At 34.3% G+C, this 72089-nt stretch overlaps 2 protein-coding genes across 5 annotated transcripts in view; both read right to left on the bottom strand.

Moving 5' to 3' along the window:
- Positions 1–7181, bottom strand: part of SERPINB10 (serpin family B member 10) — a 22610-nt gene extending 15429 nt beyond the window's left edge. Inside the window, exons 1-2 of the mRNA XM_012541233.3 lie at positions 6940–7181; positions 399–575 (exon numbers count right to left, since the gene is read on the bottom strand). Of these exons, the coding sequence (XP_012396687.1) occupies positions 399–566 (168 nt within the window). The 5' untranslated portion in view covers positions 567–575; positions 6940–7181. The remainder of the gene's footprint in view (positions 1–398; positions 576–6939) is intronic.
- Positions 7182–16683: 9502 nt separating this feature from the next.
- On the bottom strand, positions 16684–45869 carry SERPINB2 (serpin family B member 2). 4 transcript variants are annotated; one of them, XM_023495937.2, is made up of 9 exons: positions 45710–45865; positions 37515–37666; positions 31523–31702; positions 27870–27980; positions 23714–23842; positions 22714–22831; positions 19989–20131; positions 17994–18158; positions 16684–17656 (listed from the first exon to the last, which is right to left on the bottom strand). In XM_023495937.2, the coding sequence occupies exons 3-9, from the start codon at positions 31688–31690 to the stop codon at positions 17252–17254; spliced, it is 1239 nt and encodes a 412-aa protein (XP_023351705.1). In that variant the 5' UTR covers positions 31691–31702; positions 37515–37666; positions 45710–45865; the 3' UTR covers positions 16684–17251. The 4 variants fall into 4 exon arrangements, with proteins under 4 accessions (XP_023351705.1, XP_031802046.1, XP_031802047.1 ...); XM_031946186.1 differs by having other exon boundaries at positions 37625–37666; XM_031946187.1 differs by lacking the exon at positions 37515–37666 and having other exon boundaries at positions 45710–45869.
- Positions 45870–72089: the final 26220 nt, after the last annotated feature.

Raw genomic sequence — 72089 nt, 5'->3', positions numbered from 1 at the left:
TCTGGTCATAGACTCTATTGTACTTTTCTGGTCATAATTCTATTCTCTCAAGACCCAAAGTTCTTCAATGTACCTCTATTGATATAGTGGTAGTTAAAGAAGTTTTTCCAATTTACCTTTTGTTGCATATAGCTGGTATGACTTTCGGCAAGATGTTCAATAAAACTTTAGAAATTAATTAATTAGCACTAGTTTATCTTTTCTTTAAGGGGCATTATTGAAAATTTTTGTTATTCTTTAGGGCATTTACTATGTGCATAATACAAGGGATAACAAAGACAAAAACAAAAACAGTTCCTACTCTCAAGAAGCTTATATTTTATGAGAAGTTCATCACATCTTCAAAGCAAATTACATCCTTGATTTTTTGAAAGCCATCAGTGAATGTTACAACTTACTTGTTCCATTTGAATTGCAGTGTTACCTTTGGCACCCAAATAGACCATGGCCAAAGCAGTAGAAATACTCCAGGGGGAAAAAAAGATGTTTTTATCCCCAACTGACTCAGCTAGTTTTTTGCTAAACTCAAGAGCAAATTTATTGTTTGATGCTGTTAGAGAATCCATTGGGAAAACCTAAGAAAAATAACACATAAATGAAATAATTTGTAAATATTCCTTTCCACATATTAGGCAGTTTTTCTTTTCACTCCATGACAAAACCATAATTCTATTTTTGAGGGGCAAAGATAGAGTTATTCCATGAGAAGGGATGGTTTGGTTGTCACCTAGAAAATATGGCATTTAACATAGTAAATCTGGCATGTTACATAGTAAATCTGGCATGTTACATAGTAATCAGCATATTTCATCTCTGAATCCTTAGGAGAAGGAAAAGTTAGGGGAAGTGGCAGGTAGAGGACATGAAATTAGGGAAATACAAGCTCCAAAAAAAGGACAAGAAGACTCTTGGAAAGTGTCAATGTGAAGCCAGTGGAGGATCATGAAATGTGGAAATGGAAGGCTAAAGCAAACCTTCTGAAACTTTTTCTACTTGCAACCCCTTTTTTGCCCAATAAATTTTTACATGACTCTGGTTATATAGTACAAATATATACATACTACACACACACATGCAAATCAAACATTTACTGATAATAACTCATAATTCCATGGCCACTATATTCAGTTATAAGACCCCATATAGAACTGCAACAAAAAGTTTAAGAAACTTTGACTTAGAAGATCACTGGAGGAGAAAACACACCTCCAGGATATTGATGCCTGGGACAAATTGCTTATTACTCTTGCCTAGGTAAAGACCAATTTTTTGTTTTATACTTCTAGATAAGCTTTTCATAAAAACCTTCATCCTACATACAAAAGATTAAAATATCTATTAATAAGACTCAAAAAATTTATATACTTGTAAAATCAAGTGACCTATACAGAAACCATCTAGACAATTAAAAATCCAGAATGTAGACATATTAAATCACATACTAGTTCACTGTAGAATTAAATCTAAAATTAAGATCTCAAGTTTCAGTCCTTTCATATTCCAGATATATTTCATTAGCTTAATATTGTATATGAAAAATAGATGATATGATCTCTGATCCTTAAATCTTTCCTTTCTTGTGAACCATTAATATTTAGAATTCTGATCTGTGCAATATTCTTTCTTGCCCCTAGGCTTTTGCTTATGACTTTTCTTCCACTCAAGATGACCTCTCCTTTTGAACTGCATCCTACTAGTTCCTTGAAGGCTCAACTAAAATTCCATCTCTGTCTCTCTCTGTCTGTCTCTGTCCTTGTCCCCTCTTCTCTCTTTCTCTTTCTCTTCCCCCATCTAATCTAGTTGAATGAGGTCTTCCCACTTTTGAGTTTTTATAGCCCTCTAACATGTCAGTGTTGTTAGTCTGACATATCATATGTTGTTTCCTTTGAGTATTTATTATCTAATTAACCTGAAAGATCCTAGAAGACAAGAATCATTTCTTATATTCTGCATCTATTATATCTCCTCACAGGAACAGTATACTCAATAAATTTGCGTTTTTAACTTAGAGTTTAGATACTGTCTCTTTCTTGATTTCAATGTGAATTACAGCATAAATGAATATAAAAGTATCTCATATAGAAAAAATAGGAGGGCAAATATCAATCAATCAATAAATGTTTATTAAGCACCTGGTATGTGACAAGTAACTGGGCTAAGCTCTGAGGATTCAGAGGTAAAGGCAAACCCTGCCTTCAAGGAAGTTGATATTTCCCTCACTCAAGTTTAGAGGAAGAATAGCTCATATTTATGCAAAACTTTGTTGCTGTCTAATTCTTTATGACCCCATCTGTAGTTTTCTTGGCAGAGATATTAGAGTAGTTTGCCATTTCCTTTTACAACTCATTTTATAGATGAGGAAACCGAGGCAAGCAGGATTAGATGACTTGCCCAGGGTCACACAGCATATAAGTATCTGAGACTGGATTTGAATTCAGGAAGAGGAGTCTTCTGTGCCAGAGTTTACACAACACTATGGAGAAGATAGTACAAGTAAGATTTGCTTTCTTTTCTAGGTGTACAAAGTGAAGATCCTCTAAAGAGGACAGCTGACTGATTACAGGTCAGAGTTAGCAAGTTGTAGGGCTCATTCCAAGATTCTTTCTACTCTAATGCTCTTACTTTAGAAAGAAAAGACATAGAGGGAGATTTATCTCTTAAATAACCAAAGAATTTGGATTTTCATTTTTGTCTTTCCAAAACTTTGTTCTTATATAATCTTATATATATATATATATATATAATATATGTATATATATTCTTATATAATCTTATATATATACATATATGTATATATATTCTTATATAATCTTATATATATTATATATATACATATATGTATATATATTCTTATATATATGTATATATATAAGATTATATAAGAATATATAAGACACGAATGGATTTGGCTATTGCTTATCTTATTATTATATATGTATATATATAATCTTATATAAGAGTCTAGTTGCCTTGCATACAGAGAAACTTAGCTTGTGTCCACCAGAGGCTAAAATAGTTGGTTAATTTGATTAATTCAGTGGAAAAAAGCAAATTCATAGACATGATGACTACGAAAACAATTCTTTTAGCAATGTTATCAAACTCAAATAGAAACAGGCATATGAGCTTAGAAAACCACAAATTTAACATTTTAATTTTATTTTTATGTATTTTGTAAACATTTCCCAATAAAATTTCATTTGGGCTGGCTACTCTTAGAGTTTTCTGGGTGTATGCAGTCTGAGGGGCCATGAGTTCCTCATCTGTGCCTATATATCCTTTGGTATCCATTAAATGAACTATTTTATGTTATCCACTCATCCTTCTTCTCCCATCTCTTCTCATCCCCGGGTTACCTAGTGAGGACTTCTCCCTGGATGATGGATTGAAAGAGGCGTCTTTGTGAGTTTATATTAGGATTCATAGCATACATTCATGCTACCAATCATTTGACAGAATTTGAGTCCTTTATAATCAAATGATTAAATCTCTAGCACTTTTCTGATATAATTTCATTTACACAATTAAATTTCTTTTAGAAATGAATAAGTACAATAAAACCAAACTCCTTTTGCTGCAGAATTCTTAATTAGCAACACAGTTCTCAGCGGGCAAGTTACATCCTGATTGTGGTTTTCTTTTCCTGAAGAAATTTATGAATTTCCTGGATAACTTTTCCTCCCACCTAATCAACTTCTCCCTGTTGACCCAAAGCTATTGTTCTACACCCTTTGTGAAAAAAAATTTAGTCTTTATATGAGGATGGCTTCTTTATAATCACCAAAGTACTGTATTCTTCTCTGTCTTGCTTGGAGATCATATCCAGTCATTTTTTATGTGTATGGTTTTACTATCAACTTTTATAGCTAATTTTAAATTATTTGTATCTATCATTGTTACTAATTCATATTGATCATAGTTTATTATTATTATTATTTATACTTTTAATGGTTTTTACTGCCAGCTTTTATGATTTATTTATGTAGTTAACTTGCATATGAGGCATAAATTCTCATCTCTTACATTAGACCCTGAGCTACTTTGAAACAGAGGCTGATTTTGTGTCCAAGCCACCCATAGATCACAGAGAAGTGGCTTCAGCAGCATGTCAGTATGTGGATACACATTTTATCTACTAGGTTGCTTTAAAGTTCTATATTTGTTCTTAAATTATTGAAAGAAAGGATTCTCTGTAGTATAATAACTTACTTTTTAAAAATTAAAATCAGTATGAGTTTATCTTCAACTTTATTACTATAAATATAACTCTAATCACTAATAAGTGGCAGAGTGCAGGTAGATTGAATTTCAGACCTGGGAACCTCTAATACTGCTCTAGTGCCTATATAATCATCTGCAGTTAACATCATATCTCAGTGTTCCAAGGAACAATTTTACACTATAAATTAGGTGATTTGCCTATATAAATCAGTGAAGGAAGATTACTAGGAAGTAGGGAAGAGAGAAAGGGTAAGGAATACGCATTTATTTAGTACTTATTACAGTTCAGGCACTGGGTTAAATACTTTATAAATATTATTTCATTTGATCCTCACAACAGCCCAAGGCAGGGGAAGGGAGGGTAAATGCTAGAATTGTCCCCCTTTGTTTTAATATTTGAGAAAACTGAAGCAGAGGTTAAGTGCCTGTCCCAAACTTAATCTGAATTTAATGTCTTCCTGACTTCAGGCTCAGTGTTTTCTCCACTATCCCACCTACCAGTCTAACTAACTGCCATTTGGACCTCCTTCCATAGGGATGTGGAAAACTCCTCATCATGGACTTAATTTATAAAAAGTCATTTGTTCATTTCTTTAGTATCCAGTACTGCACAAAACATACAAACAAAAGTTTTTTCCTGATTTCTAGGAGCTTGCATTCTCAATTTTTAAACTGATAGGATAACAATTTAATGTAATTAAATTATTTGAGGTAAAGGACTCTCCAGAGGGAAGGGAACTTCAATGTGCAAAATGTTTTCAGACAAAGATTCTTTGGACTTAAGGTTCAGTTTTTTTTCAAGGTCTGTTGTAATCTTATATGTACTAAAATATAATGACTTGTAGAAGCTAAAGGCTAGCTAAACATAGAAATTGATAAATGGGTATAAGTCAGAGCAGGAAACTTTTGTTAGAAAGGGTTAGAGACAACCAAAAAACAACTGCCAACAATCTGCTGGTCAGTGGAGAAAAAAATACTGTGGGGGAAGAGAGATAAGCATTCTTTTATTTTTGATTCCAGGCCACATGATACAAGAGAATATTTTTTAGCTCCATTTTTTGTGCCTATTACAAAAGTGTACTAAATCATGATTTTAGGGTCAAATCTGTCACTTAAATGTCATAGAGGAATGTGTGAAACTAGTTAATTAAATGATGCTATTGTAGGTTCATTTATTCCATAAGAAGTCACATAGCAATAGAAAAAGAAAGAATATCTTATTAGGAGTTATCATTACACAGGATAATTCCACAAAAGTTCCTTCTATGTAGTAAGTCCAAATCAAAAGTAACTTTAAAAAAAGAATAATATATTATTTAGCTATGGGATTAAATTTGGTCTTTGGGGAAAAGGAAATTAGATATGGTAGAAACTATCATAGAACACCTAAAGTTCAGTCTATAAGTGGAAACCAGTTATTAATTAACATAATCCTGGATGTTTAATTAATTAAATGGGAAATTAGATTGGGAGATTAAACTGGAGTCAGTTCGATCAAAACAGATATAGACTGATGTAGGTTGAAAGAAATCAGAAAGTAAATCTACCCTTTCATTCTCAGTTAATTCATGGACATGGATTGAAATTGATATTCCTGGAGCCTCATTAAAGCTCCTGTGATTGCCAAGAGGAGAGGTGTTAAATTAATAACTATATCCCTGGGGTAGCAGAAAGAGTGGCAATGGATTAAGGCCGATCCTTCCATACTCTCCTTCTTGTTCTGTGATTTATAATATATGATTTGAAATAGAATGACCTGGGTTAAAAAAATGAAGTTGCATGCAGGCCCTAACTAGGATAAGCTATGGCTTATTAAGACCATATTCTCTTCAACTAACCTAAGAATTCAAATTGCGTATACAACTTTTTCTTCTTATGTAACTTATATAAGTTAACAGTTTTTTTCTGTCTTAAGACCACTATTCCATTAACTTATATAAGTTATTATAACTTAAGACCACTATTTCCATTGTGTATCCCTGAACAAGTCAGGACCATAAGTTATAAAGAAACTGCTGGTCTATATTGATAGAGGAGAACCTGTGTTTTAAACCAGCCTGAAATACTTACTAACCATATGATCCTGGATAAATCAATTATGCCTTACATGCCTCAATTTCCTTATATATAAAATGAAGATAATAATAACATCTATTTCCAAGAGTTATTGGGAGGATCCCATGAGATAATATATTTAAAGCTCTTTGCAAATCTAAAAGTGCAGTAAAAATGCCAACTACAATTATTATTTGTCTTTTCTTACCAGTAGTTCATTATTCCAATATAATCACAGACCTGATCCACTTCATTTCAATAAAAAATTAATAATCCTGATAATTGCCCCAGCTTGCTATTTTACTCTGCCTGTGCTGATTGAGCTAAGGGAAGCAAAAAGAGAAGCCAACTTAAAACTTCAATAGCGCTTTCCTTCTGTCCTGAAAGCAAGTCATAAAAACTTCAGAAAGGAAAAAACTACCTCTCTTAGTCACTTTTTCATAGCAATAATTCATTTTCTTCTGCTTTCTAAACTACTTAACTTGAGAAGAATTTGAAAAGTTATAATAACTAAGGTAGTCATTTTGATGATGTTTAAAGCTCCTGATTGCAAAGAAACCACATCCAGCAAAAAGTGTTCACCTTGATAATCTGCTAGAATTGCATGATTTAATAATAAAGAATATATTAAACTTTAAAATATTTAAGAAATATCAACATTACCTTATTTTTCTTTGAAGGAGAAGAATTGGCAGTTTCACTCTTTAGTAAGACCTTGTGGCTAATATAGCCTTAGGTAACCTGCAACTGTCAAAAGACACCAGTTTGGACCTCCTCTTCCTCTTTGGCTACGCCCTCTTCATTCATTCTTGCACACTTCTATTCCTCTTTTCAGACTCATTGTGGTAAGAAAGGGAGATAAAAAGACACCATGAGCTGGAGACCTGTGGGTTTTGCTTGACTTAGCAATGATCAAGATTTTCCATTTCATGGTGCGTGTGCAGACCTGAGCTCTGACTGATTGTAGCCCCTGGTTTTCTGGCTTAATTTGGTTCCTCATTTGCCAAGGGAGGGTATTTGTCATAATTTATTTCTGAGCAGGCTTGTAAAAGTGCTATTATGGAAAGTCTCCAAGCTGTTACTCTATTTAGGCATCTCTAATTGCAACACATGAGAGTAGAAACTGATCCCTGTAAGCAGAGACTGCATAGTGATGTCCTTCTACTGACTGCTTTCAGGCATGAAGAAATAAAATCAGTCAGGTCTGTTTCAGATTGCAACCACATCCTATGTTTTCACTCCTCTCAAACTGGGACGTCTTCTCTAGGATTCAAAAGAACTAACAGTTAATACTTAAATTGTACTATCAGGTTTTTGGAAGTCAAATCCAGAATTCATAGACACAGCTCTTGATGATTGCATCCTTTGCAATTCATTCCATCCAAGAGGAGACATTATTTTAAAAAGATAAAGAAAATAGGGGAACTAGGAGAAGGCAGCCTGTTGAGGATTTTTAAACCTTCTATAGATTTCTTCTTAATTCTAGAATATGAACTTCTTTAAAGTGTATTTTTCAAACAGTGCACAGTGCTTCATTCATTCATTCATTCATCCATTCATTCATTCATTGTCTCTGATTTTCCTCTTGACAGATACCTATAATTCTTTCTGGGAAACCACCCCAGAGAGTGGTTTCTGATTTCTATTAGCAGATATTTTTAATGTATAGTTCCTCCTGAATCTATTATCAGCTATAAAAATTATATAGAAACAGTATAAAGAAAGGTAATTCATTCCCATTAAGAGTACTATATAAGAAGGTAACTCATTTGGGTTACCTGTGTGTAAATTCAGAAATCATAGAAGATAATTGAGACACTTATTTAATAAAATGGATTAGTTTTCATTACTAGGCTTTGCCGGGTGGGATGAGGCTGAATTATACAAGTTATTGCATACACTTCTACATTTCCCTTTTTGGTTTATTATCATATTCACATATTCCTTGCCTTCTCCATTTTATAAACTTCTGCTCTTCTCTGTCCCTGGGACATTTCTGGTAGAATCCTGGGAAATAACTGTCATGCTTTTATTGGTAAGATTTCAAGGATCAAAACTTTAAGAAGAATTTTTCGCAATTAAAGCAAATGTCACAAACTATGTCTAGGATAAATTGATGGATATGAAGGGTCAGGCAGGCCCTGAAACATTAGTGCAAGGCTGTTACTCATCTAGGAATAGTGAGAAAGAAGAAGGGAGGAACAGTTTCAGATCAGATAGTTCACAGAAAATCATGATGTGGTAACACTATTTTAACAAATTAATTGTCAACTAGATGATAAGCTATGTTTCTACACTGCTGATGGATTGCCAAGTAATTTTGGTCACTTTTTAACATTGACATCCAACTAAGTTTAGCAACCTTCAGCAAAGTCCCTGTAACCATGCCCTGGTCACAGCTCTGTCTTAGATAAAAATAACTTTAACAGGTTGTAAATTATTGGTCTGTTTTCTTTTTTAACACTAACACAATTTGATACTGAGAATAAGTGAATAGAATTGGGAGAACATTGTACAAGCAATAGCAAGATTATATGATGATCAATTCTGATAGATGTGGTTCTTTTCAACAGCAAGGTGATTCAGGACAGTTCCAATGGGTTTTGTGATAAAGAGAGCCATCTACACTCAGAAAGGATTGTGGGGACTGAATATTTTCACTTTTTGTTGTTGTTTGCTTGCATTTTGTTTTCTTTCTCACTTTTTTTCTTTTTTACCTGATTTTTCTTGTGAAGCATAATAATTCAGAAATATGTATATAAGAATTGCACGTGTTTAACATGTATTGGATTATGGGAAGAGAGGGAGAAAAAAAATTTGGAACACAAGATTTTGTAAGGATGAATGTTGAAAATTATCTATGCATATGTTGGAAATAAAAAATAAGTTTTGAAAAGATATATGTATGGATATTTTCTTTCTATAATATAGATAAATTGATAAATAATTATAAACCCATATTTTCATTTTTCAGTTCCAAATATTTTCAATAACTCCCTAAAGAAGTAGGAAAAAATAATCTTTCCCCCCTAAATTTTTAGTTTTATCAATGCAAAGAGCTCCCTAGTATGAAAACGCTCTTTAACTTAGGATACAACAGCAATTTTTCTACAACTTATGATTTTAATCAGGTGCCTGGGACATTAAAAAATCAAATGGTTGTCCTGGGTCCCTAACAATAGTGATGATGATGATAACAATAACAGCCAGCATTTATAGAGTTTTTAAAATAATTTATCCAAGATTCATTTTCACTCCATTCTATTTTGTATGATTTGGGTTTTTAATTTTATTTTTATTTTCAGTTCCAAATTCCCTTCATTTCTCCAACTCTTAATCATCTATTGAAAAGACAGGAAATAAGATAACCATTATACATATGAAGTCTTATAAAACATATTTTCATATTAGCTATGTTTAATGGACAATAAAGCATGAAAAGTCATGAGAGGCAGAACCAAGATGGTAGGAAAAAAAGCCAGGAAGTTACCTGACTACTGCAGTTTCATTCATTATTTTAAATCAAACCTTTCAATGAATTCTAGAGCAACAGAACATACAAAAAGACCACGTGAAACAATTTTTCAATCTAAGATAACTTAGAAGGACTTCAGAAAATGTCTATCTCACTCCTTAAAAATAAAATTGGCCAAATGGAAAAGGAAGTACAAAAGCTAAGTGAAGAAAATAATTCCTTAAAAATAGAAATGGGAATGTGGAAGTTAATGACTCTATGAGACATCCATAATAAGTAAAACAAAATAAAAAAATAGAAGAAAATGTAAAATACTTCATTGGAAAAATAGCTAAGGTGGAAAATAGATCCAGGAGAGTTAATTTAAGAATTATTGCACTACCTGAAAGCTATGATTTAAAAAAAGCCTGAATAGCATCTTTCAATAAATCACTAAGGACTACTGCTTTGATATACTAGAACCAGAAGGTAAAACAGTAATAATAAAAAAGCCTGAATAGCATCTTTCAATAAATCACTAAGGACTATTGCTCTGATATACTAGAACCAGAGGGTAAAACACCAATCATCTCCTAAAAGAGTTCCCAAAATGAAAATTCCAAGAAATATGACAGCAAAATTTTAAAATTGTCAGGTCAAGTAGAAAATAATCCAAGCAGCCAGAAACAAACAATTCAAATATCAAGGAGCCACAGTCAGGATTACACCCGACTTCGTAGTTTCTACTGCTTACAATATGATATTATGGAAGGCAAAAGAATTTGGATTACAACCAAAAATCAATTGCTAAGCAAAATGAGCATAATCTTTTGGAAAATGAATGTTCTATGAAATGGCGACTTTAAAATTTTCCTGATGAGAATAGCAGAGCTATATTTTCAAATACAAAACTCAATGGAACCACAAAAAGATAAATAAAAGGGGGAAAAAACACAGCATAGTAGAGGTGTGGGTATAAATTGACTTTGATGTGATGATATCAAAAACATTAAAGGATCAAAAAAAAAAAGAGTTGTACTAGTAGGAGAGGGAAGAAGGAGGGAGAATGGGATAAATTATATCACATGAAGAGGCATGAAAGACCTATTGCAGTAGAGGGAAAAAATAAAAGAGTTGAACATAGTTTGAAGCTTACTTTCATTGAATTTGGCTCAAAGAAGAAATAACATATCCAATCTTTTGGGTATAGATATCTGTCTTACACTATAGAGAAGTATGTGTAGATGGGGAAAAGAAAAGGGTGAGGGGCTGATAGAATGAAGGACAGATTGAGGGAGATGGTGGTCAGAAGCAAAACACTGGTGAGGAGAGATAGGATAAAAAGAAGGATAAAAAAAGCATAAACAGAGAAAACAGGGTAGAAGGAAATATATAGTAATCATAACTATGAATGTGAGTGGGATGAACTCTCCCATAAAACAAAAACAAATTGCAGAGTAGATTAAAAATAAGAATTCTACAATATTTTGTTTATAAGAAACACATCTTAAGGGGCAGGTAGGTGGTGCAGTGGATAAAGCACCAGCCCTGAAGTCAGGAGGACCTGAGTTCAAATCTAGTCTCAGACACTTAACATTTCCTAGCTGTGACCCTGGGCAAGTCACATAATCCCAATCGCCTCAGAAAAAAAAAAAAAACACGTTTGAAATGGAGATATACACACAGAGTAAAGGTAAAACACTGGAGCAGAATATATTATGCTTCAGCTTTAAAAAAAAATAGCAGGAGTAGCAATCATAATCTCAGACAGAGCAAAAGCAAAAATAGAACTAATTAAAAGAGACAATAAACTGCATCTTGCTAAAAGGTACTGTAGACAGTGAAATAATATCAACACTAAACATATATACATCAAGTGCTATAGCATCCAGATTTTTAAAGGAGACCTAAATGGGTTACCAAAAATTAGTAAAGCTGTACAAATAAAGGAATTCAACTTTCCCCTCTCAGAATAAGAAAAAATCTAAATACAAAATAATCAAGAAAGAAGTTATGGAGATAAGTAGAATTTTAGTAAAGTTAGATTTGATAAGTCTCTGGAAAAAATTAAATGGGAACAGAAAGAAATAGACCCAAAATGTATGTGGTACATGGAACCTGGCACTTATACAAAATCTGACTATGTATTAGGACATTAAAAACTTCACAACATGCAAAGAAGAAGAGATATAAAATGCAACCTTTTTAGAAAATAATACAATAAAATTATACCCAATAAAGGGCCATAGAAACATAGGTTAAAAATTATTTGGGAATCTAATCCCCAAAAATGAGGGGTCAAAGAATGAAACATAGAAACAATCAATTTCATCAAAAAGTAACAATAAGGAAAATTTATGGGATATAGTCAAAGTGATACTTAAGAAAAAAATTATATCTCTAAATAGTTTACCTCAATAAAATAAAGAAAGAACAGATCAATGAATTGAACATGCAATTTAAAAAGCTATAGAAACAACAAATTAAAAATTCCCAATTAAACACCAAATTGGAAATCCTGAAAATCAAAGGAGAGATTAATTTAATAAACAATTGAATTAATAAATAAAACTATAAGCTGGTTTTAAAATAGATAAACTTTTGGTTAATTTGATTTAAAAAAAAGGAAGAAGAAAACCAAATTGCCAGTACTAAAAATGAAAAGAATGAATTCACCACCAGTGAAGAGGAGATTAAAGTAATAAACAGGAGCAATTTTGCCCAACTGTATGTCAATAAATCTGGTAATCTAAGTGAAATGGATAAAAATTTACAAAAATTCAGATTGCTCAGATTAACAGAAGTGGAAATAGAGTACTTAAATAACCTTACTTTAGAAAAAGAAATTGAACAAGCAAACCATCACTGAACTCCCTAAGGGGTGGGGGGGAGGAGAACTCCAGGGCCAAATGGATTTACAAGTGATTTCTACCAAATATTTGAAGACCAATTAATTCCAATATTTTAAAAACTATTGGAAAAAATAAGTGGAGGAGTCTTATAAATTCCTTTTATAACACAAATATGATGCTAATAACCTAAACCAGGAAGAGTCAAAACAGAGAAAGAAAATTATAGACCAATTTTCTAATGAATATTAATGCAAAAATTTTAAATGAAATATTATCAAGGACAATATAGCAATAGATCACCAGAATAATACACTATACCTAAGTGGAATTTATATTAGGAATGCAGGGCTGATTCAATATTAGGAAATTATTAATAACAAAACTACATAAATTATTATCTCAACAGACAGAAAAAACTTTTGACAAAATATACCACCTATTGCTATTAAAATAGTAGAGAGGATGGGAATAAATGTAGCTTTCCTTAAAATTATACATAGTAATCTATCTAAAACCATCAGCAAGTATTATCTATAATGGGGATAAACTATGAAATCAGAGGTGAAACAAGGATGCCTAATGTCACTAGAAATGCTATTGTAACAATAAGATAAGAAAAAAAATGAAGGGCTTAGAATAATAGTCAATGAGGAAATAAAGCAATCACTCTTTACAAATAATATGATGATATATTTAGAGGTCAAAACTATTTTCATAATATTCTATATTTTATACTATGAAATGAGTAGCTAAGTAGAGCAGTGGATAAGGTTATAGACTTTGTCAGGAAACCTTACCTTTCTCAGTTCAAATCCAGCCTCAGATATTTAGCTGTGTAACCCTAGACAAGTGACTTAACCTTATCTTCAAATGAGCCAGAGAAGGAAATAACAAACCATTTTAGTATATTTGCCAAAAAAAAAAAAAATTCATGAAGACTTAAACACTATTGAACATAAATAATAAATTGTGAACCTAATCAATTCTATTGATCAACCAATCTATTTCTTAACAAGTAGGAAACTGTTTTGATGATTAACACTTTATAATATAGCTTAAAATATGATAATGCTAGACTTACTTTATTTTTTCCCTCTATCCCCCATTGATTCCCTTGATAGTCTTGATCTTTTATTCCTCCATATGATGATTTATTTCTAGCACTCCAAAGTAACATTTTGATAGTTTGATTGCTATGATACATAATTAGTAAATTGATTTAGATAGTTTAATCATTTTTTATCATAGTGATTCAGCCTTTTCACAAACTATGAATATTTCTCTAATAGTTTAGAACAGTTGTTTTGTGTATGTATGTGTTTGTAAAGTGTTTTTATAATTATGCTCTTATAAATCCTGTTTATGTCTTGGCAAGTAGACTCTTAAAACTTTTACATTATTTGCTGTAATTTTAAGTGGAATTTATTTTTCTATCTATTCTTGGTGGATTTTGTTGGTAATAAATTGAAATGCTAATTATTTTTAGGAGTTTCATATCCTATAAATTTGCTAAGTGCTTCATTGTTTCAACTTTCTTTTAGTTGACTCTCTAGGGTTCTCTAAACATACCATCATATTATCTGGAAAAAGTGATGATTTTATTTCCTCAAAGACTTCTAGTTTATCCCTATTACAGATAATGCTTATTCTTAATTTTAGATAAACACTACTTATCGTTTTAAGAAAAACTCCATTTATTCCTATGCTTTCTAGTATTTTAATAGAAATGGATGTTGTATTTTGTAAAAAAAAAAAAAAAAAAAAAAAAAAAAAAACTTTCTGCTTTTATTAGCAGTCATATGATTTTTGTAGTTTTAAAAATTGATATAGTCAAATTATGCTTATTGTTTTCCTCATATTGATCCAGTCCTGCATTCCTGATATAAATCTAGCCTGTAATAATATATGATCTTTCTGATTTATAGTTGCAATCTCCTTGTTAGTATTTCATTTACAATTTTTGCATTACTGTTCAGTAGGATGGATTAAGTGAGAGTTTTGTTTTGTTTTTTAAGATATGGTAGTTATGAATATGTGTGTAGGCAATAAGGAAACATCCAGCAGTCAGGCAGAGATTGAAGATAAGTGAGAGAATGGTGATGATAGAAGGGGTGATTTGCTGAAGAAGATGGGATGGAATGATGTCACTTTTGTGTATGTGGAGATGTTGGCTTATCAAGGATAAGGTCACTTCTTCATGTGAAATAGGAATGGATCACACAAAGTATCTGCGTGAGATGAAGACCTCATTTTTTTTCTTCCAATAAAATATGAGATTCTAGAGAAGATAAGGGAAAGGGAACATGGGAAGTTTGAATTGGAATTAATAAATCTGGAATAGTTATTGTGGAGAATGGGATAGTGGGTTGATTAGGATGGTATAGATTAGCTAGCAGTACTGAGGGCCATTTGAAGTTATGTAAAAAAATTTGTAGTGGACTTAGTTATAATGGTTACATGATTTTCTCCCCTACATTCAGCAATATATGTATAGCAGTGAAGACAAAGGATAATGGGAGGGATCTAAGACTGATGTTTGGCAAGGTATAATTGGTGAAATAAGGGGTCAAAGAACTCAAGAATATAGTGTATAATTTAATTAAGAGAGTGTGGCTAGTACAGGAGTGATGTCCTGGAAGAGAACTGAGAGCCTGAGGGATTGAAGGTCATCAACCCACATAATAGGATAGAAGGACCTGGGATTCTATCTTACTTCCTCTTCTCCCCTTCTTATATACTATTTTCTCCATTAAGCATTTCTGATGGTGTCTCTCCCATTAGGCAGTTATCTCCTTATATTGAAATGTGTCTTTTGCTTTTTTTTTGTATCCTTAGACCTTAGCATAGTGTCTGACACATAGTAGGTATTTATTTAATAAATATTGATTAATTTATTGTAATTATGTCACAATCATCATAAACTTTGAGATACTAATTTTCAATTTTCCAGAGATTGTCAAATTCCTTACAATAGCCTTTTCTGATCTCTAAGTTTCCCTTTAGGAGAATGTGATCTTTTCCTTTTCAAATTCCTCTTGGTAGTTTGCCTGGACCTTTCTGAAGCCATACACAAAATGGATCACTCTTTTCTTATGAATACCTTATCCTCACTTGGTTTTTGTGAACCTGCTTTTAAATTACTTCTCTTTCAACTTAGCTAACTTTTTCTTTTCCATCTTCTTTGATTTTTCTCCCATGCATGCCTGGTAACTGTGGGTACTTCCCCCCATCCTTTTCTCTTCTCTTTCTAAACCATCTTATTATCTTCTCAGCTTCCCTATCCTTGTCAAGGGCACTGCCACCAAATGCTGTCCCTCATATATGACACTCTGTGTCTTAATGATCACCCTCCTTAACTCAACTGTCAACTTTGGCTGACTTCAAGACTCAGATCAAATCCCTACCTTCTGGAAGAGTCCTTCCCCAGTCTTTCTCAATTTCCTGTGTCACACCTCTGAGACCATTTATGGTCTATTTATGCTATATATAACTCATATATAAATAGATTTTTGCATGTTGTCTTCCTTAAACAAGTAGTGTTGCAATGGATAGAACATTGAGCCTGGAGACAAAGAGACCCGAGTTCAAATCAGGACTTGTACTTAGCAGCTGTATGACTCAGGGCAAATCACTTAATTTATTTGCCTCAATTTTTTTAACTTTAAAAATGGAGATATCACCTTTCATAAAAAGTTACTGTGAAAATCACAAAGAGTGATATTTGTAAAAAAACACAGCACAGTGCCCAGCATATTTTATTATTGTTGTTCAGTATTATCTGACCCTTCATGACCCTATTTGGAGTTTTCTTGGTTAAGGTACTGAAATGATTGGCCATTTACTTCTCCAATGGAGCCAGTAGATTAATTTTGTCAGGCAATCTAAGGTTAAGTGATTTGTCCAGGATCGAACAGCTAGGAAGTATTTGAGGCTGGATTTGAACTTGGGTCTTCCTGGCACCAGACCCAGCTCTATCTCTCAGCCACTGGCTGCCTGGACCTGAACTGTAGTAAGGATTTAATAAATACTTGTTGTCTACCAACTTGGGGGAAAAAGTTACATTCTTAAAGCCTGTGGGTTTAATGAACATATAAAAACAGATAGTTTTAATGACATTATTTATTTTTGCTTTGCCATTTCAATTACATCTCTGAGACATGTATGCATATGGTTTAATTTTCCTTCATAAGTTTTGTTTTTTTTTTTTACATTCTTGTTATACTAACTTTCCCATGGAGTTGATGGAGGGGGAATATTTTACAATCACTATTGCAGGAAGCAATGACCGAATGCATTATTAGAAGGCCAGTTTTTCTATTGACAGATTATGGCTTCATTAGTTTTATAAACAGATTAAATGGTTATTAATATTTATAAAATACCATATTATAAATTAATAAATAACATAACAAAAATTATATTCTAAAATAAGCTAATGATGAACAGTCAAATCAATGTTCTTCCCATTTTGTGTACAAATCATCCTTTCCATTTCTATTAAACTGATTGCTCTATTACAGCAGTTAACCATTTCTAACTTATCAAACTTGCCCAAAGAAATGGTTACATGATGGAAAAAGCCTCTGGGATTTTTTGCACTGCTAGATAAGAGTTTTGAGATTTACTGCTCATAGTATGAGATCCCATGCAGAAATCGAATGTTTCTATTTTAGGGGGAGCAGAATCTGCCAAAGAAAAGGATGGTATTGGTTTTGTTATGCCTAATAAAGAAAAGGAAAGGATGATCTGCCACAAATTGCAGTCCAATGTGGCCAGTTCGCCCTGACATGACACCCCCAGTGCCAGCAGCTGCTTCTGTGCCCTCTTCATTGACTTCTACTGCAGCTTGATGGAACACTTCAGATAGAAAGAGATCATTTCTCTCTGACATTCCTGAAAAATTGGCTTGGCTTATATTAAAAGCATCTTTCATTCCCATGCTCTGCAGGATGGACTTGAGTTCATAATTCTTTTCCAACTTGAACTTGGGAAGGAACACATGAACATCATTGCTCTCCATTGTGGCATTTTCGATCCACTGATTAATTTTTTCATAAGTCATTTCTCTTTCTAGCTGCAGGAATAAAAACAAACACAAAGCATATCAATGCTTTTTTAAGCCATTTAGTTCCAGTGTTAAAAAATGTGTTTCTTTTATACTTGAAATTATTTTATCCTAGATATAATGAGAATGAAAATGAGATTTAATAGCCTTATTAAAATATTTGCAGGAAAATGAAATTTGCAGCATTTTTCAAGGCAATTTATTTAATGTTTTAGATAAAGTTTCATTTTTTTCATGTAGCACAATTTATACATCTCTGCACAGATTTTCTAAAAATAAATGTGATCATCTCATAGAAAGTACTTTGATCATTAGTAGCTAATGCTAAAAATCTTAATTTCCTTACCAATTCCAACCCAGTGGAAGAGTCGGCAATATCATCAGGAAGCAAGATAAACATGCTGACATCACCCTCATATGGGAGTTCCAGAATCTGAGCCTTCAATTCTTTGATGTAGCCAATGTGCAACTTATCTTGTAGGTACATGATCTGTACAGGTTTACGCTCAGTCTGATGCACAACAAAAAGAAAAAGAACTTTTGATAATTGACATATAAATGAAACACTTGATAACATTAAACATTTTTTCGTTATCTACTTCTGGTGAAAGTCTGATTGATGTCCAGAATATTTAGGGACCTGATGTAAGCTTATGGAGTTAAGAGATGTTCTTCCTTAGACAAGTGATGGAGTCAGAACAATAAAAATTCAAATCTGATCTCAGAGACTTACTACTTCTGTGACTCTGCGTAACTCATTTAATTTCTGTTTTCCTCAGTATCTTTTCAATTTATTTATTTAAATTTTAAATGTATATAATAAAAGAAGTATTTTCATAAAAAAGATGTTTGCACATAAAACTGAAAATCTATTATATGCAACTTGCTGTTCTTTTTAAATATATAGTAAAACATCAAGTTGGCAAAAATAGAAAAATTCAATGTTGGAGAAGCTATGAGAATTCTAATTAATTCCTAGTAAAACTATGAATTAATCTATCCATTCTGGGAGGAAGTTATAATTATATAACAAAAGTTATTTAGTTGTTCATATGATTTAACTTAATAATTTAAAAACTGGGTTTACATCTTGAGGGAGTCTAATGATGGTAAGAAAAGACTCATGGGAATATCTAAATATCCACAGAACTATTAATCGAAATGACAAAAAGCTGAGAAAAAATTGTGGAATGATAAATGAATTTTGCCACATATTTATAATAAAATATTATTTTACTAGAAGCTCTGAAGAAGTTGGGAAAAATTATAAAATGTAAACAAAACAGTTAAAAGAACATATGAACAAAGACTACAACTATGTAAATAAAGATGACATATTGATACAACAAAACTCTAGTCAACGTGACAAGTAACAGATGATTAAGGTCAAAGGGCATATCTTGTTTTTCTGTTAACAGAGAATTAGAAAAATAAAAAGTGACATGTACTATTAATCATAATAATGAAGTGAGTTCTTTATAAGGGAATTTTTCTGGGTGTTTTTTGAGAAGTGTCTATTGTATCAAATCAAAATGTGTCCATTTAAAAAATTGGATAAAAAGGAATGTGAAATTGAACTGGCATGTAAAAGAAGCACATTATTACACATGTCAAGAGAACTATGATCTCACTAGAGGTAGTCAGTTAGAGATGGTAAATGGGGAAGTTGTCTCAAGATTCTCAGGTTTAAAAAGGAACACATTTCTGCTTTTCATAGAATAAATAAAATATCTTATTTATTGCCATTACTTAGTATTAGGTGGTAGACCCTTATTGTATAACACTTGGAATATTGAAATTAAAATCAATTCAATAAACATAATTAATCTCATATAAAAAGTACTATATAAAAAGCACTAGAAGCCCAACGTTTTGTTTTGCTTTCTTTTGTTTTTAATAGATAACATCCTGCCTTCAAGGCAGTTATAGTCTTTTGAAAAGGAATAATGAGACATATATTCAAATAATTATAACATGTCAGAAGATGTCAAATTTGTAGAATGAACTAGGTGATATCAAAGACCACTTCTATTTTCAACCTCTATGAAAAGTGTAAAAGAGAGATCAAGCAAAATTCTCCAAGGAGAGATTACTTCCAGTTGGAAGGATCATGAATAGTTTCATGGAAGATATGGCACCTAACTGTCTTTGAAGGAAGGAAATTGGGGGGATCCATTTCAGGGATGTAGATACATGAGTTAAATCAAAGAGAATTAACAGAGAAGGCAAGAATATACAACTAGGGGTTAATTAGATTGTTCTCTATTTGCCTTGGTTCATTTTCCAATATTTATGTAAATTGTAATAATGTTATGTGAAATCTTATCATATTTTCTCATACCAAGTTCACTCGGAAAGGCTGTGGTCTCTTTGCTTTATTCTGGAATGGAGTTTTCCATTTTCCTTTGAAATAAACAGCATTTACTAGGACCAGCCTGGTCTCATCATTCACAGATCCCTCAGGTAACAGTTCTGGTATTTTACCTGTAGAAAAGGATATATCTTTAATGAATTATTATAATCATCACCATTTTATTTTCTTTATCTTTCTTTCTAGAATTCATATAAAAACAATTCTAGGACAAATCACTCTTTTGCCATTATTATTTTGTATTTAATATCTTATCATGAAAGTAATTAAAATGACTATCTTTTGTAATAAAATAAGAATACTGGTATACCCACTTATTTTATTTAGGTTAAAAGCAAAAGACAGTCCTAAAGGATTAGGCGGGTGAAATGTGCTGCATCTTCTTTCTACGTGCTTTTGTTTTCTTCTGCTAAATCTTTATGGTTTGAAAGAGCTTTACTCCATGTAATTTGCAAAATCTGAGTATTGGGCATGACAAATTGTTCTTAAATTTTTATGAACTGGTGTTATGTCTGGATAATTATAGGCAATAGCTTTGTATGCAATGATGTCCTAGTTTGAATATAATTTATTTGTTGAATTCTCAAGGAAATCAAAAGGTTTGCTTTGGTAGCACAGGAATTGTTATCCAATTTTAGTCATCTAATCTTGTCTCTCTAGGTAATTGGTAGATATTAAATTTTTGCAATATGCAGATGGAAGATAAAGTAGTTGTGTTCTCTTGAATATTTCCATCAAATTCAAAGAGAGTGTTTAAATATTGCAAAGCTTCTGAGATTCCTCTTCTACCAGTCCCTGAAACCAAAAATGCTCTTTAGGATATGGGTTTGTTTGTGTTTTTTTAGTTTTTTTAAATCCCTGATAAAATGAAAAAAAAAAAAAAAAAGGTTTTATTTCTCTATCCAGTTTGGAAAAGAAACTTTAACTACAATGAAAGTTTTGTTCCAAGATTTTTGTGATTAGAACAAGAGTCCTAGAAAGGATGAAATGAGAATTCCTTCAAGAGAACAGCTCTTATTTCACAAATCTTATCTTTTAGCACCAATGTCAGAGATAAAATATCAACCGTAAACTAATAAAGTCCTTGACTGTGGCAGTGGAATTATGGAATTATAATGCAATGAATAAAATATGACTCACCAGTGTAGTGATTAGATGACTAATTAATGCTCACCTAATCAGGGATCTAAATACCTAATAAGGGTAGAAATTAAAAATATTCATTCTAAGCTTATTTTTTGTAATTTTCCTTCCTCATATTTTATCTAAATCACTCAAAATATGGTATAAGCTATTTTCCCTTGTTCTATCCTAAGTGGAATTGGAAAGTCATTGTTGTTATCATCTTTCTCCTCCTCCTCATCCTTAATATGCTGTTTGAAAAAGTTTGTCACCTTTTCACATTCCCTTCTTTAAGGTAAATAAACCCAGTTTTTTACAAATTCCAAAAGCACATAGGTGTTCATTTCATTCCACGTGGTCAAAACTATTTTCATAATAATATTGAGATATTATTTTTATATTAAAATGCTCCTCCATACATATCTGTATGAGCCATAATTGCTTCATAAGCTTCAACCTAAACAACACATTATAGCAGTTTAAATATAGAAGTAAATTTTATAATGCAACTGTGTTTCTTTTTGGACAGCTAGATGGTAAAGTAGATAGAGGGATGAGCCTAGAGCTGGGAAGACCTGAGTGTGAATGTGATCTTAAACACTATCTGTGCAACCCTGGGCATGTCACTTAATTCTGTTTGCTTCAGTTTCTTTGTCTATCAGATGAGCTGGAGAAAGAAATTGCAAACCATTGCAGTATCTTTACCAAAAAAACCCCTAATGGGGTCACAAAGAGTTGGACACAATTCAACAACGTGTTTCTTTTTATGCCAAACATTAAAGAGATTTTCAAAAATATGCAAAACTCCACTTTTCTCACTTATTATTTTTTTTTTGTTTTGGAAAATAGATTAAAAAATAAACATGTTATTTATGTTAATATACGATAGTTTTATTTTAAATGAACTAATAATTGAATGCTTTAAATATATCAGTTTTCATTTCTGATGATATTAATAGATATAACTCATATCATAAAATATCATATATTATTGAGGGGATCCTTAGTAATTTAAAGGTGTAAATGAATCCTGAAATGAAAATGTTTGAGGATTATGACTTTGAATAAAAAATGTATGCTGTCACATTCACTAAAAAAAGTAAATACTGAATTTGTCTTTGTTTTTCAACTCAACCAATCAATTGTGCATTCATTAAACTTCTGCTGCTAGGAGGGGAGAAAACTAATGATAAAGAACAAAATAACCTTGTTTGCAAGAAGTTAACTTTCTAAATTCAACAAGATCTAAATTATAAATAAAGATTTTTCAATTGTAAAAGTGGCAAAGTAGCCTTTAGCACAGTGCCTGGCTCATCAATAAATGCTTAATAAATTCTTGTTTTCTTCTTTATTTCCTTCCTTCCTATTAAACCCCCTTTAAGAGCAGGACACCAAGCTTGAGTAGATGCAAAAAACAAACTCCCTTTGCTTTACAGAAATTTATATTTTCCTGGAAGAAATCTGTTGAACTAAATTAAATGTCAAAGGGGTGAGTGCCAAAATCAAGGATGTGTAAAAATATCAATGTTATAGTTTTTTCACTGGAGGGACATAAGCATGAGAATTTTCTTACCTTTTGTCTGAGTTTCAACCCAGGAGTTGATCTCCTTTCTAGCTTCATTCGCATCTTCTCTGAAGTTAACAGATTGTGGTTCAGCATAGTAACATTCCTTGCAAAGCCTCAGGTATTCCTTAAAAGCAAGAACATATCAAGAGTTATATGTAAGTTTTATCTTGTCAGACGAGAGATATAACTGCAAATCCTGGATCTATTTTCAAGGTTATGAGCTGTGAGGATTGTATCACATATGTTTGCTAAAACTGGTTGGAAATGAGAATGGCAAAGACCAGGTAGCATGCTAAGAAGTGAGGTCTTTTTCTTAGAAATCTAAATATCTCCTTGCCCTTTTCCCATCAATTCCTCACCCACTGTTTTTGGTTAGAACAACAGAAATAATATTTATATAGCTCCTATTATATTCCAGGTACTGTGCTAAGTAGTTTTATATATTTTTTCTAATTTGTCATAAACTTGGAAGGTAGTTGCTATTATTATCTCCTTTTATAATTGAGAAACTAAGGCAAAGAAGGTAAATGACTTGTGCAGAGTCATACAGCTAGTAGTATTTAAATTCAGTTCTTCCTGACTCCAGGCCCAGGGCTCTCTCCATGTTCTAACTGCTTCTCTTGATTGACTGCTTTGCACCCTTGGCATATAAAGGGGACAGGAGGCTTTTTGTGTATGATGGGAGAGAAGATAGCTAGAGCTAAGGGAGAACAATGCCCTTCTACTGGATCCTTTACTATTAATGTGTAATGACTATAATCAAAAGAAGGGAGCAATTTGGGCACAAGTCTCTAATTACCAGCTGCCATTGCCAAGGGGACTGGGATGGGGGAGGGGAGGCAGGGAAAGAAGACATCCTTAGAGAACCTTGTGGAACTCAATTCACCTACCATATAAGCTAAGAAACTAAACTAAAACACGTGCCATCATATGTCTCCTTCCTACCCCTTCCTTTTTTACTCCCAGGGAACTAGGAATCTTTCTCTGTTGGATAGATTTCACTTACTTCCTTGAATCTTGAAGACTTCTCTCCAAAGAGCTTATTGGCACTTTCAAGAATATATTTCTCTGAAATTTGGTTGATGGCATCACTGAGAGCCTTGAAGGAGGAGTTGATATCATTTTCAGCTTGTATCTTTAAAAATAAAAAAGGAAGAAGAAAAGGAGGAAGGAGAAAAAGGAAGAGGAGGAGGAGGAGAAAAGGAAAGAAGTTCTTTTTAATATATTCCATGACTTTTTTGAGTTGAAAAGAAAAGTTTACATTAACAAAAAAATTTTCAGAAATATCTTTCCTTAATATATTTTGGCAAGAATGTGATAGAGTGAAATAAAGTTTAAAAATATTCTCACTGAAATTATGGTTTGGGACCTTACTGTATAATACATGACAAACGTAGAGTCAGACGGAACAAGACAACACCCATGAAAATAAAAATTAAGTCTCTTTCAAAACCAAATAAATTATTTTATATCCCTAGAGAACTTCTAAGTACCCTAAAGCTATACTCTATTGAATTGCTAAATAGTTTAAACAAGTTCTTGCCTCTTCTGATATGATCTAGCCTCAACTAAAGAGTATGCCATACACAGGAGGATTTATCCTGTTAAAAAGCTACCTATAAATTAGAGTTCTCAGCTTGAGGTTTCTGAGAATAAAGAGAAGGGATGCCTCAATCACAATCTATGGGAAGTGGGAATCCTTTTTACCAAGTCTGTAATAAATACAGAAAATTTGAGAATGTAAATATTTCTGCTTTTGAATCCCAACATTTGAAGCTGGAAGGGACCATAGAAGCCATATATTTCTTCTTCTCATTTGTTAACTGAGGACATTTAGGTCCAAGGAGGTTGTTTGTTCAGTGTTAGAGGGAGGATTTGAATCCAGCTCCTTTGACTCCAGAATTGTTGTTTTATCTACTGCCTCCTTTTGAGGTCTTCTAACTCAACCACCTTATTTTGAACACGAGGAAGCTAGAATCTGGGAAGGAGAAGTGACTTGCTTAATTCTGCATAGATAATAAATTGCAAATTACAGGGTTCTCAGCAAAGTGATGATGGGTAAGGATTCTTGAGAAGGCCTACTAGGGCTGGTCATATTCATCAAAATGCTTACAGGAGCAAACTCTCCACTTTATCCTTGTGCTTAATCTGCCTAGCCAAGATTAAGCATTGGAGAAAGAAAGAGAATATAAACATTTCTTAGCCAGCCAAAATATTGATATATAGAAAACATAAGAATGAATTAGAAATGCTGCCTTTGTCAGAAAACTGAGCTCTATACTTACTAAAACTCTACATTCTTCTTGAAACTTTCTCTTATTCTACTGTCTTTCCTATATGGATGATTTCCAGTTTATCCTGAATATAGATTGTTTGCATATAATTGTTTGCAAATTGTCTAACACATTAGATTGTGATGTCTGCAAAAGCAGGAAATATCTTTCTTTTTTAAAAAATAATATTTTATTTTTCCCCAAGTTACAAGAAAAGACAGCTTTGAATATTACTTTCTTCAAAGGATTTTGAGTTCCAGATTTTCTCTCTCCCTCCTTCACCCCTTCCTTCCTGAGATAGCAAGCAATTTGACATAGGTTATACATGTTCAATCATGCAAAACATATTAAGTATTTTAATCATGTTGTAAAGGAAGACAGACCCAAAGATTAAAAAAAAACATGAAAAAAATACAGAGAGTGAAAAAGAATATGCTTTGATCTCTGTTCAGATTCCATCAGTTCTTCTTCTAAAAGTGGACAGCATTTTTCATCATGAGTCCTTGGAATTGTCTCAAATCAAGAATAGCTAAGTCATTTGCAAATCATCATGGTACAGTATTACTGTGTACAATGTTCTCACTTCACTTTGCATTCATTCATATATGTCTCCAGTTTTTTTTCTGAAATTCTCCTGCACATCATTTCTTATAGCAGTAATGCGTGGAATATATTTTGCCTTTCTTTGTATCCACAGTGCCTGGCCCATAAATAGGTACTTATAAATGCTAATTGCCTGATAGAATGTTATCTGTGAGTCAAAAGAGCTGTATTCAAATCCTCCCTCTAACATTGAGAAAAATATTTATTCGCACTGGGCCTCAAATTTCCTGATCTGTAAAATGAGGAGAAGATATTGGCAGATCTCTAAGACTCTTCCTCCCAGAAGATAGGACTCCCCAAACAATGATATTTTATGCTGAGAGGGTCCCTTTCCTCTCTCCCAAGTTTAAGGCACTTTTACTCCCTAGGTTTGTATAAGGCCCTGAACATGGCTCTTTTACCAGTCCCTGAGTCACAAAACACTCTGGAACCCACAGAGATGTAACAATCAGAGTATATTATAAAAACTAACCTACTCTGCCAAATGGCTTTTTGTAATTTTTTGTAGTTTAGTTGTTAATGGTAGTGGTGTTTTCCTTCTAGTAAACCAACTTATTTGACTGGGAGGAAGAAGGATATTGGAAAGAGGATTGGATTGGGACTTGGGTCTGGTTACTAGCACCTAGGTACACCTTTTGTTGCCTGGTGACCCTGTAAAAGCCATTTTGCCTTTTGTCCCTCAGTATATTCAACTTTAAAATGAGATTATATGCATTTTAAAGTTTCAGGTTTTAGAGTCTGTGAACTTAAGACCATAGTCAACATAGTAGAAAAATTTAGAGGACGCAGGAGACATTCATGGATTTTAACCCAGATTGTGCTACAAGCTAGCAATGGGATCCAACCTTATTAGGCTTCTGGTTCTTCATCTCTAAAGTGAACATTGAATGATCCTCATTTGTATTATTTATTTTGAAAGACTCTCCCACCTCTAACTTCCTATGATTCTAAGACAAATCACATTCAGTGAAAAAGGAATAGTCTTTTTTGACCATTTTCTTTTCTTTCCAAAAAATGGGTTAACTTTACTTATACATGCATTACAGAGTTTTGTGAAAATGCCATTGGATACAAGACTAAAAATCTTCCTTGATCATTCATGTTTCAAACAAAATCAAGCATTTTAGCTCTAATTCAGCAAGTATACAATGATTTTATTTCATAATTTGAACCTTGTATTACAGAGTAATGTCTGTTAATTTTTGCATAGCACAAAAAATACATAATCCTTAAGGCAATGGGGCCAAAGTTCTGTTTGTCTATCGATAATTGTATTGAACATAATATTAAATGCCTTCTTTATCCCAAACAATATTCTGAGGAGTATGTGAGATAAAAGCATTAGAGTAATAAGACTCCTGTTCTCCTGGATCTTTTATGCAGACATTAATTACAGAAACTGACTCTTGAGTCCTGCAGCTGCTGTAAGGATGCTCTGTATCTTGGGCAAGTTATGGAAGCCCAAATGACATTTAAATTCTACTTTAACAGAGAGTTGTAGTTGGAGTTTTCATCAGTGTACTGAGCTCCTATATGAGAAGAACCCCATTACTGATGTAGGATGGTATCTTCTCTAACTTTATCATTTTAGTATGTTGCCTAAAAGTCTTTCAAAAAACCCTTTTTGTAAGATCATTGGGTTTGAGTGATTTGCCCAGGGTCACTTGGCTAATAGTATCTGAATGAACTTAGGTCCTTCTGACTCCAGGGCCAATGTTCTCTACTGCAACACCTAACTGCCTTTAAATTGCCTAGAACTCTTGAGAGGTTAACTGTCTTGCCAAGGTTATTCAACCAGAATGTGTCAGAGGCAGAACTTGAACCCACATCATTCTGGCTGCTCTCTATGCATTAAGTCACAGTTCCTCTCACCCTTATGATTTGTTGCTTACATTGTCACATTTGATTCACAAGACAACCTCATGTAGGCAGGGAGTATAATTTTATCTCTACTTTATAGTCCCGAATTATACAGCTAAGTAACGTGGCAGAAATGAAAAGTAAATCCACATTTTCTCATGCCAAATGTAATTTTCTTTTTGTCATATCACACTGCTTCATTATGTACTATTTAGGGTCTTCATTTGCCCATTTATAAAATGTATGTATAAGGTTTCTTCACTTCCGTATTTTCTGTGATGTGTTTGTGCCATGAATAGATGGAAAATAGGTGGGAGAGGGAAATGATAAGGAAGATGAAGGAAGGGAAGAGAATCATGGGACAGAAAAGGAAGAATTTTGGTCAAAGAAACAAAACAAAGGTGAGATGGCTAGGACAAAAAGTACCTTCTGAATGGCAACAGGGTAAGGTTTCTTCTGGATTTGCTGCATTATCCCACAAGTTGTCATTTGAGGGATATCAACCTCATCTCCTCCAACTTTATTAAACTCAAGTACCTAGGATCAGAATTAGAAGAGAAATGAAGACAAAGAAACCATGACATGTATTAGGCAGCAAGGAACCCTCTAAGATAAACTCTATAATATTATCCTTCTCTATAATTTAATATTTACTCTTCTCTTTTTTAAACCTAATGTTGTATTAGAAAATTAATTACAGATTATCTAACACCCATTTTCTTTTTGTACTCCTGAGAGATCCTAAGAAAAGCAAGCAAAACTTATGTTTAGGGCTGGCTCCTACAAGCCTAAACCAGTTGTCCCATCACTAGAAACTTGCTCTTTCTGGCCATCCTTGGCTCACAAATCACCCAAACCTGATTGAAGCATTTGAACCGTCAGCATTCAAAACTGACCAGTGAAACCTACATGTCTCAATATTTTTCCTGATAAGGATCCAGGGAACAACTGACTAATTTGAAAAATTGTCCCACTTAATTGACCCACTAGATAAATTACTTATATTTTAATAAGGATCTTTAGGGAGCCTAGTTTACCTGTCAAACAAATTAGAGATTTCAATAATTAGAATTTCCAGATTGTAGTAAACAGGGGACTTTTTCATGGCAGGGAGAGACATTCAGTATCTTTCCAACAAAGAATGTGCTGGAGCCAACTTTAACTTGGGAGAGACAATTGTTAAATTTTCAGTGTGAGTATTTATACCACAGAAATTGGCAAATGCTATACAAATCGGAATATAGTTTATTGTTTTGTGAATCATTTAAACAAGGAATTGATAGGAAAAATGTTAATAATGTGAATTAAACTTAAAGTGTGTTATGTGTACCTTTTGTTTTTCCTGGAGAGATGGTTGTTAAATATTTACTAGCATACTCTTATCCTCAAATCACATTTTATAGATTTTAACCCACTACTTTTTGTTCTTCCTCCCCTTCCCTTTTCCTAGTTCAGCAAAGGGAACACCTTCCCCTGAAAATCCACTGCTCCTGATCTGAATCAAAATTCTCTTGGGCCATATAGAAAGTAAAGTAAGAAAAGTACCTGGATGATTAGAAAAATAATAAGTCATTCATAGATTAGGGGGCCCCTGGCCCATAACCCTCACCAGGTCTATGAGTCCCCAAAGCTAAGAGTAAAGCAGACTTTTTTGGCCTCCTTCTTGCCCTCCTCCACTTCCATAAAGTTGTATGCTCAGTAAGCTTTTATAATAATTCACTTTTTTTCTTTTGTAAAGAATAAATAAGATCAATAATGTTCAAATGTAAAAATAAGTTTTTATGAAAATTAAAAATGCCTGGTTTAGAATTTGTCCCAAGCCTCTTTGTAATCACCAACAGTAAGACATGTTGTTCCATGTCTAAGTTGAGCCAATGCTAAAGACTAACAGTACTAGAACCTTATTTTAATTTTAGTCGCTGGACTTTTCATTTGGTACTTTTTCTGCTCTTTGTAAAACTTGCTCTGATTGAGTAAAAACTGCAGAACTAAGAAAAAGATACATGAATACAATAATGTAAGTAATAATATTAAAAAGCATGCAAACACTGATGAATTATAATGAATAATATGGGTCCTAGAGAACTAAGTAGGAAACTGGAAACTCACTTTCTTTTACTCAAATAGAAAGATGGCAGCCATGACTGTAGAGCAGGGTATACAATCCACCAAAATCATTAAAGCAAACAAAACAGTACAAACACCTGACACTACAGGAAGGATTTACCTTGTTTATGACAGAGAGTAAAGGGGAAAATGAATGGTTGAAAAAAGGTAACAATAATATTTTTTCAAAGTTTTAAAATTGTACTTATTTTAGTCTGACTGATTTTAACCCCCAAAATGAAGATCCTGATATTACTTGTCTATATTGTTTTCTGTTGAATTTACTTATCATTTTTAGGGGCAAAACAAGGCAAAAGAGAAGAAATGTTAAATAAAAAAACACCGTTACTGATATTGGGATGTTGTACAAGTGATCTGTGTGCAACTCCCTATATTTAAGCTATAGTAAACACAAATAAGGATTAAGTTTCAACAGAATTAGATAGGTAGAGCCAATTCTAAATGGGTCATTTTGTACCAGGAGAAAATTATTTTCCAAGAGTAGTATGTATTCTAGGAGAGAAGCAGGGCTGAATGAGAAATATATTTGTTATACATGGAAAAAGAGAAATATGTTAAGTTGCATGGTGCATCGTTAATAAGATAACTCCAATGGGGTAACAAAGAGTCAGATATGATTGAAAAATAGCCCCTGAGGTAATTTTCATGCTTGGGTAATTAACCCAGAAAACAGTATTGTTGATTATAACTTGTCCAACTCATCTAAACCACATCCTCCAGTATGTCCTAGTTAAACTGAGTATGTCCCTGTTCTCTGTGAATAAGCAGAGCTTGCCACTTAAGACTGTGTTCACTCACCAAGAGAAACAATGAACTTGAAGCAAAATTATGTAAGAATTTTCTCTAGTATTCACCCTAGTTTCCTCATCAGTAACATGGATATTAAGCTACATTTCTTCTTCAATGAGGAATATTTGAGAAGTCACCTGTATTACCAATACCCTTTAACAATAAGAAAGCTTAGGTTCGAGGAGATTGTACTTTACCTATGGTCATGTAATTAATTGCATAGTTGGTACCCAATCTCCTGACTCAGCATCTTAGGCACTTTTCATTACGGGACAATATTGATAGATAATAAAAGAAATTTATCCAAAATGAAGTATTGCAAAATAGAAAATATTATTATATTGATGGACCCAAGCAACAGGATGAAAACATGGATGAAAAGCCTTTCCTAGTCATTCATTGTATGACGTTTAGATGGAGTGCCTGAACTGAGATCAGAGAATCATAGATTTAGGGCTGAGAGACTTTACATGTAGGCCATGGATTCCAATTCTTTCATTTTACATATAATTTAACTGAAGACCACAGAAGTAAAAAAAAAAAAAAAATAGCAATTCTGCGATTTGAAATCAGGTCCTCTAATTCCAAATATAGCATTTCTGATGCTGTATCATCCTGTTTCTCAATAGATCTCATATTAATTGAAATATTCAATTGTTAAAGAAATATTTTTTTAAAAAAACACCTATGGGCTGACTATTCAATGTCAGGCTTTTTCAGTATTAGTTGACATGTTTTGAGCACATGGCTTTAGTTAAGGATGTGCTGGTAAGTTTAATTTGCATTATTAGCATTTTTTTCTTTATCATCTTAAGTGTATAGAATCAACAAAATAAAAAAATCAAATCCTGATTTACAATGTTTGCCAAAATCTGAGATATAAATGCTCATACTGAAAATTTAACAATTGGCTCTCATGAACTAGTTTGAGATGGCTTCAGCACATTTCTGGATATCCAGGAATGTGCTGAAGCCATCTCAAAATAGTTCATTCAGTTGAATGTTTGTAATAATGGAGAAAGTAACAATAGAGTTTTACTTTATCAGCATTTGATGATCCCTAACTATATTTAATTTAGTCTAACCTTCTTGCAAGGTGATAGTGACTTGGCCTTTGTATAGAGATCATACAGCCGTAAGAAAGCAATGAAAGTCAAACTTACCTTGGCCATCTGGTTTGCTGTATTACCCTTAGCACCCATATAGACCATGCCTAGGGTGGATGAGACACTCCAAGGGGAAAAGAAGACATTCTGATATTCATTATTTTGACTCAGATTCTTGAAAAAATTGAAGGCAAATTTTGTGTTTGCTGCTTGCAAGTTCTCCATTATTGTTTCAGCCTAAGAGGGAAAGGAGAGAGAAAGACAAATGAAGAAGTGATTCATTTTCTTTACTATTGGTGGCAAAAGCAATATATTAAAGACAATAAACACAGTCATGATGCCATCTTTACTGTTTGTGGGGTCAGGAGACTAGCACCATAAAGGACCGTGGGGTTTATTTAGTTTAGAACCATGATTTAATGTTAGAAAACAGTCCTAGAGAAATGAAATGAGTTTACAATGATAGTAAATACTGTCAGAACCAGGATTTCACTCCAACTTCTCATTCCAAGTTCATTACACATGATTCCCTTCATGTGTTCTGGAATCCAGATAAACTGGCCTATTTACTGATCCCCTGATTGAAAACCACTCCTTTCTCTCCTTCCTCTGTTAGAATTCTGAGCTCTCTTCAGGATTCAGCTCAAGTGTCACTGCTTATAAGAGACCTTTCCTAATTCAGTTACTTATCCATCTTCTCCAACTACTTCCTATTTATTGTATAAATCTTGGATTTATACAATAAATAGGAAGTAATTTGTCAAATTATATATGTCAATATATGTCAATTGTACACATGACTCTGACCATGGATGATAGCCTATAAAGTATAATCTTCTGATATCTTAGTTAGGACTTTTCCCACCTCATCCCAATTCCTGGGCAAGATTGTCAAGGCTGGCTTTGGGATAAGAAGAAGTACCATTGTTTGTGAGGATGAGCAATGTGCTGCTTTGTATTCAACAAATACGTATCAAGTGCCTACTATAGGCCAGGTGTTGGGCTAAGTGCCAAAGATACAATGATAAACAGGAAATAGTATTTTTCATAGAGTAACTTAAAAGTTTCTAGAGTCAAGATGATGGAGAGAAGCCAGAAGAGAAGCCTGAGTTCTCCCCAGTTTCCCTCAGAAATGACACTAAATCAAACCTCTAAACAGATTCTGGAGTAGCAGGATCCACAAAAAGACAGAGTGAAACAATTTTCAAGTTAAAGGACTTTAGGAAATGTATGTTTCACTTTGGTAAAAAGGGAATGCAGCCCACTACAGGCACAGGGCCAGCAATCTAATGGGAGGCTCTTAGCCACAGCACAGATTGGCAATTGTTGCCCTCAGTCCTGACTCACAAGCCAATTGTAAGGTCTTCAACCCTAGGGCAGAAGACAAATTGCAAGCCCTGGAACCCAGGCATAGTAGACAAAACTAGGTTTGACTAACCTAGTGCATTGGACAAGCAACCAGCATTTCTGGACCCAGTGGAGAAAGCCAATGAAGTAGCAAAAGAAATATGGGACAATGTTCTCTGTACCTTAGGAGCTCAACTTAAGAAAATAGCAAAAAAAAGCAAAAAGAGCCTTGACTATAAAAAGTTACTAAGGTGACAGGAAAGGTCAGAATACAAACTCAGAAGAAGATAGCAATGGCAAAATGCCTACATATGAAGCCTTAAAGGAGAATATGAATTGATCTCAAGTTCAAAACGTTTTCTTGGAAAAGTGAATTTGTAAGTGAATTTCACCAAACATTTAAAGAAGAATTGATTCCAATACTGTATAAACAATTTGAAAAAATAGAAGTCTTTTTATGACACAAATATGGTGCCGATGCCTAAACCAAGAAGAGCCATAACAGAGAAAGAAAATTATAGATCCATTTCTCAAATGAATATTGATGCAAAAATTTTAAGTAAAATATTAGCAAAGAGGTCACAACAATTTTTCACCAGGATAATAACTATGACTAAATGGAATTTATACCAGGAAAGCAGGAAAACTCAGCACAATTGATCATATTAATAACAAAACTAACAGAAATAATATTATCTCAATTGATACATAAAAAGCTTTTGATAAAATACAGTACCCATTCCTATTGAAAACACCAGAGAGCATAGAAATAAATGGAGTTTCCTTAAAATGCTAAGTAGCATCTATCTAAAACCATCAACAAGCATCATCTATAATGGAGATAAGCTAGAAGCATTCCCAATAAAATCAGAGGTGAAACAAGAATGCCCATAATCACCACTATTATTCAATATTGTACTAGAAATATTAGTTTTATCAATAAGAGAAGAAAAAGAAATTGAAAGAATTAAGAGTAGGTAATGAGGTAACAAAACTATCACTCTTAGTAGATGATATGATGGTATATATAGAGATTCCTAGAGAATCAACTAAAAAAAGTCCTTGGAAAAAATAATAACTTTAGCAAAATTGTAAAATAAGCCCACATAAGTTGCCAAGATTTCTATATGTTACCCCAAAAAAATCCCTTTTCAAAAGATAAATTACATTTAAAATAACTATAGAAAATATAAACTATTTGAGTTTACCTGCCAAGACTAACCCAGGAACTATATGAATACAATTACAAAATACTTTTCATACAGATAAAATTAGATCTAAATAATTGGAAAAATATCAATTGCTCATAGGTAGACCAAGCTAATATGAAAAAAATGACAATTCTACCTAAATTAATTTACTTATTCAATATCATCTTAATCAAACAGACAAAAGGTTATTCTATAGAGCTAGAAAAAATAATAACAAAATTCATCTTGAAGAACAAAAGGTCAAAAATATCAAGATAATTAAGGAGGAATGCAAAGAAAAGGGACCTAGTCATATCAGACCTAAAACTATATTACAAAGAGATAGTCATCAAAACCATTTGGTACTGGCTAAACAGAGTGGTGGATCAGTGAAATAAATTAGGTACGCAAGATACAGTAGTCAATGATTCTCGTAATCTACTGTTTAATAAACTCAAAAACTACAGCTTCTGGAATAAGAATTCCACATTTGACAAAAACTGCCAGGAAAACTAGAAAATTTTAAGGCAGAAACTAGGCCTAGACCAACATCTCATATCTTATATTAAGATAAGATCCAAATGGGCTCACGATTTATACATAAAAAATAATACTATAAGTGAATTAGGAAAGCAAGGGATAGTTTCCCTGTCAGATGTTTGGGAAAAAAGAGGTATTTATGTCCAAACAAGAAAAAGAGAACATCATGAAATGCAAAATGGATAATTTTGATTATATTAAATTACAAAGGTTTTGCACAAATTAAACCAATGTAGCCAAGATTAGAAGGGAAGCAGAAATCTGAGATTTTATGGCTGTTGTTTCTAATAAAGGTCTCATTTCTAAGTCATATAGAGAAGTGATTCAAATTTACAAGAATACAAGTCATTCCCCAATTGATAAATAGTCAAAGAATATGAATAAGCAATTTTCAGATGAAAAAATTTAACTTATCTATAGTCATATGAAAAAAATGCTCTAAATGACTTTTGAGTGGAGAAATACAAATTAAGACAACTCTAAGGTATAACTTCACATCTCTCAGATTGGCTAAAATGGTAGGAAAAGAAAATATTTAATGTTAGCAGGGATGTGGGAAAACTGGGGCACTAATGCATTGTTGGTAGACCTGTGAACTCATCTACCTATTCTGGAGCACAAATTGGAACTGTGCCCAAAGGATTATGAAACTATGCATACCCTTTGATCTAGCAGTACTACTATTGGATCTATATCCTAGAGCAAGAATAAGGACAAAAGAATGTGTGCAAAAATGTTTGTAGCAGCTCTTTTTGTGGTAGCAAGGAATTGGAAACATTCCCCATTAATTGGGAAATGGCCGAATAAGTTGGAGTATATTAATGTAATGGAATATTATTGTTCTTTAAAAAAAAAGGAAGAACAGACAGATTTTAGAAAAACCTGGAAAAACTTACATGAACTGTTGCTGAGTGAAGTGGGCAGAACCAGGAGAACATTGTACACAGTAACAGCAACATTGTGCGATGATCAACTATGATAGAGTTAGCTCTTCTCAGCAATACAGTGATCCAAGACAATTCCAATAGACTTGTGATGGAAAATGACATCCACATCCAGAGAAAGAACTATGGAGACTGAATGCAGATCAAAGCATACTATTTCACTTTTTTTCTCATAGTTTTTCCCTTTAGTTCTGATTTTTCTTTTACAACATGATCGATATGGAAATTGTAAATGTCTGTAATCTATATCAGATTTCTTGTTGTCTTCAGGAGGGGGAAGAGAAGGAAAGGAAAAAGAAAAATTTGGAACTTAGTCTTACAAAAATAAATATTGAAAATTATCTATGCATGTAATTAGAAAAAATAAAATACTATTAAATGGAGGGAAAAATAAACTTAAAAGTTCACTCAGATAATCACTAGTAAGTAGCATTGGGATTTGGAATCAGATCCTCTGGCTGAATTGAGTGCTCTTGACAGTTCCATGTGGCTTTACAATGGGTCTCATTTCATTGAAATATTCAAGTATTAATGAAATATTAATAAAAACACTTTTTATAGACTAAATATCATTCAGGGTCAGAATTTTCATACAGAGAGTTGACTTGCATCCATCAAAGAAAGTGCAAAACATATACAAAATAAGTTGGAAAAAGAATTAGAGGGTATGAATTAGGAACTAGAGAACCAAGCAAAACCTCATAGGAGGTGGCACTTGAATTGAACCTTGAGGGGAGGTCAGGGTTCCAAGAAAGGAAGGTGAAAAGGGAAGGCATTTCATTTATGGAGGTCAGCAAATAGGCCCAGTTGACTGACAGTACTTAAGGGGAAGTCATATGAAATGAATCTGGAAAGGGAAGTTGAAACAGATCTTGGAGGCCTTTAAAGGCTCAACAGAGTTGGTATTGTCTTCTAGTATCACTGGAAACCCATCACCATTTCTTGATCAGGTGAGGGATATGGCCAATCAAAAATAAGGATGTGCACATCTGAAGTAGAATTGGAAACATTTGTAAATCAAGAGAACCTGAGATAACAGACACCTGAAACCAGATGTGGAAGTAAACACAAGAGCATTAGATGTGATGACTTCCCTCGCCACTGCCTCCTTCTGATCAACTCCCATGTTTTGGTGTTCCCATAAACATCCTCTGTCAACACAGAGTGCAAATAATGATGAAATACTATTCCAGTTGGCCTTTACTCATCAACTTCCATGAAGAGGGACCCCTGGGAAAAGTGTGTCCTCCATTTCACAGGATTATAGAGTTAGGCATTTATTGTTCATGTAGAACATGCTCTGATCAGACATATGATAATGATCATACTCCATTATAATTATAAACCATTTGATTTCTTAATAACGCTTACATATATAATTTCTCCATTGTTATAAAACTTCATAGAGATTGTTTCAAATATATTACATTCCTTCTTCTCAATATACCTTTCACTTTCATAGAAATTAAGGACTGAATTTATGATTTCATGATTTTGGACATTCCTTTGGTGAAGAAATTCCCTTCAGTCATGCATGCTAACTCCTCTTCAACTAATAGTCTTAGAGAGAGTTCCCAAGAGGGCGTAGGTGACTTGTCTAGGATCATACAACCAGTGTGGGTGGAATATAAACCCAGTTCTTCATGACCTTATAGATAACTCTAATGTCTCATGTCACACTGCCTCTCTTTCACCTTCAGATTAAAATTCAGTATTTTTATTCTCTTTCTATTTGCCTTGGAATGATGTCTCATTCCAGTTTTCAGGCAAAATAGAACACAAATCTCAGATTTCTGCTTCCCTTCTAATCTTGGCTGCATTGGTTTAATTTGTGCAAAACCTTTGTAATTTAATATAATCAAAATTATCCATTTTGCATTTCATGATGTTCTCTTTTTCTTTGTTTGAACATAAATACCTCTGCTACCTCTTCTTTAGTCAGAGTCAAATCAGCTCCCAAATCTGCCTTCTGACTGATACTTCATCCACTTCAACATTTTCTCAGACATTTTTTCTTAGGCTTCTTACCTGTCAGATTGAGTGGTCTGCAGGGAGCTACAAACTTGGCCAGAAGAGAAAGGTTTGGGAAGAATGTTGCTTTTGGAATCAGAAGTTTTCAGTTTCTGACTTTTACTCACCGATTTTGGGCGCTTAACCTCTCTGAGTCTCAAGTTTCTTACCTGGAAAATGAAAAGATTGGACTACATGACCTCCAAGACCCCTTTATAGTTTTAAATCTATGATCTTACATGGACTATTATGAATTATGAATGCAGAACACTCATTTATTTGTAGTACCTAGGAAGATTTTTCTGTTGGATCCAAAGGACAAATCAAATGGAAGTATTTCAAATATATCTTTATGGAAAACCTTGCCTTCTTCCTTCTTCCTTTAACTCTTACTTTCCCTGTCTTCCCCCTAGTATGTGAGAGTATGTGTGTGTGTATGTGTGTAAACACAAGGGAGAAGAGAAAGAAAGAGAGAAATATAGAGAAAAGAAGAGTGAAAGAGAGAAAGAGAAAGAGAGACAGAGGGAGAAAGATCCATAAATGCATATTTGGAAATTTTATATATATATATATATATATATATATATATATGTACATATATGTGTATGTATGCTGTTTTCTAACAACATTTGTGTATAACTGTATATATCTGATGTAGATACATACATTTATTTTTTTTTCTCCTCTCCTGTACACCACAACTATATGTATAACAGAATGACAGAAGTTTTGACCCCAAGACCCCAAGACCAGCCTCAGAGAGGGCATCCAGTAGATAATAAATGTGACAGAAAATTCATTCAACAACTGGCATTGACACACCTATGGTTCAAGGTGTGGTATAGACACACCTTGGGTGCGTCTATGGCTCAAGGTGTGGCTAAATACTTGTACAGGCCCAAAGAGTGTGTCTCTATTTTGGCTAGTGAACATATCTATAGAATCTGTTTGGCATAACAGGTTTACATAATGATATTTTTAAAAAGCCACCCTACAATTACTAAAGAACATAAAGACACTAAGTGAAATGGACACTGATCTTCTCAAAAGAAATATTTCTCCAGTGACAAATTTCACAGAGCATGGGTGAGGTGTGGGAAAAATTCCCCCAAGAATTCAGGAAGTCTCACAACTATCTCAGACCCAGGTGTGTGATTGTGACCTCAAACTTAAATATCCTGGTCTACAAAAGAGGCACAATAACTTATAGAGTGATTATGGAGAAAATGTGGTGGAACTTTCAAGCAATAAATAAAAGTAAATTGTCATTATTTAAGCTCTCTGGCTAGAGGCAACATGGCAGATCTTTCTGGTTCAGTTGTGTCTCACCTTCTAACTCCCATTTAGAGTTTTCTTGGCAGAGATACTAAAGGGAGTTGACATTTCCTTCATAGGCTCATTTTACAGGTAAGGCAACTGAGGCAAACAGAGCTACAAAAATGGCTGTGAAGCCAGGTGGATCTAGTTTCAAATCTTACCTATAATATACCCAAGTGGTGTATATTTCCCAGTACTCTAGGTAGCTTTGAAACTCTTAAGTTTCAGAGAAAGGTCTGACCTGCATTGGGAGAGGGCATTGCATTATCCAGGAGTATTTTATATCAAGGAAATCATAGGTTTAGTTTATCTCCTTGTCACTCTTCTTTCTAATCAGCAAGTAATCTTTCTAATCTCCTTCTTTTAATGTCTAATATGGGAAGTTATTTCTGATTCCAAATAAGGAATAAAATCCTTTTTTTTTTACATGACCAAAACGTTATTTTGCTGTACAAAAAGAATCAGACTCTGAAATATTGTACAATTAGCTTGTGAAGGAAATCAAAAATGCAGGTGGGCATAAATATAGGGATTGGGAATTCAATGTAATGGTTTTTAGTCATCTCCCAGAGTTCTTTTTCTGGGCATAGCTGGTTCAGTTCATTACTGCTCCATTAGAAATGATTTGGTTGATCTCGTTGCTGAGGGTGGCCTGGTCCATCAGAACTGGTCATCATATAGTATTGTTGTTGAAGTATATAATGATCTCCTGGTCCTGCTCATTTCACTCAGCATCAGTTCATGTAAGTCTCTCCAGGCCTTTCTGAAATTATCCTGTTGGTCATTTCTTACAGAACAGTAATATTCCATAATATTCATATACCACAATTTATTCAGCCATTCTCCAACTGATGGACATCCATTCAGTTAAGGAATAAAATCCTAACAAGAAGAGCTGTTCCCTCTTGAGGGAGCAAATCCCTTGATTGACAACTTTAACAGAGGTTAGATATTGATATTGTTGCTTGTCCTTTGTTCTTGAAAAAGACCAATTACTTATCAGATGTGATCTTATAATAGAAGACTATTTGGGTTCATTTAAACCCCTAAATCCTCTTATTGTTTAAATCCTTCTTTCGTGTGGGTTTCTAAATGGCACATCATCAATTTTCCTCCTTACTAGTTAGTTCAAATATGCTCACCTGAAAATTACCCATTGGCCAAATCAAGAAACAAATTGTTTATTTCTAGAGCCTGCCCACTTTCCTCTTCTGCACCTCTCTTTTCCTTAATTCAATATCCTGCCCCCAGAGTCTGATTGACTCACAAACCTGAATGACTTGAAGGATGGTGGTGTCCTGTAAGGAAATAGGGATATCAGGAGGAATAATGGTCTTAGAGGAAAACATTGATTCTATTTTGGACATGTTGAGTTTGCAAAGTCAATTATCATATCCCATTTCCCACCCCTACCCTTCTCCATGTCTCCAAGCAAAATATTCCTCTGTCTTTCCACAAATTCTCATCAGGCTTGACTCAAGTCCCTATCCCATCTTGGCCACCATCTTTGGACATAATTCTGTTGGATCCAAAGGACAAATCAAATGGAAGTATTCCAAATATGTCTTTATGGAAAACCTTGCCTTCTCCCTTCTCCCTTTAACTCTTACTTTCCCTGTCTTCCCCCTAGTATGTGAGAGTATGTGTGTGTGTATGTGTGTAAACACAATGGAGAAGAGAGAGAAAGAGAGAAATATAGAGAAAAGAAGAGTGAAAGGAAGAAAGAGAAAGAGAGACAGGGGGAGAAAGATCCATAAATGCATATTTGGAAATTTTATATATATATGTACATATATGTGTATGTATGTTGTTTTCTAATAACATTTGTGTATAACTGTATATATCACACAGCCCATTACCCTTGTCAGTCCTCTCCAAAAGAGCGCCCCTTCCCTGCAATTCCTCCCTCCTTTTTATTCTACCCAAACACCAAATTCTTCAATGGTGCCCTATTCTAAAACTACTTCCACAATTATGAATAATCTAATTCATAATTGTGTAATTATAACATTTTCAAAGAGGATTGACTCCTCGATGGTAGAATTTCAGAGAAGTTGATAAAGGAGCTATCTTAGGGGAAGGTCATGTCTCCAACCCTTCCATTGCCACCACGTAAGTGGCCATCTATTTCCTGAAGACTAACTACAATTAATGGTACTTTTATAAATAGTGTAGCCATCGTGATAATTGCAAACTTGTTCAAAAATAAAATTTCATCCAACTTTTAAAAAAAAGAATTAATGCAAAAGAAATTTCTTACCCTATCTTGTGTGAAATATAATGTTAAATATTCAATAATTACTTTATTCAACAGTAAAAATAATTTCTCAGGCTCATTTAAAAATCTATGCATGAGTACATAGCAGGGCAACATAGAAATAAATGTTTTAATGGAAATCGATCACTGTATAGCAAACTGTATGATAGGATCAGATTCCATAGTAGGCATTATATAAATGCTTATCTTCTTCTGCCATGATCTAGATGTAGAAATGGAAGAAATCTTAGATGGCATCTCCTATAATGCCTTTGTTTTATGGATGAAGAAACTGGAAGGTTAAGGGATTTGCTCACCATCATGAGGAGGGATATGAACCCCCAAATAAGTGCTCTTACCGCTACACCCCACTGACTCATCATCTGAAAGTGAGGCATTATACTTATTTTGATACCACATTTTATGAAGAGCATTGACAAGCTGTATTATGTCCAAAGATGGTGGCCAAGATGGGATAGGGACTTGAGTCAAGCCTGATGAGAATTTGTGGAAAGACAGAGGAATATTTTGCTTGGAGACATGGAGAGAGGCAGGGGGTGGGAAATGGGATATGATAATAGACTTTGCAAACTCAACATGTCCAAAATAGAATCAATGTTTTCCTCTAAGACCATTATTCCTCCTGATATCCCTATTTCCTTACAGGACACCACCATCCTTCAAGTCATTCAGGTTTGTGAGTCAAACACCTACCTTCCCTCTTCTCTTTCATTCATCCCACATGCCGCTTCAGTTGCCAAGGATTTTGCCTCCATGTCTTGTGCTTCTGTTCTCTTCTCTCCACTCGTATCACAACTATTCTAATTTAGGTCCTCAGCATCTCTCATTTGGACTATTGAAAAAACATCTTACATGTTCACTCTTGTATCTAGCCTCTCTGCTTCCTATCCATCCTCCATTCAGCTGTCCCAGTTGATCTTCCTAATGCATTGGTTTGACCATGTCATTTCTCTGCTCTTTAATCCTTAGAAGATTAAATACAATAAATTTGGTCCAAACTATCTTTCTAGGATGATTACTCATACATTCTACATTCAACACAAACTAACCCATCTAAATGGTAGGGCTCCTCTATAGGAAGAGGAAACATTTATAAAACACCTACTATGTGCCAGGTATCTTTTTTGATTTTTTTAATGATATTTATTTTTTTTATTATAATAACTTTTTATTGACAGAACCCATGCCAGGGTAATTTTTTTACAACATTATCCCTTGCACTCACTTCTGTTCCTATTTTTCCCCTCTCTCCCTTCACCCCCTCCCCTAGATGGCAAGCAATCCTATATATGTTGAATATGTCACAGTTCTTTTTTGATTCTTTTTTTTTCTTTTTTGATTCTTAAGGCAACTCTTGGAGCCCCATTTTTCATTTGAGGAAATTGAGGGATATAGAAGCTAAGTGACTTATGCAAGTTTACACAGGTACTAAATGATTAGATCAAATTTGAATTCAAGTCCATAAGAATATAAATTCTTTGAGGGCAGGAATTATCTTTTACCTCTTTTTATATCCCCAGCACTTGACACAATGCCTGGCTTATAGTAGAGGCTCAATAAATAAATTTATTGGATTTTGGATAGTGGATGAATGAATGAAAATCTTGCTCTAAGTACAGCTCTAGACTAGTCTTCCATCTCTTATATATGTGCCTTTGTATAGACTACTCTTCTCTCTCCTACCTTCTTCCCCTTCCTCTTTTCCTTCACCACTATGCTTGTAATGTTCTTCTCTCCTCAGCACCAATTTTTAGAATCTCTAGCTTTCTTCACAGAGGTTGCGGTTCAGGACCATGACATTAGGAAAGTGATGCCTTGAAATGCAAATGAATTGGACTGAAGTCAGGAATTGCTGTGCAAAGTTACTAGCTTTGCTTTCCCCTCAAAACTCATCTGGTTCTAGTGGCCAGAGATAAATCAGGACGAGTGGAGATGGCCCTGGATGAAATGGGAGACCTTGACCTTTTTAAGCTAAGATCTTCAACAGGTCTCAGTGTGACTGAGGCAAATGCCCATTTGAGGCTCGATTGAAGGACTACCTCTGACAAAAAGTCTTTCCTTATTAAATCAGTTGCTCACCCCGTCTAAATAACCATGTATTCATTGTCCATGTGTACTTTGTACTTTTCAGAGCTCATGCTTCTTTCTTCAGATAGAGTCCTTGTGGTTGGGTATTGTCTGTTTTAACCTTTCTATATCCAATCTTTAGCACAGTGCCCAGCGTATAGTAGATGCTTAATCTATCCTTGTTGAATTGTACTGAATGGAATCTTTTCAAACTATAGTTGGTTAATGGACCTAGATTCAAATCCCAGCTCTGCAATTTAATGTCCATGTGAATTTGAGTGATGGCCACTAGATGGCACACTGGATAGAGCACTGGACCTGGAGTCGGGAAGAACAGGATTCAAATTTCTCCTTAGGCGTTTATTATTTGTGTGACCCTGAGCAAGTCACTTAACCTTTTTTGCCTCAGTTTCCTCATGTGTAAAATGAGCTGGAAAAGGAAATGCAAACCACACCAGTATTTCTGCCAAGACAACTCCATATGGGTCACAAAGAGGTGAACCCTTTGTTCTGTGACTAAACAACATTACATTTACCCTGGCCCTCACTCAGTTTGCTCACCTATAAAATGAAAGGGTTGGATAGGATGTTCTCAAACGTCTTTTCTGGAAATAAACCCTACTACCCCAGTGATCTAAAATTCAAACTCAACTCTCTCAGCACAAAAATGTGTTTTGCATAACTATAGTGTAGAAAGCTAATAATTTCAAATTTACGGGTTTGAGCACAGATATCCCTTGTAATCCCATACAAAGTATACCCCTTCTTAGTTGGAGCCATATTCCCAAGTGACTGCTGCCACCATTAACTCAGAATGTTGAGGTTTTGCTTGCTTTTGGGGGGGGGGAACTTTTCTTAGCTTGTTATTAGCTTGAATGCTAATGCCATAAAATTGGTTATAAAGGGACAATAAATGGCATCAAAGCAGAAAATGCCTGTCATGAATTTCTCAATGATTTCATAAATGATGATATTTTCATCCCTAGACAACAAACAGTTGGCTCTTAATTAATGTTATCTTTGGAAAGAATATCATTATAGAATAAATATTATCCTTGGAAATAATGGGAAGAAATAGTCTGCAAATAGCTCGAACTTGCTGTTGATTCTGCTAGTTCTCACACATAGTAAATGATCCCTTAGGCTTTGGCAAGACTGTCAGATACCAGAATTTGATCAAATCTTTAAAAACACAGACTCTGCCCACTGCTCCACTCCCTTTAAACTAGATCCATATTGGTCATGGGAAGGATTCTGTATTCTTTTCTGCTGTATGGTAGCAACACATGAAGAATGAAAACTATAATAAAGAGTGGAAACAAGATGAACAGGCTTGTTTTACAAATAAATCTTCTTCCAAATAATCACCACCCAAAAAAAGAAAGAAAAGCAATCATTTCTATTTGCTACTTTCTTTGCTTGATAGAGAATAATTGATGGAACAATATAAGAGCCATAGTTTAGAAGCAAATGGTCAGCTCAATCATCCAGATAATTGGTGAGTGTTGTCAAGTGATTAGCAAGAACATTTTCCCTCTTATTCAATGAATCCCAGTTCCTTGAATGAATCAACATATTTGGGAGTCTTGTTGATAGCACCATTTAAAAAAAAAAAATTCCCTAACTCCTCCACATTGTGGTCACTGATGAATAACGAAAGTTAAAAAGTAAACAAGCTTCACTGATGAAAGTTACTTATGGAAGTTCATTCTCTCTATTTAAATTCATTTAGTTATGCAAATTCTCTTAAAAGTGAAGAGTCAAATGAAAATATAAGTATCGTTATTCATAATTTTATTGCTTTATCTTGGAATATATCTTTTCAAAAAAATACAGTTTCATTTGGGTAACATTCATAAAAATATGCATTCTCATTCAGATGGAACATTAAATATCATCAAACCTATCTCATTTTACAGCAAGGAAAACTGAGGTCTAGTAAGGTTAAACAGCTTGTGCAAATCCACAAGCTGTTAATACCTGAACAGAGACTTGAACTCAAGTCCTATGACTTAAATTAAAGTACTTTTCCTCCTATTCCATATTATTTATAGTCTTTAAATAGAGAAGCACAGATAGTTTAATTCAGAAAACATTCAATTTATCTCATGAAGTTGAATTGAATTTAATCTAAAAATTCGTTGAAATACTCTGTCTCAGTGATTCTGGAGGAAAAATCTTAATTGGGAGTCTATGAACTTAGGTTTTAGTTTTAGTTTTTAAACTGATAACTATATTTTAGCATAATTTGATCCCTTTGAAATTCTGTTATATTTAATATATTTTAAAATATTATTCTACAAATAGGTTTCTCCATTCTGCCAAAGGAGTCTATGACAAAAAAAAGTAAAAACCTGACCTTAAAAGTCATTAAAATATTAAACTAAAATGTTTTCCTTTCCTTTCAAAAGCTTTAGTGCTGTCATTTGATTTCCCACTAAATATCCCATGACATTTCCATTTTCAAAATGTTAGCAATACTACTGAGAAACTATAGTGAAAATGAAACCCTACTCCCCATTAAAAGAAATCACAGGAAAAGTTACCATACCTTTGAGAATGAGGTGCTGTTTGCTTGACAGCTAGTTTCCTTCTGGCTTGCTCCAATTTACATGCAGGGAAGACTGGTTTTATAGTTGGTTCTTGCCACTCCCAAGCAGCTTTCCCATTTTTTTTTTCCTTTATCATTCAGAATGATTCAACATTTTACTCAGGAGGTCATCAGGAGAATAGTAATGCTTATCTGTGTAGAAGCAGAAACTTAAGAAAGTTATTGGGAAAGTGACATCATGTAGAAACTTTGGAATTTGGCAATAACTATACAAGTGAATCAAAAAAGGCTGGAATTTCTCAGTACTAAGACTTTATCAGTCTAGATTACTTATCCCTTTCAGCTTCTCCTCCCTGATCACAGGGAGACCACAAAAAATGTATGTGGTTATTTTGTACTTTTTAGAAATAGTGGGCTCATTTCTCCTAGTTGGGGGTGGGAGGAGGGAGTCTAACTATCCTTGTAAACTAGAAATAGAAAGGAAGTCAAACTATCTCATTTCTTCTCTTCAGTTTTACCTGTGTGAAACTCATAAAAATCCAAGTAAAATTATTTTAATTCGTAGCTTTACCTTAAGCTTAGTTTACATCTTGTCAACTAAAAAAAAAAAAAGTCTAAAATCAAACAATATTTTAGTGACATCCATTCACAGGCATTTCATTTAGATTAACCTTTAAAGTTTTTATTTTTCCTCATTGAGGCCTAGACTTAAGTTGCTTTGGTCCTAATTTATAGTCCAATATAATTTGAGGAAGAATTTAAGTAGCACTTCATATTAACCAGAAATTAACATCTCAAAATTTGACTTGCAATTTCTTCAACATGTATTCAAGTATCTTTTAATGTACTTTAAAGCAAATAAAATTAGCCAAGTGTGGCAAAAATACAGTAGAAAACTTTAAAATTTCTCTTTGCTTATGGATACGGTTTTGTCAGGCTCACTTTTGTTCCACAGACCAACTTTTTTTTTTTTAATCTTCATTAAAGAATGGACAGAATTGATATTGTTATGACAGAAAAGAAATCTCAAAAGCCAAGTAACAAAATGAGGAATGAACATGGAAGACTTGAGACAAAATGGACACCCATACACTGGAGTATGGTGTGCCCATGCTGAGGAGTAATGAATGGGTGGTTTAAAGTTGCAGAAATAAAGCAAGGTATAGTATACAGGCCCATGAATTCCAGGATAAATTTAGTTCTTGGGGTGACTATAGGTTCCTGAGTGTTGTTATGGAAGTAGTATTTTAGGAAGACTAATCTTGCAAATTCTTTAAGGGAAATAATTCAAGCCTTATCTTGCTTCTTCTCCCTATTCTTTGGCTAAAACAATGGCATACACATATAAAGTGCTTAAAAAGATTTGTCAACTAAACGAATTCAACTCTTATTATAGCATTAAATACTTACTATGTGCAATGAATTGTGTTTGATAGATTCTGAACATAGAGAAAAGCAGAACAGTGCCTGCCTTCAAAGACTTTACATTTTGTGGGAGAATTCACACATATATTGATGAGAAAATATAAGAGAATTTGAAAGAAAATAGAACATAAATGGAGGAGAGAGGAGAAAGAAATCCCCAACTACAGCTTTGAAGGAATATGAGGATTATGAGAGAGGAAAGAATGAGGAAAAAATTTATTACAAACATGCAAGTTAACTTGTAAGAGGTACATGGAATGCTGAGGTTCAGGTAAAGCTTTACTATCATGTAAAATATAGGAAGGGGAATAATACAGAATAAATCTTCAAAAGCAAGTTGAAGCCATATTATGGAGAGCCTCAAAATGACAATGTGGGAAATTTGTGTTTCTTCTACTCAAGTAAGAAATTATTGTTGTTGTTGTTATGGTTGTTGTTATTTTATGGTGGGGGGGGTGGCAGATGGTAGAGAATACTTTTTGGTTTTGGCTTTGGTTTTTTGGTTACGTTTTTTTGTTCTTTTTGTTTTTTGGCAGCTTTGTGAAGGGTAGATTAAAGATAGGCAATGTGGAAGTAGGGAAAACAATTAGAAAGTTATTATAGTAGGTTAGGCAAAAAGTAATGGAGGCTTGATCTAGGGCTTTTGGTTGTATAAGTAGAAATAAGGAGATTTTTCTTTTTTTTTTTTTTTTTGCTGAGGCTGAGGGGTTAAGTGACTTGCACAGAGTCATACAGCTAGGAAGTATTAAGTGTCTGAGGTCAGACTTGAACTCAAGTCCTCCTGACTTCAAGGCCAGCACTGTATCCACTGTGCCACCTAGCTGTGCCCCAAATAAGGAGATTTTAAGGAAGTAGAATTGATAGAATTTGCTAGGTGTTTGGATGTGGGGAGAGGAGTGAAAAGAGGGAATTGTCACAGTTGACTCTAAGATTACTAGTCTAGATGACTTGGAAGATAGTGGGACACTCAACAAATAAAAAATATGGAGGAGTTGTAGTTTAAGGAGGAAAGTTGGTATGCTCTAGTTTGGATGTGTTGAGTTTACATGTGATATATTCTGATGAGATGTACAGTTGGAGCTATTTTATAAACAATTTGTCATTATAGGATTGGAGTTGATGAGAGAGATTAAGCTTCATAGTATCTGGATGTGGGAGTCATATTCATAGAGATGATACTTGGACCCTTGGGAATAAATAAACTCATCAAAGGAGAAGGCATAAAGAGAGAAGAAAATAGAATTCATAGCATAGCCATGGAAGACACTTATTTGTAGAGGATGATAATAGAAAAGGAATTAATGGAGACTTGAGAAGGAGCCATTTGACAGTTAAAAGAAGAGAATAGTGTTGTAGAAATCAAGTAAGGGGAATGTATCCAGGAGACCGAGTTAACTATCTTGCACAAAGCTAAAGAAATTTCAAGTAAAATGAGGACTGAAAAAGACCAATGAATTTAGCAATAAAGGAAACAATGGATCCTTTAAGATTTTCAATGAAATTGGAAGGTAGATTACAAAGGTTGAGGAGTAGCAGCAGGTGACTTTTTTCCCCTAAGAGTCTGATTACAAAAGAATTTGAGGGGATGAAAATATCAAGGAAAGTTTTTATGTAAAAGTGTCCTTTCTTTAGACTTCAGCAAAGCTGAAAGTCAAAAAAAGCAAAAACAGAGAAACTGAATTATTAGGACTACAGGTAGGTATTGCAGTGAACAAAGCACTGGGCCTGAAATCAGGAAAGTTCATCTTGCGAGTTTAAATCTGATCTCAGACACTTCCTGTGTGTACTCTAGGTAAGTGACTTAACCCTATTTGCCTCAGTTTCCTCATCTGTGAAATGAGCTGGAGAAAGAAATAGCAAACCAGTATCTTTGCCAATAACATCCTCAATGGTATCAAGAAGAGTCCTACATAAAGGACTGATCAACAATAATAGTTTTTCACATGTAAAGGAAGCATCCTGCCTCTTGGAAAGAACCTGAAGCTTGAACAGTTCAACTGCATAGGAAATAACTTTCTAGAGGCTGTAAAACAACAGCACAAATAGTTAACATTTTCTTCCATTCATCCACAGGATACTACAGTAGGAATCTTGAAAAGTGTAATTGGTGGATCACCATAAGTAGAATACCTCACATAGGGAACTTGCTATGAAACAGAAAAGAATTGTCAAAGATTAGAAGCTAGACTTCTCCCATCAACTGCTTGGAGATGATAAAGGTTATTGCTGAAGCAAGTTTAAAAAAGGGAAGAAAAAAAAGAAGCTGTCTGTTAATCACACACACGTAGGTATGTTCATACATATATCTGCATATGTCCATGTGTGTGTATGTCTGGGTATATTCTTATTCCCCCAAAAGAAGATAGAATAAAAATGTAAGTATTTTTAAAATTTACAAAATTGAAAACTTAGAGAAAAGCAAGAAGATTAAGCTGTTTGAAATTTATATTATTAATGAATAGATTCTAAAATGTTTCAAAATGGAACATGCCCATTTTTTTCAATAGTATTTTATTTTTCAGATACATGTAAAGATACTTTTCAACATACATTTCCATAGTCAGAACCTCATGGATCCCTTTCAGGAATAGGATTAAATCCATAAAGTTGGAATAGGTTTTTACTACAACATTAAAGGTGGGAGTTGTAACCATTGTTTTTGCTATGCCATTTGAGTAAATGTCTTTTCTGTTGTGGTTGTTGTTTTTCATTTTTGAAGATGACCAAAATGACATCACTATGTTTGAGTCAAGTTAACAGTGTGTTCAACTGTGGCTGATCAGACCAATATGAGCTCAGAATACTCTGCTATAGGTTGAACACAGATAGTCCATATGAACATTTGGGGTATCTTCTAATGCTTTTTCTAAAAAATATAATGAAGGAAGGGAAAACACACCAGCGTGGACTTGTGAGCTATAGCATTACAGAGGATATCTACTTACAGGATTATTCCTAGATTTCTAAAAGCAGTAACAATCATCCCTTTGGAGACCCTGTCTTCCAGTGCCAATGATGTTTGATGTGACAAGCTCATGAGTATTCATTATTAAAGAAAGAGGACATCTGAGAGTGTTTGTAGACAATGAGAAGGAAAAAATAGAAAAATAGAATCAGAACAGAACAAATAAAGTTGAAGAAGAGAATCATTAATGGGAAAAGCTAGAGAAAGCTGAAGAGAGATGAATCAGGGGCATCAGTAGAGAGATTGAATAATAATTTAATGTGGCCATAAAAAGATGACATGTCCTTATTGTAAAAACTGATAGGGGCTGGGGAGGAAAGAGTCAGGGATGACAATGATGTTACAAATCTGTGTGTCTGGCTGGATGGTGATGCATTTAGCAGAAATAAAAGAGATAACAAGAGAAGTTGATTTGGGGGGGGGAGGAACAATGAAATTATTTTGGGCACATTTATTTTAATGTGCCTATGGGATATGCAGTTTAAATTGTCCAATAGGCAGTTGGTTGTATGTTACCATAGCTTAAGAAAGAGACAAGGGATGAATATATAGATCTGAGAGTCATCTATGTAGAGATAATTAAACTAATGGGAGCAGACAAGTTCACTATATGATAGAGTACTGAAAGAAGAGAAGACCTGGGATAGCTCTGGGGTACTCTTCAAGGGAGCATGGTGATAAAAATAAATATGTAGACTAAGAAGGAATTTTGAGATAGGTTAGAAGATGAATCACAGAAAGAGCAATGCCATGAAAACTCAGAGAGAAGAAAATATTCAAGAGAAAGGGTTAGTCAGTTTCAAATGCTTCAAAGAGTTTAGAAGGATGAAGATTGAGAAAAAGAAAATTTGATTTTACAAGATTCTAGTGAGGGGAATTAAATCACTTCAAGCTAATCTCAAAAACCTCACCATTTGCTTCACCATGGGCATGTCAAGGATATGGACACATTTTCAATTCAGGATCTTGTTCATGCTCAGTACTCGCCAGAAGCATGATATCCGCAAAACATTTTGAATGATATTGGACAAGAACTTCCCTTTGATTCATTTAGTGTGTGATAGTTCAAAGAATGTTCAGGAAGTGTTGCAACAATCCCTGCTGAGTGAAAAGAGAAGTCCTCTACATTAGCATATACATCATCATTGAAACAATCTACATCTAATACTTATCTGTGGGCTAATAACCACATCCTGCCTTTGCTTGTCTATAAGGACATTATTTTTCTTCCAAGTTTTCTTCTCCCAAAAGAAAGACCTTGGGAAGCATAAAATCTACTGTAATTTGGAAACAAAACAGACTTTTCAATAGTTATTAAATAAACTCTCTGCTAAGCCCAGGAGATACAATGTTCTCAAAATGTTCACAATCTAATATGTGAAACAACATGCAAACAACTGTATACAAAGAAACTGTACAGAAGATAAACTGAAGATAACTAAGAGATGAAAGGTATTTTAAAAAAGGATGAAGAAAAGGCTTCCAAAAGAAGATGAAATTTTAAATGAAAATTGAAGGGAGGGAGGGAAGCCAGTAGGTAGAGGTAGGGAGGGAAAAAATTCTAGGCATGGAGGAGAACTAGAAAGAATTCCTGGAATTAGAAAATGGATGGTCCCGTTTGTGGAAAAACCAGAAAGCCAGGATCACTGGATTGAAGAATATTTGAAGAAATTGTCACAAGACTGCAAAGGGGAGGCATGAGAGAGTTGTTACAACTAATTATTGTTATTGCAGATGTGACTGACAGGACGTATGCCATCCCACTTTCTCCCCCAGACTTATGTTTAAGTGATAATAAGAGAGGACACTGAAAAGAGGAGCTTTGGGGTGATAAGAGAGGACACTGAAAAGAGGAGCTTTGGGGTGAGTGCTTCATAGGGGAAGACTGGAGAGTGTCACTCTACCTGATCTACATTTTAACACTTCTACACTTATTTTGCTTCAATGCTTTTCTTCCCTTACCTTCTTAACTTCATTAAAAAAAATCCTTAACTTTCTTTCTTCTGGATAAAGGGAAGGAGGGCTCACCAGCACTCCATCTGATTTGCTGAATCAGATTTTTTTGGTGTGAATAGTAAGGGGTTGGATATTGTTACTGTTCCTGGATGAGACAGAAAAAACCTACTATAATCTGTAGAGAGCTCAGCTTTAAACTGATGATAGTGGGTGCTTCAGGTTTAGTTGTAAATACCCTTCCAATACTCCTATTTTTTAGGCTGCATTCTTCTCCCCTTCTCTCCTCCACACAAAACAAAAACAAACAAACAAAAATATCTCATTCCTGCCTCACTTTTCTATTTCTATTAATGGAACCAACTTTATATTGAGTAACCAAGTTCAAAATATCAGTCATGTTTGATTCTCTCTGTCTCTTTCCTATAGTCAATTAATCATTAAATCCTATTGGTTATACCTTCAAAACTATTTCTAGCATCTGTTCCTTTGTTTCTCTTTTCAGGGCTACCACTGTCATTATCTCAGGCCCTCAATACTTCATCTGGCTAATCATGGAAAGCTTCTTCCTGTTACCTCTATGCCAGGTTTTCCTGTCTCCCTTCATACTACATATTTATGCTAGAATATACACATAATACACAACTCTGATCATGAGCCATAACTACTCAAAAAAAAAAAAAAACCAACAACAACAAATCAATGATTCCTATTTAGCTGATGGATAAAGTCCAAATACTTAATTTGGTATTCAAACTCTCCACAATCTGCTTTGAATCAACCATTCCAGTTCTATCTGACATTGTAGTATTTCACTTACCCTAAAAGTCCAGAAAAACTAACTCATGGTCTTGAAATATGTCGTTATTTCTCAATTTTGTCCAATACTTTATCATCTCTTTGGTTTTGCTAAAAACTGCCTCCTACAACATGGAATTCTAGTCTTATCTCTATCCACCTACACACATATATCTTCACCTGGTAAAATATTTATCCTTGCAGACCTAACTCCAAAAAAGGCTTCTCTAATGCTCTGAATATTTTTAGAATTTCATACCTTTCTCATGAACTTACTAAATTTAATCCTAGTATTATTTGTGAACACATATTTTCTACTCTACTAGACTGTGAACTCCTTAGAAAGGGAAAATAACAATCATTTTATATCCCCCACACTATCTGGTTTTAATAGTAGGGCTTTAATAAATGCTTGCTAAAATACTTCATAAATGATTTATTTTTTTCACAATGAAAAACCCTTATTTGATTAAAGATTTTAATAAGAAAGTTAGTGTTTCTTTATTTTTATATGGTATTTTTTACTGGAGAAATATAACATGGTATCATATTTTGGGGGAACAAAAGGATGTTCCAAAAACATTTTCCCCATACACTCAATGACACCCTCAAAATCATTTTCCTGGGGAACATTTTAAAAGAAGATGTTAATAACTTAAGAATATATGACATACTGATTTCAGTATAAGATATAAACTTTTGATCTCAGAGCTTTTGGGAGGAACAAGCTTTGAAAGAGGAGGCAGTATTAGATACCTGAAAGAAGGAAAAGTTAAAAAAAAAAAGAAAAAAAGCCAGGCTAGTCACACAAAATATTATCTAATTGAATTATATTTGTTTTAGGATTTGGGCCCCAGAACACTCATAATTATGTGAAAGTTTTCAAATAAAAAGGGCCTTGTCAGGGAGAGTTAAGATCTCAACTGTGTAATATTTATCCTGTTGCCAAGTCAAAACACTAACATCACTCCCACACCTTATTTTCTGGAAGGACAAAGATCCGGTGTTCTATGATTCAGGTTTTTGGGAGAGCCTATGACATGCACACTAAAACCATTCATGCCAAAATTTTCATGATGAAAAACTGTTCCCATTGACATCAGGATGCCAGTGAGTCATGGAATGCAGTCTATATATAGCCTATATAATCTCCAGATGTCTTTACCCAAACTCCCACTCTCACTGGCAAATCTCATCTCCAGAGCTCAGCCAAGTTATGTTGTCTTACTCAGAGTTTTAGGGGTAATCCCAAGGGATTATAGTAATTCCTTGGAATGATTCTTCTAATGCTTTCAGCTAGAGCCCCCAATCTAGTGTGCATTTCCCTTTCTCCCCCATATCAATCAATGCCAATTGGTATATCCTGTATATAAATGGTTGACCCAGTGATTAGCAGCCACCCTATCAATTTAATATTTACTGAAGAGATAAATAACAGAAGTACAAATACAATTCCTGAACCTGGGTCACAGACTTCTGTTCATGGGGAGAATGAGTTCAAAATTGAAGTAGCCATTAAAAAGTCCACCAAGTTCATTTCTGAATGCATGAAATTATGAGTGGTGAAGTCTATGCTACCTCAAATATTGCGGAGCTACCTCTTGTAGATGACTCCTCAGAGCTTTGTTGGTATTTCATCTGACTTGGTTATCAAAAGCTTCTGGTATGAGTTTCTAGGGTAGTTAGGTGGTAGAATGGAAATAGTGGGAGGCCTGAATTCAAAAAGTCCTGAATTCAGATATGACTTCAGATAGTTACTAGGTGTGTGACCCTGGGCAAATTACTTAACCTTGTTTGCCTCAGTTTCACCATGTGTAAAATGAGCTATACAAGGAAATAGTGAATCACTCCAATATCTTTGCTAAGAAAACCTCAAATGTTGAATATGACTGAGCCTACAGAATAACAACACTGACTTCTAAACTTTCAAAAGGAAAGAAGACTCAAACAAGAAATGGCCCCATCATATATAGGCTTGGCTAGGAGGCCATATGCTCCCAAATTTTGTGGGAGATCTTGGCCCCACTTGAAGCCTACAGAAGTTCCTTCTCACTCAGGGAGGAAGTAGAACTCAATTTGGACAATAAGTGTTTTTTGTTTGCTCATCTGATTCTAAGAGTTCAGGATCCAATCAAAAGGTCCTTCTTTATTATACAATAATTGCCCAGGAAACAGCCATAGACTATCTGCAAATGCCTCAAAGTAGAGAGCTCCATCCTCTGTTATACACGCTTAGAAGAAGGATCCCCTCCAGAAGGGGGATTACATCAACCAGAACATACTACACTTGCTCCAGAAGACTGGCTTTTCATTGGATGCTCTTTACTATAAATACCCCAAGTGGAATTGTGCTTATCTGACAATTCATTTTTCTTAGGTCTAATGGAAGAATGTTGGTTCCATAGAGGCTCAATTGCCTCTACCTACCAATTACCGATTTTTTCTCAAATGATTTTGAATGCTTTACAACTATTAAAAAAATAGTTCATTTTCTTTCTACATATTTTCTTTTCTTACAGTATGCTCAGAAGGGCTTAGTTACTATGACTTTAGAGAATACAAACTCATTTTTATTAGTAAACTCTGTAAAACCATCCTGTAAAGCAAATATCTAGCAAAAATCATCATAGAATTCCCTCCAAAGGCAAATGTAAATTAACTTTGTACTGTTCAGTTTTGTGGGTTACTTGTATCTCTCATCCTCTCCATTGAGGCACTTAATAAAAACTTTTTTAGGTTTTATGTTTTATTACCAGTGCCTAGACTTTTGAAACTATTGAGGCATATGAGTGACTCCTTGACTGTATACTATGATTTGATAAGTGGAATTCTAAGGATCTTTGAGTGAAATATTAAACAGAGACCAGGACAATTACAAATGCTAACTACTGTAAAAAAGCAATACATTGCACAATAAAGTAGAACCAGGAAATTAAATAAAGAGGGAAGGGAATTAGTAAAATGAAAGGAAATTAGAGGACATCTTCCCCTTAAAATAAACTGTAATAGAAAACATGATTGAGTAATAAGATGTATTCCTGAAAGGGATGTTAACCAAAAGCAAGAGACCAATTTTATTTATTAGACAATTTTGTCCTATCCTTCCCAAAATATTGTTCTCACCAAGGCAAAACCAAAGGATGAATATTATCATTTCTAAGTTCATATGCAGCCAGGTGAGATGTCATCAGAGTTGAATGCAAGCTAAGTGCATGAAACGAACACATCAACTTCCACCATTCAGAGCTGTTGCCTTGTTTCATGTTAAATCTTTCTCTCCAAGGTTTTTAAGCCTGGAATATATGGCTGGAATATATGACTATCTCAGAGATTACTAACATTGAAGAAATTCTGTCTTCAATCCTCCCTTTACCTCCACCATCAATGTAAGTAGAGGAAAAACTTTTCTATCTTTAGATTAATTTCTCAATCTCATTGCATGCACATGGAAGTTTAGATATAAATAATTATAAACTGCCATACACTTTAATAGCATTTAAGTAGCATAGAAACAAGTATTAGGCAGTTAAATGAAGAGCTTCTACTAGTAGATGGATATGAATGAAATCAGGAAATTGAACACTCCTTGCTCCTTCCTCTCATGGTCAGAGAAGAAAAAGAAAGGTAAATAGAGAATAATTCTTTCAGGTCCAAGTAAATAGAAGAAAGAATCATGTTGTAGAGTGGATTCCAGTAGTCAATACAATTGTCATAGCTACTGGTCTATACAATTGTATTACTTTGCCCTCTTCATCTACATGAACACTCCAAAACATCATAAAGTCTCAACAATACTTGCTGTTGGAAACAGTACTCAGTTCTCTCCTCTTCCTTCCCAGTTACATGGTTTCTCTGATGCTCAGTGAAAAACAATTCCTTCCAATGTCAACAAGCACTTAGAAACTTGGGGAACTTTAGATAATTAAGTGCATGCCAATGTGAAGACAGTCCCCACCTCACTAAGCCTCCATGACAATTGTTTAGGTAGGAAATCCTCTAAGATGAGTGAGATAAGTATCCATTAGGTGGAGAACTACAAAGAAAATAATAGTATTAGGACTAGGATAGTCATGAACTTCAGGAACTGGGAAATACTTTCATGGGGATTATCCACAGCACAGAAGTAAACCACAGTTTCAATAAGGGAAATCCCCCTCTTTTTTTTCCCAGAGAAGAAGCCCAACCTAAGAGTTGTCAGTGATGAGGGTTGAGTAGAAAAGAAAAGTCTGAAGTGTGTGGGGAAAAGGGGAAGAAAAATGAGAACATTTAAATTAATCAATCCATAAGTATTTATTTGTCGGGCCTATTCTGCTCTAGACACTCTGCTATTTGCTGGGGATGTAAATGCAAATTTTAAAAATCCCTGTTCTCAAGAAAATTATTTTTCAACACGCAATTTAACATTCTTGAATATATATATATATATATATATATATATATATATATATATGTGTGTGTGTGTATATATATATATATGGGAGGCTGTGCATGCATGTACACACACACACAATTACATATATAACTATGAATCTGGCAAATAAATACAAGAGAATACAAAATAGTAAAATAGAAGGTAGTTTGGGAGGGAGGGCACTCCAACTTGGGATTCATCAGGAATAGATTTCATGCAGAAAATGGCACTAGAGCTGGGGTAAAGGAAGAGAAGGTCTTTATGAGGTGGAGGTAAGGACCATATGAGATGGATTCATGTGGGATGATAAAGTCAAAGGCAGAAAGACTGGAAATGGAATGTTGTATAAGGAATAAAGAGAAGGCTGATTTATCTGTATCACAAAGTGGAAAGGGGGATTAACTTCTAATTAGACTGGGAAAGGAAAATTGGAACCAGGTTGTAAAGGGCATAAGAATCTAAACAGAGGTCGTAGGAAACCACTAGAGTTGATTGAATAGGGGGATTATATGGTCACATATGTTCTTAAGGAAAAAAGTACTTTGGGAATCATGTGTAAGCTATAGGTGGACCAATTAAGAGATTGTTACAATAGTCTAGGTGAGAGACAATGAAGGCCTGAACTAATATGGTGATTATTTGAGTATAGAGAGAGAGGGAGAAAATCAGATTAGAAGATGCTATAGAGATAGAAATATCAAGAATTGAGAAATACTTATACATGTAGGATGAAAGAGAACAAGAAGTCTAGAATAGATAATACTGGGGTTTTGAATCTGACACACTGGAAGAATGTGAGAGCCTTTAAAAAATGGTAAATTTTGGAATAGAAGGGGAAAAATCTTCTCTCTGCAGTCAGAAGAATTTCTTCTCATATTTCACTAGTACCAAAGAATCTTCATAGATGTGAACATTCACTAACTGTATAGACACATGAAGACTCATCATAGGCATCCCTATTTTAGTTTATTATCTTGGATCTATGCAACCATCTAGCCAATCAATTTGAATATGTACATTATGTGAAGGACTCCACTTTCTCTTTTGAGTGCCACAGTGATAATTATGTACTTACCACATTACCATTCATTTAGAAAGAATGTGTTGTTAACTGTTGGAGAATAAGCAGTGAACATAGTATTTTGACCAATGACAGAAAATAGATGTATTGTAGAGATGAACAACTGGAATGATAAATTTAACTAACCTATGTTTTTGAAAGACTAATAAAATTTATGAGCAATTGGGAAACTTAATAAAAAGAAAGACATAAAGATCAGGTCATGTTACCAAAATCAAAATGAGAAACAGAGTGGGGTTAGACTATAAAAATAATTTTTTAACTACCAAAGCTGTACTATGTACAGCTATACTACAACAAAATTGAGAATTTAAAAGAAATGAGATGGTTATAAAAACATGATACATTCAGACTTATAATAAAGAAAAGCAAAATAAACCAACCTCAAGAAAAATGAATAGCCATTAATGCATTGCTACATAAAACTGAATCATGGCCAGACAGATTTATTCACACAAATGTAATAAAAACAACAATCCAAAAGTAATAAAATACTTTTACATAAAAGAATTCTTTAAAATTTACTCATTATATCCAATTAGGATTTATGCCAGAAATACAAGAATTGTTTATTATTAGGACCATTATTATAATAAATCATATATAAATGACATATCAATAAATCATATATCATATTTCATTAAGAGGGCAACGCCCTTAATCTCAAATAAACAATTCATGAATAACTTAACATTGTAGAGTTTTGTGATTACAGAGAATTTTTTGAGGCTCAGTGAAACTAAGTGACATGCACATAGTCACACAGCTATCAAGTGTCAAAAGAAAGATTTGAACCTAATTTTCTTGAATTTTAAGTCCAGCATTCTGTCCATTTATACTTTAATCCATGCCTTACCAATCCTTCTCTAGAGGGTGAGTTGGATTATGTATGATACATCATTCTGCAGTGTCCTAAGCCTATCACATTCCCTTTCCTCACCTAACCTAAAATTCTGCTGTTTGTGTTACACACCTTTCATGTTGTCACTAAGACTCATTCCCAGGCCCTCTCCTTTATTATGTTTCCTCTGTTCCACTTTGCCCTCTGGAACTACTCTCTCTGCTATTAAACTCCTTTTCATCTCAGATCTTTCTCCCTCATGTGATTTCCATATTCTAATTCTTAGTGAAATCTGACATTTTGCTTTGGTATCCTGCATCCCTTAGTATCTTCTCCAGGACTGTCTCCTTCTGAACCCCTGACATATAAAGTTAAGAAAGGATTTGCTATATTTCTTGCTTCCTACTTCAATTGTCTGATTCTACTTTTGATGGCATCACTCAAGAGGACATCTTCCCCTTAAAATAAACTGTAATAGACAACATGATTGAGTAATAAGTTTAGTTCCTTTTTACTTTTTTAGTTCCTTTAAAAGTCATTCTATCCTTACCAATTCAGTTCAATTCAACAAGAATGTATTTATCTTCTGGATGCTATTGTTCTCATCTATGGACCTCCAGGTCTCCTGTCCTTCTCCAATAAGTTGAGTACTTGATTCAGCCTTTTTTTTTAATACTAATCTTTGAAAACTCCTTTCTCCTGTTTTGTCACCATCTTCAATTCTCAAGGCCTTTCTCTTCAGTTCCCCACAGCTAGGTACAGGGATACATAACTTAAGCTTGTCCTCCCCACTATCCAATAGAATGAATTTGCCTCAGATGCTAGAATTCTTAGTTTTAACTTTGCTTAGACTAGATCAGGGATTCTTAAACTGGGGTTCTACATGGGTCTGTGGATAAGTTTTATGGGTTCTGTGAAATTAGATGGGAAAAATTATATCTCTATTTTTACTAAGTTCCAGTTAAATTTAGCATTTTTTTCAATAATTAAAAACAATATTCTAAAGAGTACATAGGCTTTGCCAGACTGCCAAACAGATCTGTGATACACACACCCCTGTATTAGTAAATTTCTAAAGTAATTTTTAGCTTTGAAATTTTATATTAAATAAATTAGCTTTTAATACTTAGCCTGTCCTATTCCCATGTCATTCAACCCTCCAGCTTGCTCCCATTGTCCTTATCCTTCCTTCTTAAGCCTACAATTCTCAAAACAATATCTCAAGTGGTTTGCCATTTCCTTCTCCATTTCAGTTTATATATGAAGAAATTGAGGAAAACAGGGTTATGTGACTTGCACGGAGACATACAGTTAGAAAGTTTCTGAGGCTGAATTTGAACTCAGGGCTTCCTGACTCCAGGTCCAATGCTCTATCTGTGTGTGTGTGTGTGTGTGTGTGTGTGTGTGTGTGTCTAATAGTAGTCGTCTCTAAGGCAGAGGAGGGGGTAAGGAAAAAAATGTACATGATAACTTTCTTGTAAATTTGGAAGGAATAGAAAGTTGTACATGGTGGATTTGCAGTTTTATGTATAATCATCTTTTTTTGTATTATGTCATGGAAATGTTTATGTTTTATGAATTAAAAATAAAATAAATCATATTTCCTCATTAGAATGTAAGAAAAACAAAGAATTGAGGAATTTGGTGTTTCATTATTGAGTTTCCTTACTCCCTCCTCTGTATCCTATATTGGAAAACACATTTGATCTGGAAATTGAGGATAAGAATTCTCTGGATGTAAAGGACACAACAACAACAACAACAACAAATCCAAAACTAAATTTAAACTCCTTGTGGGAAAGAAAAAGATCAAGGGAGAGCTAAGACTATTCCTTTACACTAATAGGACAATAGTAACGGATAAACAAAAAAAGGGAGAACCACTCAAATCTTATTTTAACTATTCTTTTCCTGTCAAGTGGAATAGTCTTTAGATTGGAAAGGACAGGAACTAATTAGTTATCAGAGACTTGAACTCATAAAAAGTGAGGCTATATGATCATCTAGTTGAGCTTCATGAAATCAGTTTAGCAGTTTCAAGGGCAATACATCTTTGGGGTCTAAAAGAACTAAGGTCATGTTTGCTGAGCAATTAACTGATGATTTTTAAAAGAATTGATCACTGTATAATTTTGTTGTTGCCATGTATAATGATCTCCCAATTCTGCTCATTTCACTTTGGCATCAGTTCCCGTAAGCCTCTCCAGGCCTCTCTAAAATCATCCTGCTGATCATTTCTTATAGAACAATAATATTCCATAACATTCATATACTATAATTTATTCAGCCATTCTCCAATTGATGGGCATCCACTCAGTTTCCAGTTTCTTGGCAGTACAAAGAGGGCTGCCACAAACATTTTTGTACATGTGGCTCTCTTTCCCTCCTTTATGATCTCTTTGGGGTATAAGCCCAGTAGTAACACAGCTGGGTCAAAGGGTATGCACAGTTTGATAACCCTTTGAGCATAGTTCCAAATTGCTCTCAAGAATGGTTGGATTCATTCACAATTCCACCAACAATGTATCAATGTCCCAGTTTTCCCCACATGCCCTCCAACATTCGTCATTATCTTTTCCTGTTATCTTAGCCAATCTGAGAGGTGTATAGTGGTATCTCAGAGTTGTCTTAATTTGCATTTCTTTGATCAATAGTGATTTAGAACACCTTTTCGTATGATTAGAAATGTATACCATTACTTATTTAACCATTTTCTAACTGATGGGCATTCACTCAGTTTCCAAGTCCTTGCCACTACAAAAAGGACTGCTATAAATATTTGCACATGTGGGTCCTTTTCCTTTTTTTATGATCTCTTTGGGATATAAGCCCATTAGAGACACTGCTGGATCAAAGGTTATACACAATTTTATAGCTCTTTGGACATAATTCTATATTGCGCTCCAGAATGGTTGGATCAGTTCACAACTCCACCAACAATTCATTAGTGTTCCAGTTTTCCCACATCCTCCCTAACAATCATTATTATCTTTTCCTGTCATCTTAGCTGATCTGAGAAATATATGTAGTTGTCCTATTAACAACTCAGAGTTGTTTTAATTTGTTGTCTTAATTTTCATTTTTCTGGTCAATAGTGATTTAGAGCATTTTTTCATATGACTAGAAATGGTTTTAGTTCCTTCATCTGAAAATTGTCTTTTCATATTCTTTGCAAATGGTACATGTTTTCCAAAAAAATGGAACCTTCATATAATAGATAGCTAAACTTGACTTTGATTCTTTCATATCTTAAAGTATTCTTATAGGATAATCTCTGAACACTGAGAATGGAAAGCAGTGACATGAAAGAGACATTGCTTCAGCAAGAATGGATCATGGCAAACTAATTTTCTTTCCTTTATTGACAGACTTGTTAGCTTGGTAAATCAGGAGAATGATTTATATTGTGAAGCTAGAGTTAATCAAAGTTTTGAAGATATTCTCATGCTTATCTTGTGAATAAGATGTACAAATATAGCTTAGATGATAAAGCAGTTAGATTTAGAACTGATTAGATGAGTGGACCCAGAAGATTGTCATTTCTAGATTTTTAACAATTTGCAGATAATTCTTTCTCTCCAAAACAGGCTCAGAGAAAGAGTAGTGGGAAACATGGCCAGTGATCTGAGAAATACAACTAGTCTTGTCATGTTATTAACAATCAGTTCAATTAAATAAGCATTTATTAAACACCTACTATATGACAGGCACTATGGTAGACACTCTGGATACAAACACAAAAAATAAAATATCCCTCTATTCAAGATGCTTATATATTACCAGCATGTTATCACTGCTCACATTCTTCTTCATAAAAAGCAGAACTCAGCTTTGGGAAAGAGATGGCAAAAGGACAAGGAGAAGCTTCCCTTCTCATTATTATTTAATTATCACAGCATTTAACATAGTCCTTAAGGATTATCAGAATAGCGAATAGCATGCAGTGCTACGGTCATGTTATTTGGCTGTTTGCTTCAGTTTCCTCCTCTGTAAAATGAGTTAGGAAAAAAGTGACAAACTGCTCTAGTATCTTTGATAATTAGATGATGCAGTGGATAGAGTAACTAGAGGACTCAATTTCCTGATTTCAAGTCCTGCCTCATTCACTTACTTGTGACTCTGGGCAAGTTATTATCTGAAAAATGAGTTGGAGAAGGAAATAGCAAACCACCCCAGTATATTTGCCAAGAAAATCCCAAATGGGTCCATAAAGATTTGGACATGACTAAGCGATAATAACAAACAACTTGCAAAACACTTAGCAGAGTGTCTGGCAAATACTAGGCACTATATCTGAGCAATTGACAGCAATGCCATGGGAAGTTAGCAAGGTCAAGAATTCCTAACCCTTCATGACATAGTTTTATTCTTTCAGTTGCCAGGCAACTTTTTTTGGAAAGATTCTCTTTTTCTCTAGGCAATGTGCCTTTCGAAAATCTTTCTCCAGGAGTCCAAAATCTGCCTTTTAATCTCAGAGACTATCACTACTAAGGGAGTCAGGATTATCTAAGAGGCAGTTCCAAGGCTGGAAATACCCACTTATCAGAATCATAAGTTTGGGATTTGTGCTAATAAAAGAAAATAAAAGACAGAAAAGGGCAACTTGCAACTAGGCATACAGGAACTTTCAGACTTACTTGGATAAGCATAAACTTCTGATTATATATATTTCTTATACAAGCCACCGTTTTCTTATTTGGATGGGGTTGAGGAAGAATCTACCTCTCAGTAACTTCTTTCCAAAATGAAACAGGGTAGGAGTATGGGAGGAATTCTCTGTCTTTTTACCTGCTATTCCTCATGCACACAATATATACACACAGGTACAGGCAAATGCATACACACTCACACAAAGGGACACACACTTACATATGCATAGGTTCACACACACACATAGAGTCATACATACTCTCTCAAATGCACTCACGCATACATGAACAGGTAGGTATACGCAAAATTATACCACTTATGAAAATCGGAGTTAAGGAAGGAAGGAGATGAGGAAAAGCCACCCAAATAGTTTGTGGAGACAGAGATCCTAACTGTAGAAGTAAAGTGAATTATAAGAGTTTTTCTTAATCCTAATCCAGGTAGTTGTTTGATACCCATGGACTTTAAATTAGCATCAGACATAGTCTGCACAGCAAACAATAAGTCTCAAATGTTTTGATGGCTTATGTTAGCTTCCTGCCTTTGTTTGGTAGTTATGCATTAAAAAGGCACCAGATAACCAGTCTGTTATGGACAGACTTTCTAATCATTGTACCTAACCAGATGAAAGCAAACAGTGGTTCGGTAGTCATGATGTAGTATAGATTTATAATGCAGATATGTCAGTTAATAAATAAACATTTATTAAGCACTTATCATATGCCAGGCACTGTGCTAAGTGTTGGGAATACAAAAAGAGGTAAAAATCAGTTATTGCACTGAAGGAGCTCACAATCTAAGGAAGAAGACAATAAGCAAACTAATCTGTCTGAAGAAACTATGCTGTTCTTTCTAGTCACATTCTACATTTTGTGAACCCACTTCGAGTTTTCTTAGCAAAGATACTGAAGTGGTTTGCCATTTTCTTCTACAGCTCTTTTTTTTTTTTTTTACAAATAAGGAAACTGAGGCAAGTAGGGTTAAATGACTTGTCCAGAATCACCCAACTAATAAGTGCCCAAGGCCAAATTTGAATTAAGGTCTTCTGACTCCAAGCCCAATGCTTGGAAAAGTGGAAAGTGAATCCACTATGCCACCTATATGCCCAAAAAAAAAAAAAAAAAAAAGAAGAAGAAGAAATAAGAGGGAAGCTAGGCAGCACAGTAGATAGAGCACCCACCCTGAAGTCAGAGAGGACCTGAATTCAAATCTGGTCTCAGACACTTAATGCTTCCTAGCTGTGTGACCCTGGGCAAGTCACTTAACCCCAATTGGTTCAGGGAAAAAAAGGAAATAATGTAAAAAAGGAAGGTATTAGAATTTTTAAAGATTAGGAAATATTTTCTATAGAAAACAGAGTTTTAATTGGGTATTAAAAGAACACATGGAAACTAGAAGATAGAAATGAAGAAAAACAGCATTCTAGACATGGGGGACTTCCAGAAAAAAATTCTGAGATAGAATGTTTTGTTCCTGGAACATTATCATGAGATTGAAGAAAATGTGATGGACAGAAGGTGTAAGAACACTGGAAAGATAGGTAGGAGCTATGTTATAAAGTGTGTTAGATATTAAAAAGAGGATTTTATGTAAATTCTGAGGGTGACAGGAAAATACTGGAGTTTGTTGAGTAGATGGGGATATGGTAAGACCTGTGGGTTAGGAAAACACTTTGGTGCCTGAATAAAGAATGAATTGGAATGAAAACCTATCTGTAAGCTATTGAAATTATCCAACTTTAAGGTAAGGAAGGCCTATATAACATTGATGGTAGTGTCAGAAGAGAAAAAGAGGGGATGAGAGAAAGTGAATAACAAGAATAACAACTAGGTTAAGTGCCTGGGGAATGGGAAAATGGATTTACTACTACAGAAATGGGGAAGTTGAGAGGTGAGATATAGAAGGAAAGACAATGCTTTTCATTTTTGAATATGTTGATTTTAATATGTCTATTAGATATCCAAGTCAAGATGTCTAATGTGCATTTGGAGATGGAAGACTAAAAGTCAGTAGTGAAGTAAGGTCTGGATAAATACATTTAAGAATCACCAGCATAGACATAATAAGTAAATCTTTGGGAGTTTAGAGATCACTAAATGAAGTAATAGAGAGTTAGAATACATTGTTGGTGGAATTGTGAATATATCCAGCCATTCTGGAGATGATTTGGAACTATGCTCAAAAAGTTATCGAACTGTGCATATCCTTTGATCCAGCAGTGTTACTACTAGGCTTATATCCCAAAGAGATTTTAAAGAAGGGAAAAGGACCTATGATGTACAAGAATGTTTGTGGCAACCCTCTTTGTAGTAGCCAGAAACTGCAAACTAAGTGAATGACCATCAATTGGAGAATGGCTGAATAAATTGTGGTATATGAATATTATGGAATATTATTGTTCTGTAAGAAATGACTAGCAGGATGATTTCAGAAAGGCCTGTAGAGACTTCATGAACTGATGCTGAGTGAAATGAGCAGGACCAGGAGTTCATTATATACTTCAACAACAATATTATATGATGCTCAATTCTGATGGACGTGGCTCTCTTCAACAATGAGATGAATCTCTCAATAGATGCAGAAAAAGCATTTGATAAAATCCAACATCCATTCCTAATAAAAAACATTTGAGAGTATAGGAATAAATGGTATTTTCCTTAAAATAATCAGTAGCATCTATTTAAAACCATCAGTAAGCATAATATGTAATGGGGATAAACTGGAATCATTCCCAATAAGATCAGGGGTGAAACAAGATTGCCCTCTATCACCATTACTATTCAATATTGTATTAGAAATGCTAGCTTTGGCAATAAGAGCTGAGAAAGAAATTAAAGGAATTAGAGTAAGTAATGAGGAAACCAAATTATCACTCTTTGCTGATGATATGATGGTATATATACTTAGAGAACCCCAGAGAGTCTAGTAAAAAGCTATTAGGAATAATCCACACCTTTAGCAAAGTTGCAGGATACAAAATAAACCCACATAATCATCAGCATTCTTATATATCACTAACAAGATCCAACATTTAGAGTTACAAAGAGAAATTCCATTTAAAGTAATTATTGATAGTATAAAATATTTAGGAATCTATCTGCCAAAGGAAAATCAGAAATTATATGAGCAAAACTACAAAACTCTTTCCATAAAAATAAAATCAGATCTAACTAATTGGAAAAATATTAAATGCTCTTGGACTGGGCAAGCAAATATAATAAAGATGACAATGCTACCTAAACTAATCTATTTATTTAGCGCTATACCAATCAGAGTCCCAAAAAACTATTTTAATGACCTAGAAAAAATAACAACAAAGCTCATATGGAAAAACAAAAGGTCAAGAATTTCAAGGGAATTAATTAAAAAAAAAATCAAATGAAGTATAGCTAGGCCACACCAGATCTAAAATTACATTATAAAGCAGCAGTTACCAAAGCCATTTGATATTGGCTAAGTGTGAAGATCGTGTATTTTTAAATCAGCAGGAGTCAGGAATTCAGGTTAGGGGAAAATCGTCAGTCTTTATTCTCAGTGAAGAAGGATCGGAGGTGGAAGAGAATCGGCGATAGCAATGTGTGCAGCTGAGTCAAGAAGCTAGCTCAACCAGCAGCCACACAACCAGCAGCTTGGAGTCTCGAACGCAGGCCCAATCTCTCTCAGCTTCTCTTTCTGTCTCTCTCTCTGCCTCCACCCACCAAAATCATCATTTCCTATACAACACATCAGGACTTGCACGGAGAGTGGGCAGGGACCATTCTTTATCCAATCATGTATATTAATAGAGTATAGCCCAATTACTATTTAGCCTCACGTACTTGGGACCTCAGTGCATCAACTCAAACCTCAGCCCATTACAGCTAAGAAATAGACTTGTTGATCAATGGAATAGGTTAGGTTCAAAGGACAAAACAGCCAAGAACTTTAATAATTTACTGTTTGACAAACCCAAAGACCCCAGCTTTTGGGATAAGAACTCACTATTTGACAAAAATTACTGGGAAAATTGGAAATTAGTATGGCAGAAACTAGGCATTGACTCACACTTAACACCGTACACCAAGATAAGGTCAAAATAGGTTCATGACCTAGGCATAAAGAATGAGATTATAAATAAATTGGAAGAGCATAGGATAGTTTACCTTTCAGACCTATGGAAATGGAAGGAATTTTTGACCAAAGAAGAACTAGAGATCATTATTGATCACAAAATAGAAAATTTTGATTATACCAAATTGAAAAGTTTTTGTACAAACAAAACTAATGCAAACAAGATTAGAAGGGAAGCAATAAACTGGGAAAACATTTTTACAGTCAAAGGTTCTGATAAAGGCCTCATGTCCAAAATATATAAAGAATTAACTCTAATTTATAAGAAATCAAACCATTCTCCAATTGATAAATGGAAAAAGGATATGAACAGACAAGTCTCAGACAAAGAAATTGAAACTATTTCTAGTCATATGAAAAGATGCTCCAAGTCATTATTAATCAGAGAAATGCAAATTAAGACAACTCTGAGATACCACTCACTACACACCTCTCAGATTGGCTAGAATGACAGGGAATGATAATGTGGAATGTTGGAGAGGATGTGGGAAAACAGGGACACTAATACATTGTTGGTGGAATTGTGAATACATCCAGCCATTCTGGAGAGCAATATGGAACTATGCTCAAAAAGTTATCAAACTATACATACCCTTTGATCCAGCAGTGTTACTACTGGGCTATTACCCCAAAGAGATCTTAAAGAAGGGAAAGGGACCTGTATGTGCAAGAATGTTTGTGGCAGGTCTCTTTGTAGTGGCCAGAAACTGGAAACTGAGTGGATGCCCATCAATTGGAGAATGGCTGAATAAATTGCAGTATATGAATATTATGGAATATTATTGTTTGGTAAGAAATGACCAGCAGGATGATTTCAGAAAGGCCTGGGGAGACTTACATGAATTGATGCTAAGTGAAATGAGCAGGATCAGATCATTATATACTTCAACAACAACACTATATGATGATCGATTCTGATGGATGTGGTCATCTCCAGCAATGAGATGAACCAAATCAGTTCCAATAGAGTAGTTATGAATTGAATCAGCTACACCCAGTGAAAGAACTCTGGGAGATGACTGTAAACCACTATATGAATTCCCAATCCCTGTATTTGTGTCTGTCTGCATTTTTTATTTCCTTCACAGGCTAATAATACACTATTTCAAAGTTTGATTCTTTTTGTACAGCAAAATAATTGTTTGGACATGTATACTTATATTGTATTTAATTTATACTTTAACATATTTAACATGTATTGGTCAACCTGTCATTTGGGGGAGAGGATGGGGGGGGAAGAAGGGGAAAAATTGGAACAAAAGGTTTGGCAATTGTCAATGTTGTAAAATTACCCATGCATATAACTTGTAAATAAAAGTTACAATTATTAAAAAAAAAAAAAAACAATGAGATGAACCAAATCATTTCCAATAGAGTAGTAATGAATTGAACCAGCAACACCCAGCAAAAGAAATCTGGGAGATGACTATGAACATAGAACTCCTAATCCCTCTGTTTTTGTCCACCTGCATTTTTGATTTCCTTCACAGGCTAATTGTACACTATTTCAAAGTAAGATTCTTTTTGTACAGCAAAATAACTGTATGGACATGTATATAAATATTGTATGTAATTTTATCTATCTTCATTCAGCAGTACTTATGTAGAAGTAAAGGAAGGAGTGATCTAAGACCAAGGCTTGGGAGGGCACAATCATCCATATAAGTAGGCTAGGTACTCAAGGATACAACGCATTTTGGATTGAATTGATTTACCAAAAGGTTATTATGGTAAAAAAGAGAAGAATGATAAATATAGGTGAAATGGTCTGGGAGAGAATGAAGTGCTCAAGGGATTGGAGGTCATGATGTGGAAGAAAAGAAGGATTTAGTAAGGGGGAGGATTCTGGGAAGATGGTGAAGTAGGTTCTCCAGGTTCTCCTGATTTTCCCCACACACAAGACAAAACAGTTCCTCTGGGTGAATAGAACAGGAGTTAGGGCAGAACAGTGATGTTCCTGGGGCAAGTGGAGACGAGCCAAAGAAAAAATCCAGGAAGAAATTTTGGCCTGGGTGACGTGTCAAAACCTCCAGGCTATTTCCCTTGAAACTACAGGTAGCAGCCATCCTCTGACTAGGTAGATTGGGAGGTAGCCTCCCAGCAGCTAGAGGAATTTTTACCTCCAGGATTGTGGGGCTAAGCATTAGATCAGGGGAAGATTGCGAGAAGTTTTACAGCCCTGGGCAAGAAGGAACCAACACAAGCCTGGAGAGTGCAGAAGTGGTGGAGCAGGGATGCTGATGGTTGCAGGAACTTAGAGGAGGGTGGAGTTCTTGGTTTGGCTCTAGGTCAGAGGGAAAAAATGAAGGCAGTCCTGAAGTCAGAGACACCATCCCCCACACCTCATAAATATGTGTGTATTTGATGCATTGTTGGTGGAGTTGTGAACGAATCCAACCATTTTGGAGAGTAATTTGGAACTATGCTCAAAAAGTTATCAAACTGTGCATACCCTTTGATCCAGCAGTGTTACTACTGGGCTTATATCCCAAAGAGATTATAAAGAAGGGAAAGGGACCTGTATGTGCACGAATGTTTGTGGCAGCCCTTTTTGTAGTGGCTAAAACTGAAACTGAATGGATGTCCATCAGTTGGAGAATGGCTGAATAAATTGTGGTATATGAATATTATGGAATATTACTGTTCTGTAAGAAATGACCAACAGGATGATTTCAGAAAGGCCTGGAGAGACTTACACGAACTGATGCTGAGTGAAATGAGCAGGACCAGGAGATCATTATATACTTCAACAACAATACTATATGATGACAAGTTCTGATGGACCTGGCCATCCTCAGCAATGAGATCAACCAAATCATTTCCAATGGAGCAGTAATGAACTGAACCAGCTATGCCCAGAAAAAGAACTCTGGGTGATGACTAAAAACCATTACATTGAATTCCCAATCCCTATATTTATGCCCACCTGCATTTTTGATTTCCTTCACAAGCTAATTGTACAATAATTCAGAGTCTGATTCTTTTTGTACAGCAAAATAACGTTTTGGTCATGTATACTTATTGTGTATCTAATTTATATTTTAATATATTTAACATCTACTGGTCATCCTGCCATCTAGGGAGGGGTGGGGGGTAAGAGGTGAAAAATTGGAACAAGAGGTTTGGCAATTGTTAATGCTGTAAAGTTACCCATGCATATATCCTGTAAATAAAAGGCTATTAAATTAAAAAAAAAAAAAAAAAAAAGAAGGAATGATTATAGCCTAAAGATATAAAACCTTTATCCTATCAAACATTAAAAGGGAAAGGTTATAATCTGAAGCAGAGTAACTAAATAGGATAATTGGAGAAACTAGGTCAAGACATCAAAAGGGAACTGTGGTACAACATTCTACACTCTCTCTCTCTTCTAACTATTCAAATCTTTGAATTACTTTCCTCTAGAAGATCATAGCACCATAATTTTGACCAACCCTATGTGAAGTAAATAGGCCAAATAAAAATCAAAATAAAGCTAGAACAATGCAAGGACTTATGGCAAGGTCAGGTCTCTCCCTGATAACCTCAAAGTTAATCAGCAATACACAAAGTTCCTTATTACAATCATGTCAAAATTAATCATGTCAATCATGTCAAATTAAGACAACTCTAAGATACCACTACACACCTGTCAGATTGGCTAAGATGACAGGAAAAAATAATGATGATTGTTGGAGGGGATGCGGGAAAACTGGGACATTGATTCATTGTTGGTGGAGTTGTGAACGAATCCAACCATTTTGGAGAGTAGTTTGGAACTATGCTCAAAAAGTTATCAAACTGTGCATACCCTTTGATCCAGCAGTGTTACTACTGGGCTTATATCCCAAAGAGATTATAAAGAAGGGAAAGTGACCTGTATGTGCACGAATGTTTGTGGCAGCCCTTTTTGTAGTGGCTAGAAACTGGAAATTGAATGGATGCCCATCAGTTGGAGAATGGCTGAATAAATTGTGGTATATGAATATTATGGAATATTACTGTTCTGTAAGAAATGACCAACAGGATGATTTCAGAAAGGCCTGAAGAGACTCACACGAACTGATGCTGAGTGAAATGAGCAGGACCAGGAGATCATTATATACTTCAACAACAATATTATATGATGACCAGTTCTGATGGACCTGGCCATCCTCAGCAACGAGA

The sequence above is a fragment of the Sarcophilus harrisii genome, chromosome 1 (genome assembly GCF_902635505.1).
Source record: "Sarcophilus harrisii chromosome 1, mSarHar1.11, whole genome shotgun sequence".
In the NCBI taxonomy this organism is placed as follows: Eukaryota; Metazoa; Chordata; class Mammalia; order Dasyuromorphia; family Dasyuridae; genus Sarcophilus; species Sarcophilus harrisii.
This window is presented reverse-complemented; position numbering and strand designations above follow the sequence as displayed.

Excerpts from the sequence above, each read along its gene's own strand:
- SERPINB2 (XM_031946185.1), bottom strand. The coding sequence starts at position 35,480 with ATGTTCTCCTGGTTCTGCCCACTTCACTCAGCAACAGTTCAT. Across the intron at positions 27,981-31,522 it reads CAGCAAACCAGATGGCCAAG|GTACTTGAGTTTAATAAAGT; the intron begins GTAAGTTTGACT and ends TTCTGATCCTAG. Across the intron at positions 23,843-27,869 it reads ACCCTGTTGCCATTCAGAAG|ATACAAGCTGAAAATGATAT; the intron begins GTACTTTTTGTC and ends TTATTTTTAAAG.